Here is a 72,089-nt window from a genome sequence, read left to right as displayed (position 1 = left end):
CTTTCAACTCATTTTCAGCACACACACAAAGGGAGGGGCACTGGTTTTGAGAGAAGAGAGGAAGAAGAAGAGCACTATTCATTTCCTCATTCTTTTGGCTATGTCTTAAGCTACGAAACTCCGATTGATGAGCCGTTTGCAACCACGTGAAGCTCTTGTCAAGCTCTTCATTTTTATCTAAATAAAGTGGTAAGAAACTCACTCTTTCCTCTTCAGTTTCCCTGCCTTATGTCATTTTCGAAAATGGCTTGTTGGGTTGTTGAGTTTCTTTGTGTTCTTGTTGTTTATGTGTAATCTAGCTTGGGTGAGTAGTGGGTTTTACCCCAAAACTCATTGGACAAGGTAAGACATCACTAAACCCCTGTATTTAGTTGAATTTCATAAACCCTAGCTTTGATTATTGTTTTTTTCATGATATAGAGTGTCCTTGGTGTTGTTTGGTATTGAGTGAGGACTTGAAAGCTTGTGGTGAAGTGATTTTGTGCGTGGAGGATAATCGGTGGTATGATTTTGGTTTTTTTTATGTAGTATATAATATTTTGTGAAACTTAGGCTAAGGGCCTTTAAGATAGGGTTGAATGATGTAGTTGTATGATTAATTGTATGTTATGCTTAATGATGTTTTGGATGGAGGTTGTATGAGTTTGAATGTTGATGATGATATTGAATTATTGGTTATTGTGGTTCATCTTGAAAATAAATGATTGAGGAGATTGAATGAATTGATTGATGTTGTAAATTGAAAAAGGGTATATATGAGGAATTAGATTGTGTAAATTGTTGGTATTGAAATATTGAATTGGAATTATAGGTTTGTGTTGAGATATGGTGAAAAGATTGAGTGAAATAGGTGAGAAAGTGATAGAAGTACAATAGAATGGTAAAGGTAGCGTATGGTAGTGGTTCATGCTGAAATTGAGTAGGTTTTATATTGGTTTGGTTTTGAAAGTTTTGAAAAAGTTAGAGAATTGTCACTTTGGTAAAAATATATTTTTGGTGAACTTTGGAGGATCATAACTTGAGCCTCAGATATCGAAATTGAATAATTTTTATTTTAAATTAAAGATAATTTCAAGAGCTTTAAAATGATATAAAGTTGTTGAAAATGAAGTTTTGTAGAGGAAGTTATGAATGTTTAAAGTTTGGTGTTTAAAAATGAAATTTCTACAACTTAAATTTTTCTGATTTCTGCAACACCTGCGTACATGGCACCAGGGTGCGTACGCAGGCATTCCTCTCTGCCTGGCCTTTCCGTGTACGTGGAGCATGGATGCGTACCCGGTATGGTCCAAATTTTGGCGTGTGCGTACACACATAGGGGCGTGCGTATGCACAGGCTCTGTTTTACTTGGCGTGCGTACGCACACATGGGCGTGCGTATGCACAGGCCCTGTTTTGATGAAAAATAATTTTTTTTCTTTATTTTCAAGGTTTTTCTAGTTTTCTAAACTTTCTTAACTTCTCATTAAGACTTGTGGCTAGTAACTAGGCACTAAGACTAGTATAGATGGGTTATGATTTGAAATTAGTGGAATTTTTTACGGGCTTTAGAAGACGGTGACTTAGGCTTGGTATGTCAGTTGGACGAATTTATCTTGTGAATTAATGGGAAGCTGGGCTGGTGGTGAACTTGAGATATTGATGATGGATGATGAGATTGGAACTTGAAAATGAAGGATTATGGTTAATGGAATGTATACAAATGGAATTGCGCTATGAGCCATGCTGTATTACTGAAGTGTTATGTTTGGTAGGTCGCCGTGCGTGTCAGGCAAGGGTTGTGGCAGTCTTCCGCTTGTCGAGGTAGCGGTACCAGCATAGGGGTCGAGGCAGTCTCCCGTCTACGTTGAGATGTGAGGACTGTGGTAGTCTCCCGCTCACATAACCTTTCTGCCGCCAGAGTGAACTCGAGCACTATAACTCGAAAGAGTGTGCCGGGCACTATAACTCACGGGTAGCAAGAAAAAAAGTGCTGGGCACTAGAAATAGTGAGCAGGGCACTATATCCCTAGTTGTGACAGAAAGGCGACATCCCGGGAATGTGTCGGATTGGTATTTTGAACCGACAAGTGATATCACGCACCAAATAAGATAGACATTTATCATATGCATCTTCTATCTAAATGCTATTTGACTTACCTGTTATACATGAATATTAATTGTGCTTTACTTGTTTGCATTAAATGTGTTTTACTGGCATTGAGGAGGATCGGGAGGCGGTGGCGATGGGATCGCACGGGGGTTAGGTTAGCAAAGGATGTGTGATACAACGGTGTGATTAGTATTAGTTAGAAATTCCCTAAGTTTAGATGACCCTATTTATGGCTTATGGTTTATGTTATTTATTTTGTTAAGCTTGAACATCTGTTGATACAAAGTTCTAGGATTGCCTTTGGCGTCCCAAACCTTATATCTTATATATTAGGCACTGTTACCATACTGAGAACCTCCAGTTCTCATACCATAGGTTGTTGTTGTTTTTCAGATGCAGGTCGCAACCACCTCAGTGAGTTTGCGGATGGTGACAGATCGGAGGATCTTTTATTATCTTGTATTTTGGTTATTATATTGTAGTTCTCTCACTTTTATCCTGATACTCTGTTGCCTTAGAGGCTTACTTTGAGGGATAAGTTGTATAAGCTATTTTAATTCAAACATTCTGTATTCTCTGTTTGTAACTAGTCGGCCTAAACTCTGCGGACTACGACTAGAGTTCTTTTGTTTATCATATATACTTATATATATATATATATATTGACTATTATTATATTAAGTCTCATGTTGTATCTTATGCCTTTACGCTCTTTGTTATCGTGTGTGAACGCTTCGCGCTTTGTAAATCCGCTTATGCGATTTTGAACTTTATCCTTTCATCAGGCTCCTAGTATTAATATTTCCTTCTATATTTGTTAATGTATGAGATTTAGAACTGTCGTGACACCTTATAGCCGGTAAGGCTTAGGTAACGGGGTGTTACATTTATGGTATCAGAGTGAGCCTGAGGGATGGACCGATTGTGTTTCATTGCATACTTTGGGTCAATTTTTCTTTCATGCTATTTAAGTTATCTACTGGATATGCATAGCATGCTTGTTTGTGAGTGCCTTTTTGGATAATTGAAGCACTAGACTTGAGATATTAAGACTGATCACCTTGATATCGATTGTTTGGTGTGAACAGAAATCTGAATGGCTACTCGTGGACGAGGTCGTTCCTGTACACAGAGAGGCAGTGAGGATGACCAATCGACCGGTAACCACGCTGAGTTTATGGCGGCTATGACCTACCTAGCAAATACTATGCAAGCGAATGCTGCTGCGACCGCTCAGGCTATGGAAAGGATGGGACATGGGAATGGTAACGACAATAGGAATAGTAATGGCAATGGGAATGGAGAAGGTGCGGGAAACGGTCTGGGAGGTGGTGTTCTGATGACATTAGCGACCTTTTTGAAGGTTCACCCTCTAAGTTTTAAGGGATCGACGGATCCTATTGAAGTAGATAACTGGTTTTAAGCCATGGAGCATGCGTTGCAAGCTCAACATGTTTCAGAGAATCAGTTTGTGGAGTTTGCAGCTTATCAGTTGTTGGGTGAGGCACAACACTGGTGGCAAGGGGAGTGCCGACTGATGCAACTACAAAATGGGGACATCCCCTGGGAACTGTTTCAGGCTCTGCTCTATAAGAAGTACTTTCTGAAATCAATGAGGGAAGCAAGGAAATTAGAACTCATGCAGCTAAAGCGAAAATCCATGACAGTGGCACAGTACACCAGCAAGTTAGAAGAACTTTGCAGATTTTCTAGGGTATGTCAAGGAGCTCCTGAATCCTACGAAGAATGGAAATGTATCAAGTACCAAGGAGGACTCAAGGATGACGTCATGACCATTGTGGCTCCGTTGGAGATTAGGAGATTCTTGGAGTTAGTCAACAAAGCAAGAGTTGTGGAAGAATGTGCTAGGAAGGTGGCTTTGGCGAAGGATGCTCGTGGAAGCAACAACGACCGACGCCCTGGGGAATTCTTTCAACCGAAGGGATAAAACTTCAAAAGGGATGGGCATGCACCTTAGCGTCATCAGACTCAGTGCAACTTCAGGGGAGCTAACTATGACAAGTTCTGTCATACAAGAGGAAGATGTGTATGCTTTAACTGTAAACTACCTGGGCATATTGCCAAGGATTGTCGTAAAGGAAAGAATCAAGATGCTGGCCGGAATCAGCAACCAGGTCGAGTGTTTACTATAGATTCACGTGATGCGACGGGGTCGGATCCTCCGATGAAAGGTAAGCGTATGCTTTGGATATAGTATGTTGCTTGGACCTGAGGGTAGCTTAGTTCTATCTTTTGGGAAAGTCATCGTTAGGACCGCAAGTGATTAGGGTTTTGTTGGAGTAAACCATGGGAAAGGAAGATTCTAGTGGATGTAGCCGAGGAATTCGGATTCGTGACGACGAACGATCAGAGTAGCACAGCGAAAGCGTGCTGATTAGCATTTTTGAGGGCGAAAATCTTTTTTTTAGGAGGGGAGGATGTAAGAACCGGAGTTTTTAGGTTCTATCTTGACTATTATTATATTAAGTCTCATGTTGTATCTTGTGCCTTTACGCTCTTAGTTATCGTGTGTGAACGCTTCGCGCTTTGTAAATTCGCTTATGCGATTTTGAACTTTATCCTTTCATCGGGCTCCTAGTATTACTATTTCCTTCTATATTTATTTATGTTTGAGCTTTAGAACGGTCGTGACGCCTTGTATCCTTTGCTTTACGGCTAAAGGTAAGGCTTAGGGTAACAGGGTTTACATATTTTACTCTTATGAAACAACATTTTAATTAGTTGGATATGCGTATGCAGGTTTTCTTTCTGATTCACATAAAGGCAGGTCACAAACATGTTATTTATTCACAAGTGGAGGAACAACTATATCTTAGCGCTCAACAAAGCAAACTATAGCTGCAGCCTCCTCAAATCATATAGAAATATTGGCAATTCATGAAGCAACTCAAGAATGTGCTTGGCTTAGGTCAATCACCCAACATGTTCAAGATATATGTGGTTTTCGATGAAGAAAATACCTACAATCATATATAAAGATAACTCTGCTTGCATATATCAACTAAAGGAGGGATACATCAAAGGAGATAGAACGAAACATATCTCACCAAAGCTCTTCTACTCTCATGATCTTTAACAAAGTGGTGATATAAACGTTCAACAAATTCATTCCAATGATAATTTAGTCACTAAAGTAATACCTACTTCAACATTTGAGAAGCTAGTATATAAGATTGGGATGTGCCAACTAAGAGATATCAAGTGATGTAATTATTAGGGGGAGTAATACGGGCTGTACTCTTTTTCTTAACCATGGTTTTTATTTTACTGGATTTTTTCTGGTAAGATTTTTAATGAGGCAGCTACCTAACGTATTACCACTAGGGACATCCCAAGGGAAGTGTTATAAATATATCTGTTATGGATGTCCTAGACTGTAACTGTATTTTAAATTTCAAACAGATAGAATCAGTTAACCTAGCTAAGTCAGCTAGGAGTTAGATCCTTGGCTATAAAGAATCTCCTTTTTGAATTCTGTGTACACATCAATCATTAATAAAACCATCTCTTATTCTCTCTATTTTCTTTCATCTTTCTTCCCTTCTCAAACCCTAATCTTTATTTTCAAAACAATTTGAATGTTTGTATTACTTATAGTCTAATTTATGTATAATTTTATTTTTTTTATAATTATTAAATTTTGAATTAGTTTTTTTTATTTTAAATTGTCATTTATCATCTATTGTTATAAAATTTAAATTAATTTTGATATTACTAAATAAAATTTAAAATTTTTTAATCAATTAAATTTAATTTATATTATTATTCAATTGAATTACAAAGTAATGATTAAGTATAATTGTTATCTATATTAAAATAATATATTTTTTATATTTCTTTTTTGAATATTATTAAATCATATATAAATTGTTAAATTAAATAATATATTTTATAAATTAATTTTTAAATTTAATATTAATTTATATATGATCTAATGGATTTTTTATTTTTATAAATAAAATAAATATCAAATTTACTAAAATAAATATTTTTATGAGTATTTACCGTTTTAAATAATCCCATCATATCTCGTTTACACTGTGAACGAGATTATTTTCCACATATCTCGTTTACCGTGTAAACAAAAACGAGATATGGCTAGTATGGATAGGACGTGTATATCTCGTTTACAATGTAAACGAGATATATTTATCTCGTTTACACTGTAAACGAGATATATATATAAAACTTTAATCAGCATCTATAAAAGGATGTGTAACCCTTGGTATTCTTCACACACATTTCATATCATTTCTCTATCTCGTTTCTCTAAAAAACAAAGCTGAATGGCCAGTAACAATCCATTCATAGTTGTGGAGCTTTATCCAAATTGTCGTATGAGAAATAGCGACAATGCGGTGAATTCGAGTGTCAGGATCCAATATTGTTTCGCACTCAGCATGTGAAAATGTTGTCGAATTTGAAGACTTTGATATTGAGAAAGCTTGGGGGGACACAAACGAGGAAAATTGGAAGGGTGGCATATAGGTTGTTGGCACCCATGGAAAATGGAGTCTTCCGATTTCGGCTATTTCGACTTCACGAGGACGAGCATGTGCGACTGATGTTTGACATTCACGGGAGGATCATGTGTGAACAGGTAATGGAGCTGGCCGCCGAGGTGGGTCACGATGGTAATGGGAGTTCTGCACAGGACACGTATGTGCAGGATGACCGACTTCTCGTACCACCGTCCATTCATGTCGCGATTCCGGAGAATGAGGCAGAGGAGGGTGAGGAAGAGTCGGACGAGGACTATGTGGCAGACAGTGGAGACAGTGAGTCTTTCGATGGCGGCGATGAGGATGAGTTTGTGCCTGAGACACCTGCAGGGCTGTGCCTCGCCATGTGCTGCCTCCACCTCACCCAATCCCGGCACTATCGGCTGTGCCAAGTTATTATCACAGTCTAGATTTGGACGCCATGCATGAGAAGATCCCGGTTTCTAACACCTATGGAGTGGATTACAACCTAGACGGCGGTGTGGAGTTTCGGGTCAGACACAGGTTCAGAAGCCGAGAGGCGGTGCTTCAAGGTGTGAAGAACTACAGTATTCGCAGGAGTGCTGAGTGCCGAGTGATCGAGTCCGACCATTTAAAGTACCATGTTCAGTTTTTTTAAGCCGACAATGGGTGTCAATGGAGCCTCCGTGTGGCCCTTCGTCAGAATCTCGGATACTGGTAAGTTCAAGTTTAATTGTGAATTTTAGTAGTTTTGTATGATACGTTATTTTGGTTAGACATGTTGTGTAAGAATATATTTTGTTGTTGTGATTAGGGAGGTTTGGAGATTTGGTGGATCACACACCTATCTGGCACCCACCATGTCTCAAGACTATCATCAGTTAGATAGCAGTCTCATCTGCAGAGTGATATTGCCCATGATTCAATCCAACCCGTCTGTCAGTATCCTGGTCTTGCAAGGCGCGGTCCACGCAAGCTATCACTTCAAACCCTCATACAGAAAGGTGTGGATGTCAAAGCAGAAGGCCATTGCACGGATCTACGGTGATTGGGATGAGTCGTACAACAAGGTGCCGAAACTACTTCAGGCACTGCAGAGCTGTTTCCCCGGCACCAACCATATGCGCGCGTCAAACCGTACTGTGAAGGTCACCTCATGGTGCGCAACTGCTGCATGTTCGACAAAGCATTTTGGGTTTTTCCGTCATGTGTCGAGGCCTTCAAGCATTGTAAGCCATTTGTCTCTGTAGACGGTACGCATCTGTATAGCAAGTACGGTGGAGTGTTGCTTATAGCGGTGGCGCAAGACGGGAACAGTAACATACTGCCAATTGCTTTTGCCATTGTTGAGTCTGAGAGAACCGAGTCATGGTCATTCTTTCTTACTAATTTGAGGTGCCGCGTCACCCCCACAAGATGGCTTGCTGGTTATCTCGGACAGATCTCAAACCATCAAGGCCACCCTTGGAGCTGATGATAGTGGGTGGCATCCCCCTAGGGCCTTCCATGCTTACTGTATCGGACATATGGTTGTGAATCTCATGAGCCGGTTCAAGTCAGCCGAGGGCAAGTGATACCTCATAAACGCTGCTTACAGTCTAAGTCAGGCCGGGTTTGAGTTGTACATGGATGCATTAAGGGGCGTCTCCCCGGCGATAGCGGACTGGTTGTAAGTTCTGTCATCCTACTCGTTCTCTTGTGGGTATGATGAGCGGCTGCGGGGAACTCCGCGAGGGCGATAGGCCCACAGCACCTTATATGCAAGGTTCTTAGCTCATCCCATAGCCAAAAAAAACAAAAAGATGGAAAACAGGGGAATGGCCGGTTATGGAAGAAAAACCCCTTTACCCCCAGCTTTCGTCACTTCAGAAAGGAGATCTGGCTTCAGCATTGCGACAGTGGTCAGAGGTTTGGACACATGACCACCAATTTGTCCGAGTGCATCAATGCTATTTTAAAGGGGACACGCTACTTGTCCATTTTGGCCATTGTACGTATCACATACGAGAGACTGCAGAAGTTGTTTGTTACGAAGGGTAGGGAAGTGCAGAGCCAGTTGGCGGCCGAAAACCGCTTCTCACAGAGACTCTTAGCGGCCATTGAGAAGAATAGGGAAGGCATTCCAAAGATGCGTGTGACCCAATGCGATAGGCGGGCCTCCGTGTTTGTCGTGGAGGAACTAGAGCCGTTCGAGGGGTGGGGTCAGGGCTCATTTCGGGTTTGGCTTTCGAAAGGGACATGTGATTGCGGTTTATTCCAGTCTCTCCACTATCTGTGCTGGCACGCACTTGCCGGGTGCGCCGCCGCTAGCGTTGAGTGGGCCCCGTATGTGCATCCAGTCTACCGGCAGGAAGCTGTGTTCAAGGTGTACGAGATGGAGTTCCCACCCATTCCCGACGAGTTGATGTGGTCGGAGTGGCATGGGACGATGATGTGTCCTAATCCAGCTATGCAACGAAACGCCACGGGAAGACCAGTGTCCACCAGATTCCGGAACGACATGGATGACGTCGAGCGTCAAGAGAAGCGGTGTTACTTGTGTAGGCAAGTCGGCCACACTAGACGGGGTTGCCCTAACCAACCCACTGGAGATGCATAGACCATTTTAGTTTGGATGTTCTTTATTGCTTTTTCAGTTTCGTTTTGAAAATGTTACATTCCATGTTGTAGTTGTTATTGTCATCGTTACGATTTATATCTTTATTGTTAAATAATTTGTTCGTCATATATCTAAATTATCAGTTACTATGAAAATAAAGATAACATGACATTAATCCAATAAAGCTAGAGATAACATCAATCCAACCAATAAATAAATACATAACTCATACTAAAGATAACATCAATCCAATACATAAATATATAACTCATAACTACATACACAAATACAAAACAACTAAATTATAGAAAAAACACACAAAATGGCATCCTGTAACCATAATCTGTGGTGGGATCCTAATAGTGGCGCCTGTGATCGGTGCCACATGGTGGAGGTTGAGTCTGTCGCTGAGGTCGAGATGGCCTAGGATCGACGGCTAGCAGCGCCGATGCAGCCGGCTGCTGGATCGGTGGGTCATGGTATGGCTGGCCACCCCTAATGGTGGACATGTGGCGTACTGATGGAAGTGTAGGTAAGGATGCGAAGGTGACCCTGATGGAGGGGTGACTAGCGGCTGGGATGATGTCAGGTACATACTGTAGTCATACGAGGGCGGCGTCGCATACTGGCTACCAGGCTGCACACCTGCCCCGAACGACGACGCAGAAGCCAGTGAGATCTGAGGAATTCAGGTGGACGTCTGTGCGGTACCTGATGCATGCTGGTAATCCTCGATCCCGACCTCCCGAACTGTGCGGAAATGCTCGGCTAAACGATCCATAGCCGGTGGGGCAGGGGTGTGAAGATGGAAGGCATCGTCAAGGAGGATCTTATCAAGTATGTCATCCTCCTCCTGATAGGTACTGGAAGGCCCACCCTCATGCCAACCAGGAGGTAGTATATCCCAATCTCCCAGAGGTTGCGCACCGCCACTCCCAGATGAATGCCAAGCTCCATGTGACGTCTGAGGGGCTGATGGTGGAGGTGAGGCCTCTTTGTCCTGTGGGATGTCTCCATGTTCCTCCTGGTGGGCGTACTCGGCCTCCTCATCAGACTCAACTCCGACCCCACCCGTCTTGGGCGGGCCCTCTCCCTCCTGACCGGCTCGCCTGGCTGACACTCTCTGTGGCCCCTCTCTCTCCGAGCAGGTCGTCGAGTATCATCCATACCCTCTCTCGCACGTCGACGTCGATCCAGCACGCCGCGAGGAAGGGCGAGATCGTCCCTGGGCTGGCTGGCAGTGAGCTGTACGTCAGCGGGCAACTCCACCAACCTCGAGTCCTCCAGTACTTCCTGCCCCGATAGATGTCTAACCCGGCAAGCCCCACGCCACAAGTCATAGTACTCCAGGGTCGGCCTCGTGTCAAACGTGTTCTGCACAATGATCTGGCGACCGGGCTCAAACCTCTGGTGCCACATATCGTACCACTCCTTCAGCTTGAGCGGCCACCACACATCCTCACCTCGACCAGTAGTAGTAAGGTACCTGTCAATGAAGATGGTGTATTAGATACTTCCTTAAGTCATAATAACTGAAATCTTTTAACGGATAAGTAAATAGAAATATAGCATCAATCTCACCTATCAAGATTTATCGGGGTGCCTGGTACCTGCTGCTCTCCATTGAACTGCCGTTTCACCCGATCAACGTGATGAAAACGGACAATATTGAAGCACAATAGGGGGACGGCTAACAACCATGTCCCCCACTCCTCCTCCTCATGAAACCATGGCGGACACAGAGCCTGTAGGGTAGGGTCATCATAGACTTTCCATGCAAACTGAAGAAAGAAAGTATACAGTGTAACACAAACACAATTATTAGACGACAATTTTCTAATTATCCATATAACAATCATACTAAAGCAGACGATTTCTATGTAATTATCCAAAATTAAAAATGTGCGTATTTTACAACTAACCTCACCGAAATGTAGCCGATCAAGGAAAACCCTCCAATGCAGGACCCTGGCATCATGCTGATCCCTGCTCTGCTGCAGCAATCCAACCAACCTAACACATCGAAGCTGAGCATATACGGTTCGTTAAGTAACATACCAAAAGTTCTGACAAAATTATTTAACTCAAATAGATACAAAGACAGTTCTCACCTCGCAGCCAGCGGGTACTGGTAAAAGCCTCTATCTGGTAGACAACACTAGGGGAATCTCTAATAGATCCAGGACATCAATAACGGAGTGCAGCCAGCAATGTCCCTGACGCCCCGCTGAGCCACCAAAGATAGGGACTGATACGTCCAGGCCAGCACAGCCGAGCCCATGAAAATGCTCTACACTCCATAAAGTCCCGGAGCAGAGGTAGCCAATGAAGGTGCACCAGATTGTTGGACTTGTCGGTCATCAGATACCCTCCGATCACTAACATGATATAACACCTGGCGTACTGTCGGAGGGTCTCGGGATCGTCTGTCTGGGGGCATCTGGCAAACACAATCCCGAAGCCACACAAGCTTCAACGTGAACGACTCCTTCCTCTGAGCCGCCTGTTGTGCTACCACGGGAGGCCTGGCACCGAGCAGCTGCTCCACAAACGCCCACATCTCCGTATGGTACCACCTACCAAAGTCAAGGAGGCGCCCCCCCCCCACGGGGTTACCGTGGGCGCGTAGGCCTAGGTGGTACGCCACGTCCTACAGGGTGATAGTGACCTCACCCCACGGGAGATGAAACGTGTGCGTCTCTGGATGCCATCGCTCCACCAGTGCCGAAATCAGGGAGTTGTCAAAAGTAAAATTCCTAAGTGGCACGGTGTCACCGAATCTGGCCTCGGCCAAATACGAGACGATGGCGTCCGGTGGAGGTAAATTATGGCTCACTCGCCGGGGCAATAGGAGGCGAGGCCTCTAATTAATGACAAACAAAAATAATATTTAAATTATATACAATCAATTATAACTTATAAATTTTTTTTAACATTTTCAAAATTTAATTTTACCTTCGATAATATTTATCTCCCAAAAGTCTCAAGATCAATTATTTTTATTATTAATTTTATTACAAATTAAATAACATAATACAACAAAATAAAGTCCTAAATTTCTTATAAAATAATAATAGAAAACCTTAATAATATAAACAGTGTTATACTATAACGACATTATATTTATAAACACTAACAACATAGCACATGAATAACAGAGTTTCAAACTGATAACATTTACGTCATACAAACCTAGCACAAGCGGATAGAGTTCTAAATTAGGCCTACAGGCCTAACTCCTAACTCATATACCAATGTTCCAAATCTACATGACTACCCTAACAATGCCAAAATCATTAAATTTAACAACCATAACGAAACTAACCTCGAAGTCGGCTGCCCCGGCGTAATGTGTCGTCTAATTCAGCCTGTTTATGTCCCAGTCATTCCTCACTTGGCGCGCCATCACCGCTCGGGTCAAAAGTATAGTCAGAAAGGGTTAAAAGAGAGGAGAAAGATGTCGAGAAAGTGAAACTGGGGCCCGGAAGTCAGCTGTAAATGACTTCTATATATAGGGGTGTATGGGCCATATCTCGTTTACACTGTAAACGAGATATGTAACTGTAAACGAGATACGTTCAATGCCATCTCGTTTACACTGTAAACGAAATATGGCAGAGAAATTTATTTCGGTAATTTCTCTAAAAACTATTTATTTTCGTAAATTGTACATTTATTTTATTTATAAAAATAAAAAAATCATGATCTAATGGCGCTTCTGAGCTAAATCAATCCCGCACAGGTTCTTACCCATAACTTTACACTCAATGGAAAGCAAAAAGGAAGAAAAAATCCGCTTTAAAAGCGATTCCAGAGACTATAAGAACGACCGGGTGGCAGGTGGGAGCAGTAGAAGCATTGAGATTTGCTTGTTCAGAGATGCGTAAAAGTATGAAAGTGGATTGCAAGGGTCAGGCACCAATGCATTACTAAAGAATAACAAACCAGAATAACTTCTCAGGGAGCGTGGAAAGAAGTAGACCTAAAAGTGATATCTGTAGGCCGACCTTGGGATTGATACGCTTCGACTTAGCCTATCAAGGCTAATGCACTCTCTTGATCCAATGCTCAATCTTTCGCTGAAATGGGATATATATATATATATATATATATATATATATATATATATATATATATATATATATATTATGTTAAATTTATATTATATAATATAATTAGTTTAGTTTTTCGCCCATGGCGCACGGGTCTTAATACAGTTATAGTATTTTAGTAAATCAACTGTGAATCATAGTTGTGCACTGAAATCGCAGAATAATGAGCTTGGAGATTACTTAATCCCTTATGACAATGATAATCCAAGTTTGTTAGCATTCAGTGGTGAAGGTTCCTTACTTCCTTTGTGAAATTTCAAGTTCCTCAAATGAATGAGCGTAACTTGAAAATGTGGGTATCATAAATTAAAGAAAGAACACGTTTAACTTATATGAGGGAGATAAGTTAGCTTCATTCGAAGATGAAGACAAGGAGACCATAGTTTATCTCATATATGATGATGAACAACTAATTGAGGAAAACTGACAGTACTACAATGAGGTTGATATTGTTTTTTCTATTGGTGATGTTGTTGTTGCTGATGTGAATGGAAATTCTTTGGTGTTGATGTCATTGCAATAGATGATGATGATGTTACTATTCTCAGTGTTCGTAATGCCGTAGCTGGTGTGAATGAAATTATTTCTGATGCTGATCCTATTGCAGAAGATGAGGATGTTACTACTCTTTCTAGTTATTGGAGATATGAGCAACAGTCAGTAAAATTGTTACATAGCTATAACTGATTTAGTTAGAGGTTGTTAGCTTTCTAGAGATAAGGTCCTCTAACCAACTCTGCTGTATAAATAGGAGGTTATAATTCTGTTGTAAAGAACTAAAAAATAGCACAATAGTTATTTTATTTCAATTTTTAATTCAAATTTCTTGTCAATCTCTCTCTTCTCTGTATTCTTCCATTTCTATCATGGTATTATGAGCTCAGGTCCAAGATCCATGGCAGCAATTATCCCACACTCTTCTGCTTTTCTTTTTTCTACAAATTCAACTACTTTTTCTGCACCTATGATAGATAAACTCAATGAAAGCTCTTTCAAGACCTGGCAGCACTTGGCTCTTCATGTCATCAATGCTAATGAATTGGTGGATCATCTTAATCCAGAGAAAATTCCAACCAAATTTGATAATGAAGCAGCTCGAATTGCAGGAACAGAATCAGAATCCTACAAGAAATGGAAGACTAAAGATCACTACCTCACGACCTGGCTTCTTTCATCAATTGATGATAGTTTCAAGAACAGAATGTTGGATTGCGCTTTTTGCACACCAAGTTTTGGGCAAAAATTCAAGATTATTTCTCTAAAACTTCAAAAATTAAGATTCAATAATTAAAATTTGAACTCAAGTCGACTAGAAAAGGTGGAACTTTTGCTATTGAATATCTCGCCAAGATATGAAATATTGTGGATTCTCTAGCAGCAAGTGGTTATACCCTCTCCCTTGATGATCATATTACCGCCATTACTGAAGGCTTGTCTGAGGATTATGCATTGTATATCTTTGATGTAATGGTAAACATTGAGTCAATTTCTCTAATGGAAGCCGAATCCCTCCTTCTGGCTCATGAACATATGTTCGATTGTTTTCGAAAACCTGATTTTGGATCAATTTCTGCCAATTACACACAAACAACTCCACCATATGCAAGACCACCTTCAAGAGCAAATTTCTATGGACGTCGTGGAAGGGGTGGTAGATTTTCTCGCGGTGACAGATACTCTTCTTTGGACTATAGGCTTCAGTGTCAAGTATGTGGGAGACTTGGACATGTGGCTTTTTCTTGCTTCCATCGCTTTGATCACAACTTTCACCCTTCTTCTCAAAATTTCACAAATTAGCAAACAAATACACCTTTGTCTCTTCCACCTCCATCATCATTTCATGCTCCTCGTGCTTATCTTGCAACTCCTTCCGCCTTGTCAGACTCTTCCTGATTTCCTGATACAGGTACTAGTCATCATGTTACATCTGATCTAAACAATCTGGTTTGCTCATCTGATTACAACAGTTTTGAACAGATTATGCTAGGTAATGGTACAGGTAGTAGTATTACTCAATATAGTCACTCATATCTTGTTAATCTTGATACAAAACAAAAGTTTCTACTTGGCAAATTATTACATTCTCCTGAAATAACTCAGAACCTTATAAGTGTGCATAAATTTGCTGTTGATAACAAGTGTTTCTTTTAGTTTCATGCTAACTATTGTTGTGTTAAATCCCAGATTACAAAGGAGATTCTTCTTCAAGGAATTCCTAGGAATGGCATTTATCATTTTGATAGAGTGGCTATTACTCAAACTAAATCTGACAATGCTGATAAGAATTTAGTGCAAATTGACAACTTTTATCCTAAGGTTTTTCATACTAATTTGAACTCATATGAATTGTGGCATGATAGACTTGGCCACTATGCCACAAATACTGTTCTAAATATAATGAGACATTGTAATTTGATTGTTCAATCAAATAAAGCCACTTCTCATGTTTGTGAATTCTGCTGCAAAAATGCACTTTCTTCCTTTCTCTCTAGATAAATTTAACTTTAATGCTCCTCTTGAAATTGTGTATTCAGATTTATGGGGACCTGCCCCTATTACTTCATATCATGGATTCAATTATTATATCTCATTTGTTGATGCTTTTACTAGGTATACATGTGTTTATCTTCTCCATTCTAAATCTCAGGCATTTCATGCTTTTTTTACAATTCAAAGCTAATCTTGAAACTCACACGGGTCTAAAGATTAAATCTTTACAAACTGACCATGGCCGTGAATACCTATCTACATAATTCACTAAATTTTTTGCTACTCACGGTATTACTCATCGCTTCTCTTGTCCATACACTCATCAACAAAATGGACAGGCCGAAAGGAAGCATCGTCACATTGTTGAAACTGGTCTTGCAATGCTTGCAAGAGATTCTCTTCCTTTGATACATTGGGACGATGCCTTCCTTTTGGTAACCTACATCATCAATAGACTACCCTCTCCAAATACTTAAAATATCACTCCTTATGAACTCCTTCACCATCATAAACCAGACTATTCTTTCCTTAGAACCTTTGGGTGTGCTTGCTATCCATGTCTTAAACCATATTCTACCAATAAATTTGACTACAAATCTCAATTATCCATCTTCTTAGGTTATGCTCCTAATCATAAGGAATATAAGTGTCTCACTAAAACTGGAAAAATCGTCATTACTCGTCATGCTATATTTGATGAATCTAAATTTTTATATTCTATTCTTTTTCTATCCTCACCTCCTGCTTTGCCTAAGCAATAATTTCCTCATACATTTTTGGTACTGCCTATTATAACTCATACTTCTTCAAATTCACATCTTAACAATGTGTCCAGTTCTGCTCTTCATTCCTCCTACCAACCAGTTCGATCTATTTCTAATTCAGACCATCTTTCTCACTCTTCCTTAGATGCATCATCACCTAAGCAAGTCTCTAACCAAAAACCAAATGAGCCAATTCCTCTTTCTAAAGCCAATATAGCTCAACACCACTCAGATAGTGTCCTTATATCAGGTTTAGAAATACAATTTGAAAATTCTCCAAAATAAAAAATTTCAACTAATACTCACTTAATGCAAACCAGATCCAAGTCTGGTATTGTAAAACCAAAACTATTCTTAACTACTACTTCTTCCAATCTTGATCTTTATAATAATGTTTCTACCACCACTACACAGGCTTTACAGTCACCTCATTGGCATCAAGTCATGTTGGAGGAGCTGCAAGCTTTATATAAGAATCAAACATGGAGTTTAGAAACTCCTCCCCCTATTGCCAAGGTGATCGGTAGCAGGTGGATATTTATGCTATTAAAAGAAAACCAAATGGAGATATTGCTAAGTATAAAACTAGATTGGTTGCAAAGGGTAACCACCAAGTTGAAGGGGTTGATTATGAACAGGTTTTTGCCCCTATAATCAAACCTTCATCCATAAGAATTGTTCTCACCATTGCTTTAAAGTATCATTGGCAGATTCGGCAGTTCGATTTCAATAACGCATTTTTGAATGGGAATTTGAATGAAGTGGTTTTTATGAAACAACCTCCAGAATTTTCTCAAGGTGATGTTGGATAGGTTTGTAGATTGAAAAAAATCCTTGTATGGCTTAAAACAAGCCCTAAGAGCATAGTTTGTTAAACTTTCTTCAACTTTAGCTTCATTTGGTTTCATCAAAACCAGGTCAGATCACTCTTTATTTGTCAAGCATGATCCTACTATCACTATATATATTCTAGTATATGTAGATGATATACTTATTACTGGAAATAATACAATTGCCATTCAAAATACTATAAACCAGCTTCACAACATTTTTTCCTTAAAAGTAGGGGTGGCAAAGCGGACCGGCCCATCCCAACCTGCCCCGTCCCGCTTAGGCCCGCCCTATAAACAGGGCGGACTAGCCCGCCCCGCCAACTAAAATGGGTTCAAAATGCTAGTCCGCCCTACTTTATGGCGGATTGGCGAGTTGGCGGGCTAGCCCGCTTGACTCTTTTTTTTAAAAAAAAAAATTCATTAAAATTAACCAAAAAATAATAATTAAAAAATTAAATACAAATAAAAAATAGTCAAATTATAATATAATTTTTTTACTATTTTTTTAAAAAAAATTTTAACTTCAATAAAATTGTTCAAAATAATATTTGTCAATAGAATCATCTTTATTTTAAAAAATAAGTCACATAATTTGAGCATATATACGAAATTGTAAAATAAAATAAATAAAGTTAATAACTAAAAGAAGAATAAAAACAAAAAATGAAAAAAAAAGTGTTTAAAAATTCTATAATTATTAATTTTATAATAGTAATCACTATTTTATTTAATAAAAAAAATAAAAATAAAAATTTTCAGCCCGGCGAACCGGCCCGTCCGCCAATTTGGCGGTATGGGTTTGGCGGATTTTTTTAATTTGGCGAGCTCCAAATCCTAGCCCGACCCGCCTTTTTTAGCGGGTTTAGCAGATCGGCCCAACGGGCTCGATCCGTTTTGCCACCCTACTTAAAAGATCTTGGTGAATTTAGTTATTTTCTTGGAATAGACGCATGTAAGATTGATTCGGGAACTTATCATCTTAGCCAAACAAAATACATCTCTGACCTATTGAAGAAAGTTGGCATGGCAGAATTGAAAGGAGTTCCAGCTCCTATGATCACAAGTGTTAAACTATCTAAAGAAGGAAATGATATCTTTGATGATGCAACATTATATAGATCTGTTATAGGGTCTCTACAGTATGCTACCTTAACAAGGCCAGAAATATCTTATTGTGTTAACAAATTAAGTCAATATATGCAAAGACCCTTGATTAGTCATTGGAAATGTGTGAAGAGATTGTTACGGTATATTGCTGGGACAATAGAACAAGGTCTTTTGTTTAATTCCAGTACTGACTTAAGAATTTATGCTTTTTGTGATTCAGACTGGGGATCGGATGTTGATGATAGAAAATTCACTTATGGTTGTAGAGTTTATCTTGGTGCAAACCTGGTATCTTGGTGCAGCAGGAAACAACCCTCTGTCAGCAGATCCAGCACAAAAGTTGAGTATAGGAGACTAGCCGAAGCAGATTCCCAAATGGTCTGGCTCCAAAATCTTCTCAAGGAACTTCACATCCAAGTTGACATTGTTCCCATTCTATATTGCGATAACACGAGTGCAGTTTTGCTGGCAGCTAATCCCATTTTGCACAGCAAAACTAAACACTTTGAGTTAGATTTACATTTTGTTAGAGAAAGAGTAAATCAGAATCAGTTAAGTGTTGTTCATATTAGTGCAGTAAATCAAGTGACTGACATTTTTACTAAATCCCTGTCAGCAGAACCTTTCAACAAGTGTAAAGACAAACTTAAAGTTATTGTAAGAGTATCTTCAAGTTTGAGGGGGGATATTGGAGATATGAGCAATAGTTAGTAAAACTGTTAGTTAGCTATAACTGATTTAGTTAGAGGTTGTTAGCTTTCTAGAGATAAGGTCCTCTAACCAACTCTGCTATATAAATAGAAGGTTTGGATTCTGTTGTAAAAAATTAAAAAATAGCACAATAATTATTCTATTTCAATTTTCAATTCAAATTTCTTGTCGATCTCTCTCTTCTCTGTATTCTCCATTTCTATCACTAGTGTTCACGATGATATGATAGCCAATCTGAACAGAAATGCTTCTACTTCTAGTACTGATAGCATGCCACCAATTACTAATGGTTTTGGTGCTAATTATGTAGGACCAACTGATATAAATGAAAGTTCTTCAAGTGTCGATGATAATATTGATGATGATGTTGCTGCCATTGGAGATGAAAATGTAAGTAATGATCTCTATGTTGTAATCAAATTGGGTTGGTCTAGTGGTTAGCTCACTAGTCCGTTTAAATAAGTGTGGGGGTTCGAATCCCGTCTTATATATGCAGCAACCTATTGACCAGCGACAAACCCTTAAATGAAGGTCAGTACCATGACGAATTAGTCTTTGGTCTTGACGGCTGGAGAATACCGTGAAAAACAAAAAAAAAAGGTCTCTATGTCGCTGTGGTGGTACAAAGTCAGCAAGTTGAAGCCATGTCAACCACCAAGACATTTGAGTCAAAGTCCACAGGACTTATTCCCTTAGTTCAGGTATGAAAGGATATATAATAGTAGTCACACTAGTATTAATTTCATGTGAAATTTTTGAATGATTTAATATTGATTTGTTTTAAACAACTATTTAGAAACATTAACACATACACACTCATTTAAAACTTAAATCCCAAATTTATTGGTTAATTTTTCTAATTATTTAATTATTTTCTTGTACAGATCCCTCTTGATGCTAATATATATTCTGAGCTTACTTTGACTAAGGAGACAACAGAAAAAAAAAACATGAAACAATCAACATTTCCCACTCAGCTACGGACCTTCATGTTGATCCTACATCATCAGCCACCACCATAATACCTATTATGGTTGCAGAAGAAGATGAGCTTCATGAAGATAGTGATTTGCTTATTGCAGAGTTGGATAAAACATTGTCAGAGAGCTACTTTCTGTACCCTAGTCCTGGATCATTAGAACTTCAAAGTCTCTCTGTGATTTCAATCTTTCAAAAAATGCAACTTCTTTTGGATAATGAACTAGAAGCCTTGGTAGGAGACGTTAACATCAAGAATCAGCTTCTTGGCTATGTGGCTCAATTAGGCCAAATAATAGAGTCATCACAAGTTTCTAAAGATCTTCACTCTTTGGTTAATGAGATTAGTCATTTCTATGAAGATTTTCACAATGATTTTCCACTTGTTCAAGAAGTGTTAGACAGTCATCAAAGATTGATCGACTCAAAGAATGGACTTCAAGAGAAGTTAAAAGCGGCTGAGGCCAAACAGGGACACTTTTCTGCTTCAATTTCTAAAGGAAAAGAAAAGGTCAATGAGATGTCAAAAAAAATCAATGAATTGGAGGTGAAACTAAAAGCCTTGCATGAGAAGAGGAATAGGTTACAATTCAATGTGAAACGTTGTGAGTTTGAATCTATAAACATCAATAAGAATTTGGAAACTTTGATAAAAGAGAATGAAGAGGTTGTGAGCACTCTCAAAGAATCAGAATCTGCAATCAGAAAGGCTGAGTTGTCAAAGCAGAGTTATGAGAGGAAGCTAGCAGTCTTGAAGCAAGCTCTTTATGGCAACACTAGACATTAGAATTTTCTTCAATTTTGTAATAACTAGAGTGAGACCCGCACAATGCACGGAGAGGTAGATTATTTATACTATATAGTATATTTTAATAAATATTATATTAAAAATATTTTAGAGAACATATTATAAATAGATTTTGAATTTATTTATTTTTAAAAAAGACATAGGTTATTTATATTAGAGTTATACAAAACTGCATTTTTTTTTTCATTTTTTGATTTGCATTAATGGCTACACTTTGTCTTTTTTTGCGATTTTTTTGTTTGTAAATAATGAAAAAATAAATGAATGAGAATGAAAAACATATAAAAATGTTATATTAAATTTAAGGAATTTTTTACAATTAGTATAAGAGATTAAGAAATGAAGAGTAGTAAGAGTCTTAATATGTATAAGTTGTAGAATTTGAATATTTGTAACTGAAATTTTTTATAATTATTATTATGACACTTTTAATGTATGTTTATTGCATTTAATTAGTACTTGATGTTTCAATTGAATAATAATAGATAAGAGTTTTTTGTTTTAATTTTTTTAAAACATTTTACTAAATAGTGATTGGTTGATTTTCATCTAGCAATTTTGGGTATTAACTCTTCCGGTCTGTCATTACCACTGCAAATCCTTCTACAACAAAGAGAATAAGACATGGTCAAAGAATGATAATCCATTCTAAGTAAATTGTGGAATCAACACTGCACATGTGGAATAATAATTTGAAAAAGAGAAACACGTAATGTAAATTGTGAAAGAAGTACTCTACATGTAAAATAACAATTTATAATTTGATGATGAAATATTGCAATCGATAGTATATAGGGAGCAATAATTTTAAATGCACATTAATTTTGGTTGTGAGTGTTGAACAGAACCGTTTACAAAAGAGGAATACATAAACTTGTGCTACTTGCAATGAGTTCACAATTAAAATGTTATTATTTATAACAAATAAATAGGGCTATTGAAAATGATATTGAACAATGAGAAGAGTAAACGGCAAAGTTGAAAATCTTTAGAAAGATAACAAATTTTCTACGCTGGTCTGAGACCCAGAATCGAGCTCCGGAGAACCGTTTACAAAAGGGGAATACATAAACTTGTGCTACTTGTAATGAGTTCACAATTAAAATGTTATTATTTATAGCAAATAAATAAGGCTATTGAAAATGATATTGAACAATGAGGAGAATAAACGGCAAAGTTTGAAATCTTTAGGAAGATACCTGAGACAAATTTCCTACGTTGGCGGTGCCAAATGGTGACGTTGGTCTGAGACCCAGAATCGAGCTCTGGCAGGGGAACCGCAAGAGGAGGAATAGAGTTTGCCCTGGTTTCTGCAATTTATGCAATGCGGCTCCGCCGGAAATGGACATCGCGATCTACAATTTGTTTTGAGGAAAAAACAATGGCTTATGAGACCGGAAGAGGATGGAGGAAATAGGATGGGACCGGAAGAGGATGGAGGAAATAGAATCTTGGTACGGAGAGGTGCTAAGAGGGTGAAGGTTTGAGAAAGGTAATAAACTCTTTAGTTTTGAGAGCTTTTTGTTGGGGTAAATGCTAATTTGTGTTTTTGTTGTTTTAGAAATAAGGATTGATTTGGAAAAAGTTAATTTGTTGGTTTTTATTGTGTTTTTTATTTGTTTTTTGTGTTTTTTTTATGTGAAAATAAAAGTTGATTTGGCAAGATTTGAGTGGTGGATTCTAAAATTTTGCCAAGTAAGTGTTGGTGCTGACATGGTGTTAGTAGAAGAAGAGAAATAACTTAAAAATAATGTGGGTAAGGCTCAGTTTGGGTAACTAACTTAATTAAGCTCCTTTTGATAAAATAACTTAAACAATAAATGACTCTGTTAAAAGTAACTTATAAATAAGTTATTTTGTGTTTGGATTTTTAAATCTAAAAGTGCTTATTTTAAAGAAATGTAATGAAAAGTAGAAATATTATGAGAGAAGTCATTTTTTTTTAACTTCTCTATAAGCTCCAAAATAGCTTCTTAGAAAGTTGCAATTTGATTTTGAAAATTGCACCCGATATTAATACTACTACTTTTCATAAATCAAAAGTTAAAAAAAGCTACTCTTAGAGTTTCCCAAACGGACCCTAAATCTATGTACCTACTTTTATATATTAAGAATAGAAGAATAGATTAGAACACTTAATATTAATCAAAAAGTTATAGACTTGTGTTGGCATATAGTGTGCAAACTGATATATATAACACAGTTAGTTAAGAAATGGCTCAAGACAAATTTTAAAGGCATACTCACTAATTCTTGATCACCGCAAACACCAGCGCCTCCTCGAACCCTTGCTCATTCACTCTTGCTCTCAACTGTCAAAACTTTCACAATTGTTTCCACTCACACATAAAAAATCCTGACATCATTCACTCACTCAGACCCATAATCACCCAAGCTCTCATTTAAATTCTCATTCTTTCTACAAAAGTAAGACTCCTAATCAATTACTCAATTTGATTCAGACATTCAAAATTCTTAATTTCGAACATCCAAAACCAACAAATTACTTTATGCCTCAGTCTTTCTTGAAGAATGCAAGACACACCAATACTTCTAGTCTTCTACATTGAGATCTAGAAAGTCACAACAAACTTCATCGATTATCTTCTTTTTTTTTTTCTCTATTTTTTTTCTTTGGTCAGAATGAACTTCATCATTTAAGTGGGTTGTAAAAGTTAAAACCCATAGCAGAAAACTCAAAATCAAAACATAGAAACAAGATATTGCTTTGACTTTTTGTTGATGACAAACAACAACACTGAATTCTCATTTCTCAAACAGGTATAGGTTTGTACCGTGTAATGGTGCTATCTTGTTCGTTTGTGAGATAGGCTCAAAAACATAACATAGATATAAGTTAAAAAAGGGAAATTATTATTTGGATTTGCAACAGTTGTTAAATTCTATTTAAACAACGGCAGAAGTGTTAGTGAACAAAAGGAAAAGGAATAATTACAAAATGAAGAAAATTCTAATGCTTAATGCTGCCAAGAGCTCTTTTCAACAACTATTTTTTTTTTCCTTTTAAAGGTCACATAACAGATCAAATTTTGAGTGTTTTCATAGCAAGCTACCTTCCTCTTTAATTTCTTCATGATACTTCTGGTCTACTACAATAGAAATGGAAAAGTCTTCTCATGATTTGAAAATTTGATGCATCCATGTCTGCAAACTTTAAAGCTATGTAGTAAAAACAAAAATTCTAAGACATGGAAAACAAAACATATTTTTGTTGATGAAGAAAATGATTCTATACATATTTGAGGAAGCAGCAGTTATAGGTTGGTACCTTAAAATGAGGTTACCTTCTTCGTTTGTCAGATAGGCAATGTTTCCAAATTAGAAAACCAGCAACACCAATCCAGAACAGCGGCGAGACCAGAACAGAGGCGAGAGACAAAGGTCCATGAAATCTCTAAGCTCACAAAGAAGTAAAGAAAATGGTTTGTACTGGTTGAAGCAATTCAGCATGTCAAACATGTTTAACTACTAGAATCACTAGTTCATGGATTGTTAAATTATTTTTGGATTACAAATTAAAAAACTAATGCCAATTGGTATAAAATCATCTCCTCTCATTAACCATGAAATAACACATTATTGAATGAGTATGATAGGGTTAGAACTACTCACATTTTTAGCTCTGCCAAAACTAATAACATTCTTATCTTCTGGCATATCGGTAGCATCCCTATCTTCATTATTTGGCTCACCATATATGAGATAAACTGTTGTCTTCTTCACAACAAATTCTGTCCCATAAACAACAATCACAATCTCAACTCTGTCTCCGGGTTCCAAACTTGAAATTATGCTTTGCCACTCCTCATCTTCAAGAGAAGCTAGTGTGTCACACTTATACACTTGAATGGTAGATTTTGTGTAATTTATTATCAACACATTCTTGAGACATTTTAGTGAGATGGTGTCCGCAGAAGAAGAATACACAATGCACATTGTCATTGTCTTCAAGTCACGTCCATTCCCGTGAGGGACATTGAAAATTATAGAAGCACCATCAGAATTGAAGGTCAACCAATCAGGATAATTGTCACCCGGCAACAAATAATTGTCATGCTCATTGGTGCTCAATTTCTGAAAAGAAAAATTCATAAAATCTTAAATCAATAATTAATTAAATAATTAAAAAAATGATGTTCTAATGTCTGAATTCTTGTTGCTAATTAAAAAGAGAGGCACTAGATTTGGTTCCAAAATAGAATCTACCTTATGATAAAATCTCTATATGTAAGAAAGACGTGTGAAATCTTAAATAAGAGGAAACATCCTCTATATATCTATCATTTCTATAATCATACACCAAAATAAAAGGGTAAATGGTCAAATTAGTTCCTGAAAGATCATTCGTTCTTTAAATTGGTCCCCGAAAGATTTTTTTAATCAAATTTTTCCTTTAAAGATTTTAAATTAATCATGTTGGTCCTTCTGTTGCTTTGTTTGTTGATGGTGTCAAAATTTACTAATGTGACCCATTAAATGACACTCTAACATACACCTGGGTATCTTAATTGACTATTAACATAGTAAGTTTATGAAATTAGATCAAATCAAAACCTAATTGTGAGGAGAATTTGAGGCATGGAAATCTCTCAATTTGGAGTTGATTTTATCTAATTTCATAAACTAATAATCTTAATAGTCAATTAAGACTTCTAAGTGTGTGTTGGGATATCAATTAACGTGTCACATTAGCAAATTTTGACACCATCAACAAACAAAGTGGTGGGAAGACTAACATGACTAATTTAATTTCTTTAAAGGACGGATTTGATTAAAAAAATATTTCATGGCAGAAATGCTGTTGGTAACGTAGCGGGATTGTAAACGTTATTAAAATAAATTCAAGAGAGATACCTGAAAAACTCTCTCTCTAAGAATGTTGCTGACTTGGTTCTTGACTCCCACTTCAATTAGAAGAGACTTGACTAATCCATTCATTTGAAATTGATTGCAAATACTAATTATGGATGAACTTCCCATGTTTGAGACTTGTGATGTAGTTGGTGTTGCTTCTAATTCATTGTAATATGTTGCATATAGAGTGTCCAAAATTCTTGCAATACCTTCAGCTAGTTGAAAATCTGAGTTGCACTCCACTTGCAAACTTCGAAGCTTTCCTACATCTGAGGAAACAAGTTCCAAATCCATACATGTTTCAACTTGAGATGAGAAATTATTTGTTGGTGACATCCATGACCAAATGAGAGAAGGAAACACATCACGTGAGAATCCTTCATAACCACACAAAGAAACATATCCAATGCTTTTTGATCTTACTATTGAAAATGGCACTTGTGTTATTGCAGTCTTGTCTGCAATCAAAGTTACCAAGGATTCCATTTGGTCCAAATCATTTTCCAATTTATCAATCATTGAGCATCCCGAAATAATGAGAGTTTTCAGAGATTTCAACTTATAGAAACTTCTTGGAAGGTTATGAAGGCTTGTGCAATCTTCCAAATTGATCAAAAGAATGTATTTGAGATGTTCAATGGTTTCTGAAATTGCAGTCAAACGTGGACAGTCGTTGAGTAACAGCTTTTCAAGATTAGGCAAGTATGAGAAGTTAGGGGTTTGTGTCAAGTGCTGAGAATGGCTAAGATTGAGAATTTTTAACCTCTCAAGGAACTGAAAGAAAGAAAGAAAGAAAGAAAGAACTCAGATAAATTATGAAAGAAGTTTGTTTGTGAAAGCATGACCAACCTAAAAGCATAGCTTAAGTCCTATACATTAAAATAGCATTACCATGAGAACCTTAAATCAAGATAAATATATTGAAATAAGTTTGAGAAATATTCAAAATTTATACCTTTGGCTCTTTCCACACTAATTTGAGACTGCTAGATTCTAACTCAATGGAAACTAAGCTTGTTTGAGAAAAGTTTGAAGGCATATATTTCAAAGGAAATCCATGCCAGTAAAGCCATCTTAGATCTTTTGAAATATATTCAAAATCTCCACCAAGTTGTACACCTGCAAGTTGAAGCAATCTGAGTTTCTTCATCTCCTTAAATGCTTCAGTCTTCAAACAAATTGTATCAGTTCTTGTCAACTTCAAAGTTAGTCCCTCAATAGCATTTGTACCCTGTAAAATAAACAAGACAGAATTATATCAGAAACCAAATAAGTACAACAACGAAATCAAATATTATGTTCATTTAGCTTTCTTCAGTGATTTCATAAACAATAAAATGCATGTAGGTCTTACAATATGTTTTTGTAGCACTTCAAGCACTTCCTTCTGCAACCATAACCTGCTACGCCCCTCTGGCTCCTTCGGATATTTCTCACGGACAATTTCTCTTCCCATATCTCGCAGCAAATCATGCATTCCAAGTTTGTTATTTTTATCAACCGTCACAAGACTTCGGTCTACAAGAGTGCTTATTCCAACTTCAGCATCATATTCATCTAAAATATTTATGACTTCATTTCGATCCATCCCAATAAAGAAGAATGCTATATCAAGAAAAGTCTCTTTTTCGGTATCATCACTTAAGTTATCAAAACTTATTCTTAGTTTTCTGTGTATTTCATGATTGGGAATTCTTGTAAGTTTCTCCAGTACACTTTCCCACAACTTTTTCTTCTTATTGAACAATAAGGATCCAATAACTTCATGAGCTAGGGGTAATCCTCCACAATATGCAACTACCTTTGTAGCAAGTTCAAGAAAATCTTTTTGAGGACTTTTTTCTTTGAATGCATGCCAAGTAAAATGCTCAAAAGATTCATCATCGTCCATAATTGACATCCTAGATATGTGATCAGCTTGAAACACTTTGAGTAAGTGCTCATTTCTTGTTGTGATGATTATTCTACTACCAGGACTAAACCATTCGCGACTCCCACATAAAGCTCTTAGTTGGTCTAATTCATCAACATCATCAAGTATAAGGAGTAACCTTTTCCCAGGAAGCCTTTCCTGTAATATAAACTTTCCTGATTCAATGTTATGTATCTTTATCTTTGTTGTTTTGTAGATATCAGAAAGAAGTCGTTCTTGTAAATAAACCCGGTTAGTGCTTTGCTTCCAAGATTCTCTAATATCTGGAAGGAAGCAATGGCCTTCAAAACGACGATGAATTTGATTGTAAATGGCTTTGGCAATAGTTGTTTTTCCAATTCCTCCAATTCCCAAAATTCCTAATATCAAAACCTTCTCTGATTGTTGCAAGTTTAAGAGATTGATCACATGTTCCACACGAGATTCTAACCCAACAGGATATTGAGCAACAAACAAGAGTGTATTGCCTATGAACCTAGTGATTTCTTTAACAATCGTATTGATTTCCTCAGCTTCATTCCTACAAAAATTAATTGAACAAAAGGCTTCCGAGCAACTTATTATAAAACTGTTATTATTATTTTCAAACATAGATCATACAAGCAATTTTATTATGTATGTTGCAATTACTTTTGGTATTTTTTTATTATAAAAGAAGAATCTATTCTTAGTATATAAAAGTAGATGGATAAGTTTATCTAAATTACTTTTAAGACTCTCTTACTAATGCCATGTCAGCAACATCACTTCCTTGGCAAAATTTTAGAATTAACCATTTAATTTTTGCCAAATCAACTATTATATCTCTAAATCAGCAAAAAAAATAAAATATACAAAAAAAAATCTAGAAATTCAGTGTCTAACCAAATTTCTATTCTTAATATATAAAAGTAGATAGATAAATTTACCCACATTACTTTTAAGACATGTTTCTGCTCCTACTAATGTCATGTCTGTAACATCGCTTGCTTGACAAAATTTTAGAATCAACCATTCAATTTTTGCCAAATCAACTATTATATCTCCAAATCAGTAAAAAAAATAAAATATACAAAAAAAATTTAGAAATTTAGTGTCTAACCAAATTTGTAATCTACAAAGATATTGAATCCATATTTCTATATTTATTATATCTTACCGTTATAAACAATACAATAAATTTATAACCCCAATAATTAATTTCTATAAATAACTCATTAAATATAATAAACATCCATATTACAAATGTCATAATAATATTATTAATCATAATAAAGTTTACGTTATAAATATTCAAATTCCATACTATTTGACCTACTTATATAACTCTCTTATCACTATTCCTTCAAATAAGTTTAGCACAAGAAATTTATTTTCGAACTACACAACATCTCAAACTTACTCAATAGAACATCATTTTTTGGACAATATCACAAAACAAGACAATTGGTTTATCAAAGTTTGCGTGGTTCGTCTATGGAAAACATTAACACCCACAAATGAAGACGAGCCTCTTTGCTTAGAAATGATTATATTAGATGAAAAGGAGGCAACTACATTTGTGACACATGAAATCAAACACCACAATATCCAACAATAAGGTAACTCTATATACTCTTCATAATCTCATCTACAAATTATTAGTTACTAACCAAATACTTATTTCAGATCAAAGTGCTACAACAATTTTTGTACTATTGGATGGCGACGAAAAAAAATTGTTGGGCACAATTGCTTCAAATCTAATGACACTCCAAAAAAGTAATGACACTGAAGCACCACCCCAATTGAAAAATTTGTGCAACCTCACACTTATATTTGAAGTCAAAGCAAATTATTTTAATCTCAAAAAAGGTTCTCAACAATTCACTGTTACCAAGACATTTATTCCAATAAAAAACACTGAATTTCAACACATATTACAACAAATAAAACAGGTAATACTCCAAAAAAAATTCACTTATTCAATACATCATTTTTATTTCTAATTTAAATTATTCATTGATTATAGGAACCAACTTCGCCAACACTAATATCATCAGGCGAAGATCACATACCCATCAAGAAATTAAGGAGAAAGAAAATCATACAAATTCAAGACACATTTTCAAAAAAAGAACATACATGCAAAGATGGAACAAACAACACAATAGAAGTGCATACAACTCAACAATTCAGAAGAACATGCATTCACAAGAACCTACGACAGAAAGAAGAAAGCAACAACTCTAACAACCACCAATAAAAAAAAGGAAGACGAATACCATATAAAAAGACTAAGTCCATCAACTAAAACAAATACAAAAATCAAACCATCAAATAAAAATATCACTTTATACAATTTTAATATCTAAATCTTTTGTACTACAAATTATTTTAAATAAAATATATTTTAAATTTAATTTTAATTTACACATATTTAATTTAATTCTAAAAAATAAAACAATTTCTAATATTTATTATATATTATCATTAATTTACCGCCTCGCGTTCTAATTTTATTGATATGAGAAGCAAGGTAATACATGATAGTGTATGAGTTCTTTTGTATAAAAGCCACACACATAAAAGATTCTAGTATAATAATGCATAAAAGTAGTGTTATAGCAAGTTAATGCCCCCTGAATTTTTATCTTTTGTATGAATTTGTTATGTCATCACTAAAATTATTTTGTGACAACAACATACAAAAATTCTATCCACATGTTCACCTTTAAGATATCATAGTAAAGGTAATGTTATAATGAAGAGTGAAGTTTTGGTGAAGAGCCAAGATTAATTTTTTTTAATAAAGAAAAATTCCACAAAAAAATTTTGTCATGTGTAATGTATATATTTTTTTCTTTTTTATAAATTTTATAAAAGTCTTTACTCTTTATCCAATTTTACTCTTCACAAAAAAAAAATTCATAAAACATAACATTTATATAACCAATCTAACATCAATCTCATAATTTCTCACTTCAATTTTCCAATTATATAAAAATTATATTATAAAAAAATGTTGATTCATATATTAAATCTCTAAATTCTAGTATTGTATGTACTCTTTGAAAACAAACTTCATTTTATAAAATCTGTTTTATTATCTATTATAGTATATAAAAGAATTATAACAAGCTAAGCTACTAAATTACTAAGTATATAAAAACTAAACTTTTTGTGTATATTCATACATGAGTGGCATTAAGAAAAGATAAATTTCATTTTTTCTTTATTTGTCATACTAAAATACCTAGAATTCAGCTATGTCCATTATTGAGCAGTAATTTTTAAATTAATATTTAAAAAGATCATTTAGGCTTATACAAAATATGTAAGAATATTTGTATCTGGAGTAACATTTATTAATATATTTTTAAAATTGGACTAAATAATCTTATTAAAAAATTGACTAAACTATTTTAGAGTGCTTTAATTTTTAATAAAAAAATTCTCATGATGCGCGAATTTAAATTTAGTTATCAATAAAATATCGTTCGTAGAACCTAACTAGTAGTAGTAAATAGATTCAATCATGTTAATACTTAATAGAACATGGGTCACCTGATTGTTTTGATTAAAAAGTCAATTTAACTGGTCAATTAAAAGATTGGTAAAAAGTCATTAAAAAAGTAATTTTTTTTGAAAAATATAATTTACAGTTTTAGACATATATAAGTAGGGTATAGTAATTATATTTAGAGCAAGTAACAATTAAATTTTTAAAAATTTTGAGAAAAAATTAATTAGTCTTTGAAAAAAAATACTAGATAAGTCCTTTAAAATAATAAATAATAGATATGTATGTCCTTTTATTAATAAATAGTATGAAACGAAACGAAAATATTTCGTTATCTACAGTGATATGTTTTATTGCTGTCACATAAGCATAAAACCATATAATTTAGACAATATAATATTTATTATCTTTTAAGTTTTGATAATTTTTATCAACTACTCTCTATTTATCATAAATCTTCCTCCTCCCTCCCTTCCGCCCTTTAATAATTTTAGAGTGAACCTCACCCGGTCTTTAACAATTTCACGAAACTCCTCTCCGTCCCTTAACAAAAGCATAATCCCATCACAATGCCTATCCATTACATTCTGGCCCTTCCATCAAAGTTTCCGTCAATAAGAGGAGTATAACTCCAACCTAGTCCCTAATCATCACCAATATCTACTACCATTCTCTGCATTCTCTCTTTCTCCTCTCCATCATTTTTGTCCACCATCATTACCAACATCCATTACCATTCTATGTTTTTGCTACACCACTTCACTGCCGTCATTCTTCTTCTTTTTGACCGAACCAAAACCATGAAGCCATATCTCTCCCCCTACTTCACTTATCACCATCGGCAATTCCAGCGTCGCTAGGACTACCCTCTCTCTCTCTCTTTTTTCTCCTTATTCTCACAATCCCTCTCTCACTAGCTTGTTCTTGTCTTTATTTGGTTTCACACTAAATCTCAAATTTGCATCTCAAGTAGAAAATTCTACATCGAACAAATTAAACACCGATGTACTCCATAATCACTAAATCACTCTTTCACATAAAAATTGATACTTTAAATAAATATCTATATTCAATCATCAAAATTTAGAAAAGGACAACTCATAAGACCATATCCCAAATTAAATTTAAGTATTTAAACAAATAAAATTATTCAATTAAAAAGAAGTGACAGCGGGTTAGTAAGAAAGAGGAGGAGAAAGTGACACTAAATTAATGTAGCAAAGAATAGAGAATGATAGTGGATGTTAATAATGATAGTAACTGAAAATGATGTTGAGGAGAAAGAAAGAGGAGAGTTAGTATATTTTTTGGCCTCTTATTTAGTTATATTTTTTTATGTTAGTCCTCTTCAAACGAAAATTCTAGCTCCGCCTCTAATCACATATCTATTATTTGTTATAGTAGAAAATCAAGTTAATATGTTTTTTTCTGTGATTAATTAATCCAAAATTAAAATTTTTAAAACTTAATTGTCATTTTATTTTTATTTTTATTTTTAATAGTTTTTCTTTTGGAAAACCTCCTTCGTTGTGTTAATCGAAACAGCCGTAAAGATCCTTTTGTTTTAGCAATAAAATAAAAGTATCTGAAAAAAAAAAAGCAGATATAATAATTATATTTAGTTAAAATTTAGTCAAATTTCTAAATATTTAAATTTCTAGCTTTACCAACTCAAAATCAATTAGATAATATGTTCAATTCGATGTTTAAGAAAAATATATGTATTCGTTTAAAAATTAAAAAATATGATTTACCCGATCAGTGGGTTAGATTTTAAATTTCTATCATTTATATAAAATATAAATATAACAAAATGAAAAGTTAAAATTTGCTGTTTAAGTCTCACACAAATATAAATGAAACTGCTACAATTTTTTTATTGTAGTGTAAATTAAGTGGCATATTGGTAATTCTTTAAAATAATTATATTCATGTAATTAATTTTAAAACTAGTGATAATTAAGTAGAGAGATCTTCTTTTGATGTATTTACAATGACAGCTAGTTTTAATTTAGGACTCGTTAGAAAGAAAACAAAAAAAAACACCATAAAAAAACACAATTTAAAATTCTGATTTCTGAGCTAGAATTTTTACTTTCGACTAATTATTGTACTTTTTCATGTCTATACTAAAAGAAAAATATGAGATACCAATTTATTATTTGTCAATTTATTATCAATAATAATTAATTATTATATTTTAAATATATATATAAAAATTTAAAAAATATATTTGTAAAGATATTTTTATTAGATATCATTATAAAAAAATATTTTTACCAGACACATCTATAAAGACACCTTCCATCAACCACAATTATAAATAAAAATTGTCATATAAAAATGCTGTTGCTATAATATCAGTTTAGAGTTAGACTTGTCTGCTTATAACATAGGAGTAGTATTGAAATTGAAATACCTGGAACATCGGAGATCCACCCCTGAAAAGCTACAAACTTGGCGGAGGACTGCCCTCCAAAGATTGACTTTGTCCTCTGAGAACGTTTGCAGATGCTGCCGGAAAGCTTCTCCGATAGGACCTTCCTGACGGCGTATTTTTGAAGGACTTGCATCACAGAACACCGGAATAACCCACTGACCTATGCTTCTCCGGCACTCCATTATCTTCTCCAACTCTTCCAGGCACCATGTTGAGGCAGCGTAATGTTCCGACAGAATGACCAGAGAGATTCTAGAAGCTTCTATTGCTCGAATCAGTGAGGGCGAGATCTGGTCTCCTTTCTGAAGCTCTTCATCGTCGCGGAAAACGTAGAGGCCGGCTTGAGTAAGAGAATTGTAGAGATGTGAGGCGGTTGTGCTGCGAGAGTCTTCGCCTTGGAAGCTCAAGAACACGTCGTATATCCATCTTTTCGGTTCCGAAGAAGACATGGATGTTGGAATGTAGATCAAGAAAGAAAGCAATTGATTGCTGCAGAGAGGAGGCAAAAGAGAAACGCTGTAAGCTCAAGTCCCGAAGATCACCTTTTTCTATTTTTTATTTTTTTTCGGAAAATTTGCACATCTACTCAGTAGGACCGTAAAGTCCAAAAGGTCAGTTTCTTTTTAGTAAAGTAATGTTTTAACTTTTAAGGTAGCCACTTAGACGCTCAAAACGTGTTCTTTTTTAAAATATTTTTAATTATATAAAATTCAATACATATAATTTATTAAATTATATTATTTTTATTAAAATAATATCAGATAAATTAATTTGGTTAAAAAATTAATAAATTATATCTTATATTGATTTAAATTAATATTTTTTTATAAAAAATAATTATAATATTTCTATTATAAGAATATTTTAATTATTTTTTATAATAAAATTATTGTAGTTATTTTTTATAAAAAAATATTAATTTAGATTGATTTTAGGACAATTTACTTAAATAAATAAAATGAGATAATTCTTTACCCGATTGTAATATTTGAAATTTTTTTACGTGAATGTCTTGTTTTGTTTACTATGTAAACCGTTGGAGTTAACCATGGTTTTAATATGTTCATAAACCGTGGAAGCTTTGGACTCAGCTGAAAAACTTTGAGCATAAACTATGGCTGCTCACCACGGATTATGAAGGAAAATAGGTAGTCATAAACATAAATCGTACTTGGTCATTGCGGTTTATGAAGAAAAAAGTTCTGAACATAACCCCCTGCCTACCACAGTTTATGCATAGAGAAGTATAAATACATAATCTATAGATAGTTATCACGGATAGCATTTGTGCCAAACTAAAATTGTTGCACCTTGGTGGTTGAGAGAGTTTGAGGGAGAGGTTTGAAGGTTTGAAGGTTTTTGTGACATTTGAGTGGTAGAGCCATGGAGGACGAAGCTCGCATGTATCGGCTATATTAAATTATTAATTTTAATTACACTTAAAAATGAATAATACTTTAAAAATAACTAAAAAAAAGGATAAAGTACTAAATTGGTCCCTTATGTTTGGGCGTAATTCTATTTTAGTCCTTAAGGTTTAAAGTGTTCTATTTGAATCTAAAAAAGTTTCATTTAGCATCAATTTAGTCCCACAGTGAGGTCAAAGTTAAATAATTAACGGAATGTCCCACATAACAACAGTACAAGAACAAAATCGATAATTTGGAGAACAAGTACAAGCTCCAGAGGCACAAAATCAACCATTGATGCACCAATACATTTATTTATCATTCTCTTTAGTTTTATAGAAAATATTTTATTTATATTGTAAGAAAAATAATAAATAAATGTATTGATGTATCCATGGTTGATTTCGTGCCTCGTCTGTATTGTTCTCCAAATTATCGATTTTGTTCTTGTACTGTTGTTATGTAGGACATTCTGTTAATTATTTAACTTTGACCTCACTGTGGGACTAAATTGATGCTAAATGAAACTTTTTTGAATTCAAATAAAACACTTTAAACCTTAAGAACCAAAACAGAATTACGCCCAAACATAAGAGACCAATTTAATACTTTAATTCAAAAATCTTATGTGAATCAACATGTACATAAAATATTATGTAAAAATAAGTATAAACATCAAGATAGTCAATAACTAATTATGGAAGAATAAAAAGAGTAAAAAATAATTTTAAATTCTAAGAGTTGAAATAGTAAAAAGAATGAAGAAGAAAAAGTTAGATATATATCAATTAAATAATATTATAAATAAAAAATTTAATTTATTATTTTATAATATCATTTTTAAAAAAATACATGTATCCATATAATGAATTCTCTATTTATGTTTGTTAAAAGTTGAGACTGAATTGCAAGTCAGAGTACAGTACAGTAAAAAATTTACACACTACTAACAACACGGAGGGTCCGATTACCACCTTTAGAAAATTCAAAATTTCACCAGCTCCAAATCGGACACTCCAATTTGTGGAGTCAAATTTGAAATTCAATGAACTCGCACGGTCCGAGTTCTAGGATCTGACATTAATAAAAAATCTGCCCCACAAATTGGTCTGGTACCCCATGACTCCATATTTGGGAAAGACACGTACACACCTTCTATATCGAAAAAATTGAGCCCTGAAATGATGTAATAAGGGTTTGTTGCCAAAAAAATTGTATATATATAATAAAATTTGCCCAGTAGGTGTAACATTTTCAGATAAGGGGAAAATGACATGCTTTTACAATAAGACTGGGTTTCCTTTTATAGGACAAGAAAGTGGCTAGAAAGAGTGAAAAGTCCAAAAATCGTAACAAATCTTAGAAAATTGCACAAGTAGAAAGCGAGGATTGCTTGTGCTGATGAACTGGAGAAAGCGAAAGTGAAGAGATCGTAAATCTGGTCAAGTCTCAGGCACTCAGCCTAGCCACGTTTCATTTGTGAGCACTTGCTAGTGGCTTTCATTTTCAACTACCAAAACTAGTTTGACAATTAATAAGTAAAAAGAAAATTTTCAAATTGTTCACACTATGTGCAAAGTAAATCACTCTATTATTGAGACAATTGACACGGGCTAATTATAGGATTTACTTTCGTTTGGTTCAGGGTTCATTTCTATTTCTATAATATTACTACAAAACTGACTTCTCATTTCTCAAACGGGTATAGGTTTGTTTCTTGAAATGATGCTATCTTGTAGATTGACATCGTTTCCAAATCAGAGAAAAGCAGCAAGTCCAAATCATAAAGGAAGCACGACTAACGGTCCAAAGGAAAAATAATAGGAAATTATTATTTGGATTTGCCACAGTTGTTAAATTCTACTTAAACAATCGCAGAAGTTAACAAACGAACAAACGGAAAAAGGAATAATTACAAAATGAAGAAAATTCTAATGTTTAATGTTGCCAAGAGCTCTTTTCAATTCAATTAGCTTCCTCTCATAATTCTGTTTCGATGATTCAGCATTTCTGAAGGCAGACTCTGAAGCTTGGAGAGTTCTCTCGACCTCGTCGCTTTCTGTCACCCAAGTGGCAGCCTTCATATTGATGTTGCGAGTTTCAACCTCACAAAGTTTCACAGTGGATTCTAACTTGTCCTTCTTCACATTCAGGGCTTTCAGTTTCAGCTCCAAGTCATTGATTTCCTTTGACATCTCATTGATCCTTTCTTTCCCTTTAGAAATTGAAGCATAAAAGTGAGCCTGCCTGGATTTAGATGTTTCTAACTTGTCTTGAAGTCGATTCTTGGATTCAATTAACCTTTGATGATTGCCAAAGGCTTCTTGAATAGACGGGAAATAATTGAGGACATCTTCATAGAATTTCTTAATATCACTAACCAAAGGCTTAAGATTTGTAGGGACTTGTGACTTCATTTGTTTTAGCTGAGCCAAAAGGTCGAGAAACTGTCTTCTAATGCCACCATCAGCCACCAATACTTCTAATTGATTATCAAAAAGTTGTTGTATCTTGTGAAGGATATGAATCACCGAGAGACTTTGAGATTTGAATTTAGAAATATAACTCTCTGATAAGATCTTATCTAACTCTGCCAGTAAATCAACATCTTCAGGAAGATCGACAAGACGCTCACTTTCATTTGTTTCTTCGACTCTGTCTGGCTCTGCATCATCAGTCTTGGGAACAAAGGGACTCTGTACACGGCAAATAATTTAGAGAACAGGAATAAAAAAAGATGTCATGTTTAGTAAATGGCTCTAGATTTGAAAGTTCTTTAAGTGAGAGTTTACCTCTTGAAGCTGCTGATATTCTTGATTTTGAGTTGTGTTTTTGTATCCTAAGTTTCCTGATTCCTCTTGAGAGTTTAAGGAAGCACTTGGAACCACGATGGGAAAAGTTTTTTCATTCTTAACTAATGCAACAATATCACCGTCAGAAACGCAGACATTCTCATTTGATGTCACATCACCAAAACCGGAAATAGTATCATTATCACAGGAAACAATAACATCTGCATACTGGTGCTCCATTTTTTGGTCGATCGGGCCATCATATATGAGAAAAACCGTTGTTTTCTTCACACTGAATCCATACCCAAAGAGCACAATATGAACCTCCACTCTATCACCAGGTTCCATACTTGAAATTATGTTTTGCCATTCTTCATCTTCGAAAGAGGCTAGTGTGTCTTGCTTATAGACCTGAATGGTGGACTTAGTATAATTTATGATCAACACATTTTTGAGAGATTCAAATGTGATGGTATATGGAGAAGAAGGATACATGATACACAACATTATTGTCTTCAGCTCCCGGCTATGCACGCGAGGGACTTCAAAAATTATGGAAGAACCTTCACTATTGAAGGTTAACCAATATGGATAATTGTCACTAGGCAACAAATAATCATGAAATTCAACAGTGATCAATTTCTGTAACACCAAAAGAAAAAAAAAAAGACAAATTATAAAATCTAACAAAATACTAAAATAATAATAAGAACAATAATTTTTATTTTCTATAAATTAAAGGTAAAAACTGTTTATTATTTAAATATTTTAGTTATAGTTTATTTCGAAAAACTTTACCTACTTATATCATTTTTTTAAGGAAAAAGGTGTTGCTTCGATAAAGTTTTTAAAGCATAAATAACATAAAATACTTTCTCTTCTATGTGCTAGAAATTTTCTATTTCCTACTGTAAACTATAATGAAAAAAATATCATAAAATATGTTGCTTTATTGTTTTCAATTATCTTTATATAATAAAATTATATATTTAGTACCTAAAGTTAAGTTACTATATGTTGGTAAAACCTATATCAAATTCAAAATAAATTGAATATTTATTATATTAAATTTTCCAACCCTATTTGGCACCTGGCCAAGTTGAGAATTATACTAAATTTAGATTTTTGAATCAATTAACTTTAAAGTTTTCTATTCTGAATTATCACTAATATAATGTTATAATAATAACAATAACATATTAAAATTATATTATATATTTTAAAAAATATTTCTTCCAGCAAAAATCAATGAAAAGAGATTTTAAAAGACAAACCTGCAAAATTATCTCCCTAAGAATATTGCTGACTGTAGTCTTCTTTCCCACTTCAATTAAAAGAGACTTGGGTGATCCAAAAGTGTGAAATTGACTATGAAAGCCAATCAAGGATGAACTACTAATTTGTGAGGCTTGTGATGTAGTTGGTGTTACTTCTAATTCCTTGTAGTATGTGGCATACAAAGTATCCAGAATTTTTGCTACACCTCCACTTAGTTGAAGATCCGTGCCACACTCAACCCAAAAACTTCGGAGATTTAGTACATCTAAAGAGACAATTCCCGAACCAGCAAATGATTGTACTAATGATGAAAGATTATTTGTTGGTGACATCCAAGACCAAATGAGAGAAGGAAACACATCACGTGTGAAACCTTCGTAGCCACACAAGGAAATATATCCAATGCTTTTTGATCTTACTATTGAAAATGGCACTTGTGTTATTCCAGTCTTATCCGCAATCAATTTTTTCAAGGATTTCATTTGTGCCAAGTCCTCTTCCAATTTATCGATTAATGAACATCCAGAAATGACGAGTGTTATCAAAGAGTTCAACTCATAAAAACTTCTAGGAAGGTTAGGAAGGCTTGTGCAATCTTCCAAATCTATGAGAAGAATTTTTCTGAGATGTCCAATTGTATCTGAAATCATAGACAAACTTGAACAACCTTTGAGTAATAGCTTCTCAAGATTAGGCAAGTATGAAAAATCTGGAGTTTGAGTCAAGTGATAAGAATGACTAAGATTGAGAACCTTTAGCATCCCCAAGAACTGAAAAGGAAAAATAAATAAATAAACATAAAAAGTGATCAATTGAGAGAATTTACTTTGTGAAAACACTTGGCAACGTTCAAAACTAATTAGCTTATCAAAATTCAAAAGGACCAAGCATTGTTGTTCTTTTCTAAATGAAAGAAAAAGGCATATTAAAATAGGAATTAAAGTATACTTTTAAACCTAACATTTGAAATTAGTTTCAAATTTATAATTGATGCACTGAGAGTGTAAAATGTTTTGCACAATCGTCAGTCGTGCAATAACATCTCTATTTTGGATGACCATAATCAATGTAAAAAGTAATTATTTTTGCATCTAATATTATGTAATTAGATGCATGTGTAAAACTACTTTACACTGACAGTGCATCAAAATTAAATTTATAAATTTATTCCTTAAATTTTTCTTCCAATTTTATGCTCAACATTTCAAAATATTATAAATTTTACCCTTTTGTGTATAATGTTTTCATTCACATTATACCCTTCCTCTCATCATCAGTTCATCACTTTCACTCTCTTCTCCAACCTTCTTCCATATCCATATCCATCATCACCATCACCACCACAAGCACCACGACCACCGTCACCCTTTCCTCTTCTTGTTTTCCTTTCCTTTCCCCTCTCCCTTCCTATCCACCTCAGCACAATCAGCACCCCCACTATCACAACCCCTACATGAAATAACTAGTCAATGAACAAAACCGAGACTAAAAATTTCAGTTGAATCATTAGCAAACAACCTTCTTTTTTTTTAGTAACCACCTAAATTGGTCCCCAACAAATTTTATATCAGACATTTTGGTCCACAACAAATTTTTATTACTCTAAAAGTCTTCGAAATTACTACAATTGGTCCTTCTATTGCTTTCAATCAAGTACCACTATAAATAACTGCATAAACTCCTATATCAAGTATGTTCTCTATTCCTAGTGTTTCTTAAGACCCATGCTTAGCTGACCACTGGAGTCTTTGCAAGTACATTCCACGGATCGGGGACAACCATCTTGGATCAAGAGGGTAAATGATGACTTTGTCATGTAGCCTAAGAACTGAGGCTAGGTATTCCGTATCTCACCTATAAACAATGCAATAGTGGTAGTGCTGGTGGCGGTGGTAATGATGGGGCACATGGAGGAAGGTTGGAGAAAAAGGTAAGGGTGAGAGTGGGAGGGGGTATAATGAGAATAAAAAAATCATTTGAAAAGAACGGTGAAACTAACAATGTTTTGAAAAGTTGAGTGAAAACCTTAGGAATAAATATGAAACCAACCAAACATTTAGAACAAAATGTATATTTTACTCTTAAATAGATAAGAACCTTAATCAAATTCATGCATTACATAATCGATTAATTTAAAACAACTGATGGAAAATGGCAACAATAATATTCCCATACACAAACATGCATTAATTTTATGCTTTGTTGAATTATAAGCATTTGGTGGTTAATGCAAATCAATTTTGCCAATTAATAGCTGTGGAAACCATAACATGCATGTGAACCGCAGAAGAATAAAACTTTGATGACTGAAGAACTAAATTCTATTGGGGTAACCATATATAACATACACATGGTCAGTTAGAAAGTTGTATAAAATCAGTGTCAAAAGGTATGATGGAAAAAATTAGGTGTGAAATTATCACTCTTAATTTTTACCTGGGTCTTCTTCCACATGAATCTAAGACTACTGGATTCTAACTCCATGGCAACTAAACTTGCTTGATAAAATTTGGAAGGTATGTATTTTGTAAGGAAATCCATGCCAACAAATCCATCTTATATTTTTTGACATATGTTCAAAATCTCCATCAAGTTGTACACTAGCAAGTTGCAGCAACCTCAGTCTCTTCATCTTATTAAATGCTTTTGTCTCCAAACAAAATGCATTGCTTCTTGGCAACTTTAAAGTCACTCCCTCAATAGCTTTGGTACCCTTCAAGATAAGATGAATAGAGAATAAAAATAAATGAGGTACCTTAGGTAATTTAAAAGCTAAGTGTAAGAAATAGGTTCATTAACTTCTTTTGGTTTCCTTTGTTGCCATTTTAAATAGAGACTTTTACTAGTAAGTGCCAGAAAAAGACTTGCAAGATTTCCAAAAAATTGTTAATTTTCAAGTTTTTAATACACTGAAAACTTCAAAAATTTACTTCTATAAAAACTTTACTATTTTGGGAACCTTAACAAGTGGCCACAGAAAAAATAAAAAATTAAGAGATTTACAGGTCTTACGGTATGTGTTTGTAATACTTCAAATACTTCTTTTTGCAACCATAATCTGCTTCGCCTCTCAAGCTCTTTGGGTGATTTCTCACGGACTATTTCTCTTCCCATATCACGCAACAAGGCATGCATTCCAAGCCGATTATTGCTATCAACAGTCACTAGGTTTCGATCAACAAGAACACTTATTCCAATTTCAGCATCATATTCATCCAAGATATGCACTACATCATTCCGATCCATGCTGATAAAGAAAAAAGCTATGTCAAGGAATATTTCTTTTACTGTATCATCGTTTAAACTGTCAAAACTTATTCTTAGCTTTTTCTGTACTTTATCATTTGGAATTTTTTTTAGTTTTTCCAATAGGCTTTCCCACTCTTTTACATTCTTATCAAACAAAACAGATCCAATAACCTCAAGAGCTAGTGGCAATCCTCCACAGTATGCAACTACATCTATGGAAAGCTCAGCAAAATCCTCTTTGGGACTTGATTGTTTGAATGCATGCCAACAAAAATGCTCAACAGATTCATCATTGTCCATTTCTGACATTCTAGATATGTGGTCAACATTAAGCACTCTAAGTAGACTTTCATCTCTTGTTGTGATGATTATTCTACTCCCTGGACCAAACCATTCACGGCTCCAGCACAAAGCTTTTAGTTGGTCTAGTTCATCAACATCATCAAGTATAACAAGCACCCTTCTATGACGAAGCTTTTGCTGCAATATAGTTTTTCCAAATTCAATGCTATGTATCCTTATTTTCGTTGTTTTGTAGATGTCAGAAAGAAGGTGTTCTTGTAAATTAACTCGAGCAGTTATTAGTTCCCAGAATTCCCTAATATTCTCGAGGAAGGAAGAACCCTCAAAATCACGATGAATTTGATTGTAAATGGCTTTGGCAATGGTTGTTTTTCCGATTCCTCCAATTCCCAATATTCCAAACAGTTGAACATCTTTTGCATATTGGTGGTTTAGTAGTTTAATCACATGCTGCACACGAGATTTTACACCCACGGGATGTTGTGCAACAAATAAGAGTGTATCATCTAGCAAAGCAGAGATATCTTCAACAATCAAACTGATATCCTCACTTTCATTCCTACAAAAACGACGAATCAATAATGTACAAGAGGTTATCAAAAGAAGAAAAATTTTGTACAGGAAAAAACTGATATTCACCCAATATTTGAGTAATTGAGCATGTATGTGGAATAAAGGAAAAAGAAATAAATCTTGTTCTTGCATTCATTCATGTAAGAGTCTAGGCAAGAGAAATGTTAGTTAAACAAAGCCTAAAGTCACACAGCCCTCTTGGATGTGTGAATAGAAAACTATAAAACCCTTTCAACCAAACTATAATTAATTATGACTTTCTTTATAGCTCCTTTTAAAATCATGTACATGTAACTAATTAATTGAATATGCCAAACGTTATTTAGGGAACTCTATATTGGAGAACCAAAGTGCCCTTCCTTGGCTAGTAGGCAAATCTTCAATGCTGCCTTGTAGCCAATCAAGTGGTGGATGCTACTGAAAATCAAAAAATGTTTTTTCTTACACTTAGATTTTGGGAAAGTCTATGAAAGGGTTAGCTTGAGCTTTATGGACAAAGTGCTTTAGAAAAAAAGGTTTTGGTCTATATATGTGGAGAAGTTCAATCTCAGGGTATCTAAGAATGAGTACCTTAGCTTTTAGGTGATGGTGAATGAATAGCCAAAATCATGGTTTTGAGGTAAAAGGAGTGTTAGGGAGGGAGACTTTTGCTCCTCTCTGCTATTCACTTTAGTGGTAGACGTTCTTAGATACTTGACCTCTAAGATAGTGGAGAATGAATTAGTTACAGGTCTGAAAGTGGGACATCCAGAAGGATTGTGGTTTATCACTCAGAATTTGCTAATGACACCATCATGTTCCTTGAGAATGACGACAGCCATACCTTTCTAAATGTTATCTCCATTCTTCAATTTTTTGTAGCAATCCTCTGGCTTGACGATATATGGTCCAAAGGTGAAAAAAAGGGAGGAGAACAAGAGAGAAAAAAAAAGGGGGGGGGGGGGGGGGTCTTATTACACAACATGTGTGAAAAAGGTTCACTGTAAGAAAAATATGTTATTTCATATTACAATTTTAATTAGAAAAGAAATGTTATTTTGTTTCCTTTAAGTTTCTTAATTTCAAAATTTGCAAGGAAGCAGCAAAATTTTTCCTCTATTTTCACTATATGATGAAAACATCAAAATATGAAATATATTGCACACCTCTTGGTTACGTGACATCACTGTTAAAAATTTATTCTCAGCAGATTTCATTTACACAGTTTTTAATAAAAATGAGTTAAGAGATTATACTAAAAAAATATACCTAAAGAAAGTAACATCATTAGTTCAAATATTAGACTATCAAGCACAAATATCAATGAATATTTAATTTTAAGAAGAGATCAAATTACCTGGAATCTATGATCACAATTCCTGCAATGGAACCAATTTGATGAAGCGCTTTTCTCCACCTCTTCTCCTTGTCTCTATCCACTGAAAATCTTTTTAAAAGATCTTGAAAAGCTTCTCCAAATAGACCTGTTTGATTCCTTACATTAGAGGGATCTACACCATAAAAAACAGGCACAACCACCTGACCTATGGCCCTGCGACACTCCATTATGTTCTCCAGCTCTTGCAGACACCACCTTGAATTTGCATAATGCCTTGACAACACAACTACAGAAATTCTAGATGCTCTGATTGCTTGCAGTAGTGAAATGGAGATTCGATCTCCCCTCCGGATCTCGTCATCATCCCTAAAGACATAAATTCCAGCATTTGCAAGAGAAGTGTAGAGATGTGAGGTGAATGTTGCACGAGTTTCTTCTCCTCTAAAACTCAAGAACACATCATAGATCCATGACTGAAACGAGAAACAATAAAAATGCATAGCTTAGATACAAGAGACTATCAATTTTTATTTCTAGTAATGTTACAAATAAAAACTATCACATTTGAAACTTGTTAATTTGTTACCAATCAGGATGCAGGAAGCACGACCAAACTTTACAAAGTTATGAAATTACTAAGAAGCAAAATGGGTGTTAAGTTTGCTCCTTAATGTAATAAGATGTTTCAGTAAATAAATTCACATCATAATTAATTGATAATACATCAAACATGTATCCTAAAGAAGCCAAAATTTACTCACCGCAGGATCTCCTCCCCTTTGCTCATAAATGATTTCTCTTCCCATATCTCGTAGCAAAACATGCATTCTAAGTTTGTTCATCTCATCAAATGTTATAAAGCATCGATCCTCAAGGGCTTTTATTCCATCTTTGGCCAAGTTCCAAAGGCATTTAATGCTTGGATCACCTCTTCTTGATCCATCCCAATTAAGAAACAAGCTATATCAAGGAATATGGCTTTCTCCGTATCATTTAAATCTTCCACGCATTTTTTCAGAACCTTCTGTAGCACAGGATGAGGAGAGTCTATGAGTCCATCAGGGATACTCTCCAAGCTTCCAAGAAGATTGGAGCCAAGGACTTCCAAAGCTAGTGGCAATCCTCCAGCATAAGCAACTACATTTTTAGAAAGTTCATCAAGATATTGCCTATTAGATGCTTTTTTGAATGCATACCGATTAAAAAGCTCAAGAGATTTATTTTCATTCATTTCTTTCATTCTATACACATGGTCAACTCTATGATCCTGAAGTAGACTTCTATCTCTTGTCGTGATTATTATTATACTCCCAGGACCAAACCATTCCGTACTTCCACACAAAGCATTCAACTGCTCCTTTTTATTCACATTATCAAGTACAAGAAGAACTTTTTTATTAGAAAGTTTTTCTTTAACATCTTTTTTCCAATTTCGATGTTATCTATTCTTATTTTTGGTAAGTTGAGGATATCTAAAAGAATACGTTCTTGTAAATAAACATGACTTGTGTTTTGCTCCCATACTTCCCTAATATTTGCCAAGAAGCTTCTACCCTCAAATTTACCACAATTTTCATTATAAATGGCTTTGGCAATTGCTGTTTTTCCAATACCCACCATTCCCCATATCCCAAGGAGAAGAACCTCCTTTGATTTTGAGTGGACCAACAGTTTAGTGGCATCTTGTATTCGGTATCCTACTTCCACTTCATACTCAGCAATAAACAATTTTCTTGTGCCCAACAAGCCTCCAACGTATCCGACAACATTCTTGATATGCATATCATTGTCACTCCTACAAAACATATATACTAAGACTGAGCTGCATAATAAATTACATAAGCATTTTTTTCTTTAATAAAAGAAGAGATATTATTAATAAAGGGGATAAAATACAAAAAATGGTGAGTATAACAGATCCTTGATACAAAAGAGAAAGAAAGGCAAAATAATTACATAAAATAAGCAAAGACTGAAAATCTCTCTGCATATCTAAGAGAGAATACCCACTGGATTAGTGGATTGTCTATCATTAAAAATGCCAGAGTTATGCTCCAATAAAATAAACCTTATAATGGCATATAAAGCACATTGCCACCAAGTTTTAGTCTCCTTCCTCCTTTCAACCAACAAAGTCTATCAACAGGAACTTATCAAATTTTATCGGACACAAGCAACAATCACCAATGATGCGAAATGAATTTGTCCCTAGAAGGCCGTCTTTGGACAATGTGAAAACAAATGTGATACTGATTTCAATTAGATTTGCAGGTAATACACAGGATAAATACCCTTGTTATCCCTCTAGACTAGCAAAAACATCATCAGTATCAACTATGTTGAGCACAGCTGTTCAAAAAAAGGAGTTATTTATAGGGAGCTTTGGATTTCCAAATAGGCTTGTTTAGGTAAATGATGTAGCAAAGGAGTGAGTTAAAAAAAATGAAAATAAGATTTACAAGTGAATGAACCTGAAAGGAATCAAAGGATCAATAGACCACACTCTTTTACCTAGATTAGAGGACACCATAATTGTATCCTACTCACAAGGACTGCTAATTCCGATGCCTCTCATTTGGGTTTCTAGAAAAGTGAAAGTTCCAAGCATTGGTAGTTTTGACTCTTCCCCAATAGAGAAGAAGTTTTGAGTGAGGCAGTTATGTCAGGTAGGTAGATAGGTGATAAAGACGAGAAACGAAACTTAAAAGATGAATCCCCTACCCAGTGTTTGCTGTGTGTTGTATCAACTTGATTTCCACATCTCAATTCCTTTGAAGCACTTCATGAATCTTATTTAATAAAACTCTATTTGCTACTTGTGTTGATAAATGTCCCACCTGTGCTAAGTGAAACAGGAGTCAATGCTGTCTGTTTAGCATATCACTATCTTGAAGCCACACTCCCACGCTAGAATAATACCTCTCCATAAAGCAAAGAGTTCAAAACATAGTACATTTGAAAAACGAAGAGATCATGAACATCCCTTCACCCCAAGCTCCACATGCATCTCTCAGTACACAACCAAAACTAGAGAGCTCTTTCCTTTAATAAACACTGGCAACACAATTTACTGTAACTGAATTTGGGGGACGGATACCCAATTTATAATCAAGGTAGATGTCAAAAATATCCTCAAAACGGTTTGAAAATATCATTATTTCTGTCACGCCATACCCACCATAATCCAGAGTGAAATAAATAATCGGAACCCTTCATGTTCCTTTTAATCCATTGTAACAAAATATTGGTTTGTCTTTCCATATGAAAACTAAATTTACATGAACAATGCTAGGAACCAAAAGGTATTAGCCAAAAACCAACCAAATACCTTTGGGTGAATCATAAATCTCTACGAATTAATATATATAGATGTTTCTTCTGCTAAATATCAGAATGTTTCTTTTTCATACTAAATGAATGTTCTTTTATATATTTTTCGAATTTTTTGTATTGCAAATATGAATGTCTCTATTTCTTTAAGAATTTTATACTTTTTTTTTTAAATTTTATAAATATTTAATTATCTTTACGAAAATATAACTGGATTTTGATTTTGTTAAGTATTAGAATGTTTTTTTTCATACTAAATGAATGTTTTTTTTATATTTCTGTAATTGTGTAATTTGCGGTCTTTTTAATCATTAAAACGGCACCTAATATGTAATGATGATGCCGCTAATCTTCTATTCCTCCTTCAATGCCTTCTTAAGAATCTTCTGCTGCTTCTTGCTCGAGAAGCTTCCCAAATCCGAAAGCAACTCATCATCCTTGTCCCAACCAAGAACACTCCAATCAATCTCCTTGCTCTTCTTCCTCGAATCCTTATTCGGAGAGCACCAAAACACCCCGCTCTTCGAGGTGGCAAAGGAGAAGGTGAAGACGCCGAACCAGAATTCTTCACTTTTACTTTGTTCTTGTTATTATTATTGTTACCCTTTTTCGCTGGTTTGAACATTGAAGACAATAAACTCTCTTCAAACCCATTGGAAGAACCAGAACCAGATGAAAGGGAGCCAAATTTGGATTTTGACTTCAACCCATTTCTCCCATACGAAGAATCGAAAGGTGAAGAGACACACCCCTGTTGATTTTCCGGCAGCAGCGCGGTGGGTGGTGGCCGGAAAAGACTTAAGCTTGCGGAAGCGAGATCCGAGGTAGGAGGGGAGAATGGAAGAGGTGTGTGTGATTGTTGAAAGTGGGTAGGTTAATGTGAGGAAGAAGAAAAAGATTTTTATAGGTTTTAATTAGGTTTACTTAATCAATTTTAAATTTTTTTAATTTTGAATTTAAAAAATTTAAAATTAATTATTAATATAAATTAATATGATTTTGTTTAATTTTTTGTTGATAACTTTTTGGTTCCATATACTTTTTCAATTTACATTTTAGACTAAAATTAAAATGAAAAAAATAAAACATTCCATTAAAAGTTAAATTAATGTCACGGAATATTTAAAAAAAAAAAGCATCAACAACAACAAGAACAGTTAAGGTCATAATCTACTGATTTTTTATCTGCCTGTCACTTTTAAGTATGCAAAGTTGCCGTTCAACTTTCAAAAGAAAAAATCGACTATGCAAATCAACCATCAAAGTCGGCTATCATTATAAAATACATATTGGAATACAAATACACATTAAAAATAAATTAAACCACATATATTTATACATAAATACATTAGTGATTGATTTTGGTGTACTAATAGTATTTTTGAAAAAAATACCTGCTGAAACAGTATTTCCTAATCGAATGTCTTCTCTAACAACTAACCAATAGGGAGATAAATCTTTTGAAAACCAAAGTCATATAGTCTAAGAAAACCACAAAAAATGAAAGACACTCATCCATGGGAAGATTGAAAGGCAAGGCAAGGCAAAAAAAAAAAATTGTTATTAAAATTATAAATAAAAATACCATTTATAATTGTTTAGGTAAACCCACTGGTAGGATTGGATTTGACAGATTCGTTCCAAAGCTACCTTCCAACACTCTACCTTATCTTTCTCCGATACGCTCTTTGTGAAATCAGCAAAAGCTTTTCGCATATCTCTCGGAGTCACTCCCAAAAACACCGGCAGAATGAACTGACCAGAGTTTCTGCGACATTCAAGCATCAGCTCCAGCAGCTCCAGATTCCTCGGGGAACCAGCATAGCCAGTCGAAAGAGCAACAACAGAAACTCTCGCCCTTTGCATGGCTTGCAGTGGTGAGGAGAAGATGCTGTGACCATAATCCAAGAAAACAGAGAACCCTGCCCTTTGAAGAGAGGCATAGAGGCATGAAGTGTATGCGATTATTGACTCGGCAGTTCCGTTTCCGGAGCTTAAGAAAATATCGTAAACCAAGTTGGGGTTTTGAACATCGTATCGGTTTGGTGGCTTTTCAGGCCCCGGTTTGAACATCGCGTCCGTGGATTTGTTAGGAAGTTGAAACTTGAAAAGGAATTCGGGTAGAACAAGCTGGGATGATGGTAAGACAAAAGACAACCTTTCCCTTGCAACTGCATGCCATCTTCACCCAAGTGGGAAGCGCAAATAAGTAAGAAGAAGGAGGAGACGTTCTTTGACTTGTTCTCTTGTGAGACTATTCCTGTGAAATTGACATTATTGTCGCTCAGCATGGAAGAGTACACAGTGATGAGTGATACTGATGACGATTTGATGGTGAATATTCCGACTAAATTCTCAACGTGGTCTCCAGATTTGGACCGTGCATTATTTTTTTTATTTAAATAAATTAAATAAAAAAATAAGAAAAATAAAGAAACTATCAAATAAAAGGACAGTTTCATTTAAAATTATTTTTAAATTTTTTTCAAACAAAAAAAGCTTCACTTATTGTCATTTTTGCTATGGTATCATCCTATTTACACCTTTTATAATTAAATAAAAGTCAACATGTCAATTCTAATACATGATATTTTTTATTTTAAACGCCAACGAATAATAAATCCAAAATTTTTTTAGTAATTAATAATAAAATTAAATTCTTTCACACAATCCGTCTTACAAATAACATCTCGTTGACTGGACATTAATTTGATAGTGAGATTTTAATCGTACATTTTGACCCCTAAAATTGTGCTTTCAACTACGTACTAGTCCTTCACGTCAATTCTAACGTGAGTAAGTTTGGTTGCTGATGTGGCATAATCACTGCTACCTAAGATGAGTATAACGGCTAGATGATGTGAATAGAATTTTACAATTTTTCAATGAATTCCTGTCTTTTTTATAAACCTTAAAATTTTTTTTAGATTAGTAATAAAAAATTCTACCTTTTTAGGGAATACAGAGTTCTAATGTCAAGTAATTAAATTTAATCTCTCTCTACATTGTCATCAAAGGACCAAATCAACTACAACGAACAGATCAAACTATAAGCGTAAAACTAATAAACAAGTACACAATACACAGAGAACCAAATCATTCTTCAAATGCAATACGTTAAATTGAATCTTTTTTGTTGTGTTCTTTCATCACCTGTACTCCATAAGAAGCCAATATATTCACTTCTCCCACTTTATCCATCTATAGTTTCAATTATTGTCCTTAATTTCTACTCTTTTCTTGACTTGTATTCACTTTCTCATTTAAACTCCGCATTCGTGTTCTAAAATACATGTTTTATGCTGCTTCTCTTGTTTTTTAAAAATTTCAACTCCTAATTTGTGTTCATATTTCATGTAGCCACTTTACAGTATATTTATTATTAGCCATCATTTTTACATCTTCTTCTTTTACTCCTACCTCTTTCAGGCCAAATTGCAAGGACATTTGCAACACACTCAGTAATGCTTCTCCCATTGACTACAACACAAAATACATTTCTATCCAGTTTATACAAACTACAATCCCACGATATCCATTTTCTGTCTTCTTCAAATTGCACCTCTCTCATGTATACACAACTTCTCACTTTTTTTTCTCATACCATTGGTTTACTATTATTTTTAAGTTTTCCCACTCACTTCTCCATAAGACAGCTTTATTTAAAAAAATTTTACTATTCTTACAATTCCAAACCGTCCACAAAATAGCAAAAAATAACATAATCCTTTTTTTTGGCATATTGCACACATCACAATTGATCCAACCCTCAAACCAAGTTCTAATATCATTTATTTCTATCCAACACACACGACCCGCATTCAAGGCCATAAACCACAATTTGGAGCAGAAAGAGCAATGAAGGAAAAGGTGGCTTACCGACTCCTGCTTCTTCTTACACAAAACACATGTCCCTTCACCTTGGCTTATGATTTCCTTCTTTATTAGTTTGTCCTTTGTATTCAACCCATCTGTTATTATAAACCACACGAGCATTTCAATTCTAAGTCGTACCAGCCCTCTCCATAAATCATAAAAAATATGCTTCATAGTTGTCTCTCCATATATCTTTTCTTCGGCTACATTGGTGAATGATTTCACATTGTATCTTCCATCCGAGCTAAATCTCCATGTGACATTGTCCCTGTTACCTGCAAATAAGAATACACTATCTAAAATGTTATTTAACTCTTCTATTTGTGCTCTCTCCCTCTCAAACAAATTCTTTCGCCATTGGAGACTCCACACCCATGATGAACCGATCCACGCCCACAATCATATATAGTGTTCTTCTTCTGATTTGAAACCACAAATAGTCTTGAAAATTTATCTTGTAGTGACACATTTCCAACCCTAAAATTTCCTTTTTTTTCCCTTTTATTTTGATTCTTTCTGTCAACGTCCTGTCTTCCTTTTCTATCTACAAAAATAATCATCGCCCATGATAGAGACTGGAAACCACATTGTAAGAAGCTCGAACCGGTCATCATCAATAAAAAATTGGACAAGAAGCACGACGTGAAGTAGGCATTGGTGAGTTCCAGAGTGGTGCGGCTGTAGTTATCACCCTGTACATAGGTGGTCAGGAACAGAGACACATCCTAATAAATTTTTCTTTAGTTGTCTCAACGATAATGTGAGTCACAATAACAAGATTTATTTTAAATTTTTTATGATTGATTGATAATTTGTAATCTCGAAGTTCATTTGTAGACAAGTAAAAAAAATAGTGTAGGTTATTCGTTTGAGCAGATTCTGTGCAAGAAGAGATGATTGGAAAAGCTGTTCCAAGAGATGATGATGGTGAAATGAAAATGAACTTTGCATGACGGCTTGCCAAATTGAAAACAGACTTTAAAAATCTGAAATTCATGATTCAAGTTCTGGGTTTTGGGTTCTTGGTAATGGTTGTTTTTGTAGGAATAATGCTGTGAAAGAGTTAAAAACATGTCAATGTAATATGCATAACAGTGAATGAGAGGGTTTTAGGTCTATTTTATTTCTTGTGGCTTCTTGGGCTCCTTGGTTCTGCTATTGATGGTATATTTATATAATGTAATGTAATATAAAATGAACACACAATACATGTTAATAATTAATAGCAAGATTGATTTAAACTATACATAGCATTACTTAATCAAAATACCAGAGAGCATTTATAGTTTTGCACAATGCAATCATAGGTGTTTGACAAAACCAAATAACATAACATATTTAACTAAACTTAACAACATGAACAAAGTAGCTTAAAGTGAGCAATGTCACAATTTTTAAACAAAAAATCAACAGTACTAGCTCGCAAAACTAACATCTTAGTCTTAAAATTTACTTCTTCCGTTAGTGCTCGAATCTAGGAGTGGGTACAAATTTCAAAAAATTTGCTAAGCGTGAGGCAGTGGCCAAACTCGCTCTTTCATTGGATACATGTTGTTGAGGGTGTTGGAGGTAGTGATCTTCTTCTAGGTGTTAATTTTGCAGGTCTTGTGGCTGGTTTAGTACTTGCTTCAGTTAACTACACCAAACACATACAAAGAAAGAAAACCCAAACAAATAAACGAACTACCAAGCAAATAAACAACTATCAAACTTCTCATAGCCTGTATCTCCAGCCTAAATAGCATGCTAGTTTCTGAACCCCTTTCTTATCTTCTCAAGTCTACTTTTAATTAATTACCGATGGTAATAATCTCAAATAATTTTTTAATTTGACCTTGTTCTTAGCCATAGTCCTCATGACGAACATCCTCGCATCTTCTAGAAGAGTAATTATTGGCTTCTTCCTTACTTCCTTTATTTTTGAACTGAACACCTCACAAGCATTATCGTAAATAGAGTCCAGCTTCGGTTTGTGACTGAACTGTGACCTTGTCCATGCCTCTCTAGGTCACTTGTCCAGATACGCCCATGCATCCTCATTCAGCCTCTTTATCTTATCCATGTATTCCTTGAACTCTTGAAAAGTAGTGGCTCATGCGCAATCCCATAGTAAACCCCTTAACTCTAAGTCTTTTTACTGCTTGTTAAAATTTTACCATAAATGCCACACACAACAACAGTGATGCACGTGAGACAGCATCTCTTTCATGGTAGGTATTAAGCCCTAAAAACAACACAGATCAGTATCTAAGTCTAAATAGTTTAATAATTATTCACCATAACAGTGCACCAGTTTACTACTTATTCACTATAACAGTCTCTAAGTTTAATACTCATTCACTATAACAGTCCCTAAGTATACTACTCATTACCACAATGGTCTTTCTCATTCACCATCGTGTATCTAAATTAGTCCCAACATCAAACAATGTAAAAGTTTATACCAATCATGTCTAGAATAAAGTACATCAAACAATATAACAGTTTATACCAATCATGTCTAGATTAAAGTGAAGTGAAGTGAAGTTAGAGGAGTACCTTCTACATATCGAAAATGAAACTCTATCAGTGTCTTATAGTCACCAAGATCTTCATGTAGCAACTCTAGGAACCACTTCTAGTTGTCTTTGTTCTCCACTTTTACAATTGCCCATGCAATGACATATATATGGTGGTTAACATCATGTCCAACAGCCAATAAAATTTGTCTTGTTGAATAATTGTATCTATATGCTATTTGATCTAATTGTTTTATCTGTTCTTTCTATTTATGTATTCCTTGTATTACTTTGTATGTGTTTGAATAGCTGAGAGATCCTTTATGCTGGCAATGATGACGTTCAGGGTTGTTCCTGATGTGGTGATTAGAGGTTTGTAGAAAACTGAGAATAAATAGATAGATTAGAATCCCATAGGTAAGTTGCCATTTTCTGGTTTAGTGAGAACTCTAGACTTGGATCAATGAAACTTTGAAGATTAAGATTGCTTAGAGAGTTCCTACTACCTTATATTGTATCAATTCGGCACTTTTACCCTATTGGGAACCTGATGGTTTGGGTTCTCACCCATATATTATTTCTATTTTTAGATGCAGGTCCCAACGCTCCTCAGTGAGTAGGAGTTTTATTTGGAAGATGGCGAAGAAGACTTTTGTTTTTGTTTTAATTTAGATTTTCTATTTCTTTTGGAAAATATCATATGATGTATTCATTTTGAAAACTTGCTTTTAGAGGCTTTTGATGTATATGTGGAAAGATAGGTTATGTATATCAAATTGTTTTACTGTTGTAACTCTAGTCAGCCTAATTTTCGGAGGCCAAGACTAATAGATATTTATATATACTTATATATGTCTCTTTATCCTTATTCTTTCTTCAAACTCTTAATTATCTACTTTTCTGATGCGCTTATGTATGTTATTGAGTATCAACGATTGACGAATTATTTTTATATCCCGAGTTTAAATTCCTTTACAAGTTTTTAGTTTAATATCTCCTTCTATACATAAGTATTTATATCTCAACTTTATGTCTAACACCAAATTCTCATTGAATTATGACTTAAGCATAAGGTTTTAAAGGGTAAAGTGTTATACTATACCAAGAGTCTTACATCTCAAATCAAATGTTGGGTTTTATTGCTATCTAAGTATCCATACCTTCTTATGGACACTTGAATTTATTGAAGAATGCAAGACACATCAACACTTCTAGTCTTCTACAAGTCTGGATAAGTCGTAACAAATTCTTTTTTTCCTTTTGGCGTCACAGCAAACTTCATTAATTAAATATCTGAATATTTGTAAAAGTAAAAACTCACAGCAGAAAAAAACATATCAAAACATAAAAACAAAAGATGTTTTTCACTTTTTGTTTATGGCAGCAACAAAACAGCATGGCAAGACCAAGCAGAATGGCGCCGAAATCAGAAAGGAAGCAAGAGTAACCGTCCAAAAAAAAATCTCTAAGCTCACAAACCAAAGAAAACGATCAAATAATAGGCTCGAAAACATTATATACATATATGTTAAACAAAATGTAGGGAATTATTGTTATTAGGATTTACAACAATAACAAAGTAACAAATGAACAATTGGAAAAGAAATAATAGTCATAACAAAAATCAGTTTTATTAGTGAGAGCGTGTAGACACATTTTAATTTCAACTCCCAATGATATCACGCATTTTTTTCTTCCCGTTCTTTTTTCTTTTTTACACTCTACATGCAGTTGCTGCATTTTTTTTCCCTTTTATCTTTCTGGTGATTTTTTGTAGCATTATGTATGTTTTTTTTCTTTATTATGACAATGTGAGACAAAAAAAAAAGATAATGATGATGACAACGAAGAAAAAGATGAAGAATTTTGAATTATGCAAAATTTATTAGAAACTAACACTGAAATTTCTTAACAATAACACCAAAACTTTTTAATTTTGACACTGAAATTTAACTACAAAACACAACTTCTTTAATGCTGCAATTTTTTTTTTTGCTTTTTATGATGATGATGATGGAAAAGTGGAGGAGGATGAATTTTAAAGTGTTATTCTTAAAAAAAGAGTATTACTTCTCATATTAGACTTGAATAAACATGTATTACAATCTTATTTAATTGAATAAATGTAAAAAGTAAATTACATACTAAAATATCACAAGATAGTACCAAAATTACTTGGTGAACATGTTTGTACTATATTACAATTTTATTTAGTTAAATAGAGATAGGTTTACACTTGTTGGATTGAATTCTTACCAGAAACAAAAAAAATACTGAAATTTTTTAATTTTGACATCGAAATGTTACTACAAAAATATAAAAACTTCTTAATTTTGACACCAAAATTTTACTACAAAGACATAAATGTCTTCTTATGTTTCAATGAGAGCTTCTTTTCTTTTTCTACTTACTACCTAAAGACAATGAGAATGAATATTCTAATTTGATGTTCTAATCTTGCTAAGTAATTATGATAATCAAGATAACGAAAAATAAGATAAGGAGGAGCAGGAGAAGTAGTAGTTTTGAATTGTTATTCTTACATTTTTTTAGGAGTATTGCTTCTCATATTAGACTTGAATGAACATATATTACAATCTTATTTAATTGAATGAATGTAAAAGGTAAATTACATACTAAAAGATCACAAGATAACACTCAAATTACTCGAATGAAGGAGGGGTGTTCATGGATCGGATCCAATCCGCATATCCGCGGTATTTATCCGAATCCGATATGAAAATTGCTGATATGGATCCGATCTGCAAGGCTATCGGATCGGATCGGATCAGATGCGCACACTAATAGGATCGAATCGCGGATTTTGTGTAGGTATCCGCATATCCTCGTATCCACAAAAATAAAAAAATAAATAAGTAAATATTCTTTTTATATTTTATTTCAATTAATAATTATCATATATGTTGTATTATTTAAGAAAAATATGTTTAATATTATTTTACGAGTAAAAATACTTAAAAGAATAGAAAAAAATAAATTTTATTGATTTTTTAATAAAAATAAGTTTTTAAAAATATTTTTGTGTTTTGCGGATATATCCGCTATCCGATCTGCAAATGTGCGGATCGGATCCAAGCTTAAAAACTGCGAATATTGGATCCGATCCGATGATTTTAGTGCGGATTGGATCAAAATTTTGGCCATACCAGATCCGATCCGATCCGCGTTCATCCCTCAATGAACATGTTTGTACTATATTAGAATCTTATTTAGTTGAATTTATCTATCTATCTATTCTTAATATATAAAAGTAGATACATAAGTTTATCCACATTACTTTTAAGCTATTTCTCTTCTTCTACTAACGCCATGTCAGCAACATTGCTTACTTGGAAAAATTTTAGAATCAACCACTCAAATCTTGCCAAGTCAACTTTTATTTTCAAATAAAAAAATACAAAAAAAAACACTAAAAGACACAATAAAAACCAACAACTTAACTTTTTCCAAATCAATACTTATTTCTAAAACAACAAAAACATAAATTAACATTTACCCAAAAAAACCCCTGAAAACCAAAGAGCTTATTACCTTTCTCATACTTCTCGAAACTCTCTTCCTCTTGGCACTTCTCCGTACTAAGATCCTATTTCCTGCATCCTCTTTCGGTCCCATGAGTCATTGTGTTTTCCTCGAAACAAATTGTCCATCGCGATGTCCATCTCTGGCAGAGTCGCATTGCATAAATTGCAGAAACCAGGCCGAACTCCATTCCTCCTGTTGCGATTTTCCTGCCGGAGCTCGATTCTGGATCTCAGGCCAACGTCACCATTCGGCGCCACCAACACTTTTTCCAAATCAATCCTTATTTCTAAAACAACAAAAACACAAATTAACATTTATCCATAAAAACCCCTGAAAACCAAAGAGCCTATTACCTTTCTCATACTTCTCGAAACCCTCTTCCTCTTGGCACCTCTCCGTACCAAGATCCTATTTCCTGCATCCTCTTCCAGTCCCATGAGTCATTGTATTTTCCTCGAAACAAATTGACCATCGCGATGTCCATCTCTGGCGGAGTCGCATTGCATAAATTGAAGAACCCAGGCCGAACTCCATTCCTCCTGATGCGGTTTTCCTGCTGGAGCTCGATTCTGGATCTCAGGCCAACGTCACCATTCGGCGCCGCCAACGTAGAAACTTCGTCCCAGGTATTTTCCTAAAGATTTTAAACTTTGCCATTTACTTTTTTCATTCTGTTGTTCAATATCATTTTCACTAGCCCGATTTATTTGTTATAAATAATAACATTTTAATTGTGAAATCATTGTAAGTAGCACAAGTTTATGTATTCCTCTTTTTTAAACGGGTTCTGTCCAACAGTCAGAACCAAAATTAATGTGCATTTAAAATTATTTCAACATCAAATTATAAATTGTTATTTTACATGTGGAGTACTGCTTCCACAATTTACGTTTATGTATTCCTCATTTTCAAATTGTTATTCCACATGTGCAGTATTGCTTCCACAATTTTCTTGGAATGGATTATCATTCTTTGACCATGTCTTATTCTCTTTGTTGTAAAAGGATTTGCAGTGATAATGACAGAGTGGAAGAGTTAATACCCAAGATTGCTAGATTAAAGAGGCAGAGAGCAATCATTTCAAAAAAAGGAAGACAACAAGATATGTGCCTCCAACATATGATTATGCAACTTGGTTTGTTTAACATAATTTTTATTGCACCTTCCTTATTTGATTGTAAATTGATTTATAAGGTGATTTTGATGCCTATTTTGAAAATGTAGAAACACAATTATTTGAAACACTTAGATCTATCCAATTTAGACAAGCAAGGATGAGGAGAAAGCAATATCTTCGGTCAAAGAGGAGTGCCAATTTAGTTTCCACTTCAGGTTAGTACAAAAAGAGTCTTATAACATATTTTGTTATGTTGATCAATCCTTTCAAAACAAAGGAAGACAAGAAGATATGTGCCTCCAACATATGATTATGCAGCTTAGTTTGTTTAACATAATTTTTATTGCACCTTCCTTATTTTATTGTAAATTGATTCATAAGGTGATTTTGATGCCTATTTTAAAAATGTAGAAACACAATTATTTGAAACACTTATATCTATCCAATTTAGACAAGCAAGGATGAGGAGAAAACAATATCTTCGGTCAAAGAGGAGTGTCAATTTAGCTTCCACTTCAAGTTAGTACAAAAGAGTCTTATAACATACTCTGTTCTATTTTTTGTATTGATTTTTGGTACGGATAGAAAAAAAATACTTTTGTAATTGTTTACGAATCATTACGTAGGATTTAAATAAAATATTTTGTATTATATTTAAAATTCTATCGATGTGTGAAAAAGGGATAATTTTAAAAAAAAAATACTTCAATAATAATTTCGCAATCTTTGAAGAAAAAACTATGTCTTAAGTTAAGAAGTATTGCCAATTCAGCTTTCACTTTAGGTGAGTACAAATTATTTTATAACATGTTTTTTGTTCTAATTGTTGCTACTCATAGCTAATTAATAGGAAAAATCAGTATAGATTGTTGTAATTGTTTCCTATGTAGGATGAAAAAGAAATGTTTTGCATTATATTTAAAATCATAAAAATATGTGAAAAAAAGGATCATTTTTTAAAAATAAAATCACATCAATATTAATTTTGTAATCTGTAAATAAATTTACCCACATTACTTCTATTGATGCGTGAAAAAAGGATAATTTTTTTTAAAAAAAATTATTTCAATAATAATTTTGCAACCCTTGAAGAGAAAGCTATGTCTTAAGTTAAAAAGTATTGCCAATTCAGCTTTCACTTTAGGTGAGTACAAATTATTTTATAACATATTTTATTCTAATTGTTTCTACTCATAGCTAATTAATAGGAAAAAATCCGTATGGTTTGTTGTAGTTGTTTGCTATGTAGGATGAAAATAAAATCTTTTGCATTATATTTAAAATCATAAAAATCTGTGAAAAAAGGGATAATTTTTTAAAAATAAAATCACATCAATATTAATTTTGCAATCCGTAAATAAGTTTACCCACATTACTTTTAACGATGCATGAAAAAAGGATAATTTTTTTAAAAAAATTACTTCAATAATTATTTTGCAACCCTTGAAGAGAAAGCAATGTTTAAGTTAAGTAGTATTGCTAAGTAAGCTTTCACTTTAGGTGAGTACAAATTATTTTGTAACATGTTTCGTTCTAATTGTTGTTGCTCATAGCTAATTAATAGTGTTTGTTGTGTAATAAGATTGTCCAATTCATTAGTTAAATCCAATTATTGAGAAAGAAATTTGAGAAGCCTATTTGTATTTTTAATACTTCTTCATTGTATATTTTTTGCTTAAAACTGCATTTCATCTAAGTTTTTTGTTTACAGGTGGACAATCATCGTATATTCATAGCTCACTTTCAAGACGTATTGTGGTTGCCATGGTGCATAATTATATTGGTGAGATTAAAGTATAATGTAAATCTTGCAAAACATAATAATATTTATTTATTTACTAAGGCTTTATTGTATATCTTCACACCGCAGATAATACAAATAATGAGATGGAAATATATGATGTGTTTCGAGAGGCAAGACGCAAAAGAAGGCAATTATTAAATCAAAAGAGATGTGTTCGATCTACTCAAAATTCAAGTATACTTACTTTCAACAATAGTTTCTCCCCTTTTTCTCCAAAAGTAAATTTTAAATTTCATTACTCATAATTAATTCTTTTCCTTTTTTAAACACTGTAGCACGCAATCTAAAAATTCAACCAACTACTTCCTCAACGAGGGCTGTTTCTAATCGAGCAAATCAACACCCAAGTAAGTGGCCAAGTTTTTATTTATTTTCCCTTAACATTATAGTTCAAAATTAAGGCAACTAAATGTTTGAGTGAACTCTTTTATTACAAATAATGTTTTATTAAACTGATTCTTTAGGTACTAATTTAATTTGATTGCAAATATATCATTTAAATTATGTTCTTTATTTCAATTTTTACAGATTTCACAAATGAAGTATGGAATTTTGGAAGACCAACATGCGTCTGTGAGTATTGTGGCGTAATACTTTGGTACGAAGAAAGGACCCACAAAATTATAAATACAGCTCATCCGAAATTCTTCATTTTCTGCTTGGAAGGAAGAGTCCAATTGCCATTGTTAAAACCCCCTCTTCCTTTGCTACATAATTTATTGGATTACCATGAAAGCAACATTGCAAAAAATTTTAGGAATCATATTCGCATCTATAATGCTACCTTTGCTTTTACGTCTATGGGTGGAAAAATTGATCATGAAATTAATAAATATGGTGGCCCATATACTTTTCGCATTAATGGTCAAAATTACCATTTCCTTGGATCTTTGGTTCCTTTAGATGGGAGAAAAGCTAAATTTGCACAACTTTATATCCATGACACACCTAATGAGATATCAAATATATTAGGAATGTTCAACAATGATGATGGAAGTAGCCCCCTTGAAGAGGAAGTTGTCAGAGATCTAATTCGTATGTTTGATGAACATAATGTCTTGGTTCAATCTTTTAGAATGGCTAGAGACAAACATCAAGAAGATGGAATTCGTGATTTCAAACTTCGATTGATAAGTAAAAAGGTAACTGATGGAAGACAATATAACCTACCTTCTTCTTCAGAAGTTGCAACACTTTTAGTTGATCAGTACACTAATGAGGAGGAATGCCACCGTGATATAGTTATTGAACATAAAAAAACTGGTCTTCAAAGAATAACTGAAATACATCCAAGCTTTATGGCCCTACAATATCCTTTGCTGTTTTCGTATGGAGAAGATGGCTTCAGGACAGGGATAAGTCATTTTAATAGACGAATAGGTAGAAGGTACAAACAACAAACAATCACTATGAGACAATACTATGCTTTTCGTCTTCATCAAAGAATTGGAGAATGCCAAACTTTGTTGCGAGGTGGACATTTATTATAACAATTCATGGTTGATGCTTATGCTTGTATTGAACAAGGGAGACCTCATTGGATTAGAAATAATCAAAAACAATTGCGAGTTGAATTGTATAGTGGATTAAGCGATGCAATCAATCAAGGAGATGTAATGGCAGATAATGTAGGCAAAATGATAATACTAGCTTCAAGTTACACGGGTGGACCTCGATATCGAGTACAAAACTATCAGGTAAATAATTGACTTATGCCATAATTATTTTTGAGAAGTTTTAAAGCAATTTAAAAATTAAATAATTATTCTTTGAGCAATACTTTCAAAATCAAATATTGATAGTGTACAATTATTGCATTTTCCCCATTTTAAAGATATTGGTTGCTAATATTATGGTTAATTAAAAAAATATTTCATTTATGTACAGGATGCAATGGCAATATGTCGCTATGTTGGATATCCAGACTTATTTCTAACTTTTACTTGTAATCCAAAGTAGTCTGAAAATGATTATATGCTGGAAGATATTGAAGGGCAAAAAAGCGATGATAGACTTGACATTGTCAGTCGTGTTTTTTCTATAAAGTTAATGGAGCTCATCAATGATATTAAACGCTGACATATATTTGAGAGAGTCACTGCCGGTAATGTATCTATTTACTACTCTAATATTTTACTCATGTTATTTACATCTACTTTTTGGAATACAATACCCGGATATAATATTTACCCATTCTTGCAAATGAATTTGTTACCACATAAACAAAATTTTAATCCTCCATAAATGTATTGAATGTGCAATTTAGGAGCAAATATTTATAAAGGCTTTTTTCCATAAATAAAATTTAAATTTTATTTCAAAAATCCATAATTAAATGTTACGCAACATTCTCTAACTTCTTTAATCGGCAAATATTGAGCTTCTTTATACAAATACATTTTTTCTTTCAATAATTGCCTTTCACAATTCTTATCTATTTGATAAATTCTTTCAGTTTTACAATCATTTATAAAATTGAGAATATTTAAATCTTATAACACAATTCTTATTGGATTAAAAATCCTTTCTTACGGGATTTACATTAAATCCCTTTGCTATTTATTTTTTCTGTTTAAGTCATTTTTTTACTTATTCTGTATAATTCATTTCATCAAAATCAGCAATTAGATGTTCTAACTTTTTTTTATTTAAATAGTTGTATACACGATAAAATTTCAAAAGAGAGGACTACCACATGCCCATATATTAGTTTTCTAACATCCGGATGACAAGATACAGCTAGCAACTCAGGTTGATGAAATTATTTCTGCTAAAATACCAGATAAAGAAAATGATCCTGTTGATTATAGTGTAGTTGATAGATTCATGGTTCATGGACCTTGTGGGATTTTAAACCATAATTCTCCATGCATGATTAATGGCAAATGCTCAAAGCAATATCCAAAAAAATTTCATGATAGCACATCATTTGATAATGATGGATTCCCTATATACATGAGGAGGGGTAATGGCAGATATATATTAAAGAATGGTCTCCAACTTGACAATCGTCATGTCGTTCCATATAATAGGAATCTTTTGGTCAAGTACGATGCCCATCTTAATGTTGAGCTTTGTAATCGATCTAGATCGGTTAAATATTTATTCAAATATATCAATAAAGGACCTGATTGTGCTACTGCACTTATCTTAGATGAACAGAATTTTGCCTCCACATCTGAAACTAGAATTCAGGAACATGATGAGATAAAGGCATACTTGGATTGTAGATATATTTCTACAGCTGAAGCTGCTTGGAGAATTTACCAATTTGATATGTTCTATCGAGAACCAATTGTAGAGCATTTATCATTCCACCTTCCTGATCAACAACCAATTTATTTTCAAGGGCATATGACACTTGACAACATTATGAGTCGTTCAAGAATTGAGACAACAATGTTTACTGAGTTGATGAAAGTAAATTCTGAGGACATTGAGGCCAGACAACTAACATACTCTGAATTCCCTACGAAGTATGTCTGGAATAAGAAAGAAAAGTTGTGGACAAGAAGATGTAGATGCAGATGTATTGGCAGAATGTACTATATGCCTCCTACTGCTGGAGAAAAATACTATTTGCGTATGCTGCTCAACATGGTTCGAGGAAGTTGCTCTTATGAACAAATAAGAACAATAGATGGTATTGTATACGACACTTTCAAAGATACATGCTATGCACTTGGATTATTAGAGGATGATAAAGAATGGGATGATTGCCTTAAAGAAGCTTCGATGTGGGGTACAGAAAACCAGCTTTGCCAATTATTTTCCACCATATTAGTGCACTGTGAAGTGGTTGATCCATGTCACCTTTGGGAATCAAATTGGAAGTTACTTTCAGAGGATATTTTATACAAGCAGCGTCGCTTATTAGATCTCCCAAACTTACAGTTGACAGATGAACAATTGCAAAACTATTCTCTCCTAGAGATTGAGCAAATTCTGAGAAAGATGGAAAAATCATTAGAAGATTTTTCAGGAATGCCAATTCCTAATGACACATTAATGAGCCAAATGAACAGCCGTCTTATTTTTCAAGAGTTAAACTACGACAAGATATGCACCATGAATATGTTCAACTATTATGTGGTTTAAACTCAGACCAAAAAGGAATTCATGATATTGTACTTAAATCTATTGATTTCAGTTTGGGCATGTTGTTCTTTGTAAGTGGTTCAGGAGGAACAGGGAAAACAGATCTCTGGAGAACACTCCTAGCAAAAGTCAGGTCCAAAGGAAAAATAGCAATTGCTGTTGCTACTTCTGGTATTGTGGCTTTACTTTTACCGGGTGGTCGAACTGCGCATTCAAGATTTAAAATACCTTTGAACCCAACAGAAGAAGCAACATGTGACATAAAAAAGGTAGACAACTTGCTGAGTTGATCATGCAAACATCTTTAATCATTTGGGATGAGGCGCCAATGACAAATAAATATTACTTTGAAGCTGTAGACAGAAGCCTTCGTGATATTATGAAAAGTGTCCGAGAAGAATTGTCAGCAAAGCCTTTTGGAGGGATAACTACTGTGTTAGGAGGTGATTTCTGGAAAATTTTGCCAGTTATTCCCAAGGGTGATAGACAAGACATCATTCAAGCATGTATTAAGACTTCTTATCTTTGGCAAGTTTGTGAGGTTCATTCACTACAACAAAATATGAGGTTAAAGGCAGATAATTTAGATTCTGCATCAAAAGAACAGATGAGACACTTTGCGAATTGGATTCTTGACATTGGAAATGGAAAACATTGCCCAGATAGTGGTGTTCGCTCTATTGTCGACAACATATATCAAGATTTGGAGGGTCATGTTGGAGAATCAAATTTCTTAGTGCCTAGAGCAATCTTAACTCCAACAAATGAGACGGTTGATCTAATAAATGACCATATATTGGAAAGGATACCAACTGAAGAAAGCATCTATTTCTCTTCTGATTCAATTTGTAAAGCGGATTTTCATGTTGAAGATCAAGACCTACTTTATCCAACAGAGTTTCTTAACACACTTAAATTTCCAGGATTTCCACCACACACACTAAGGTTGAAAAAAGGCGCTGCAATAAGGCTTCTTAAAAATCTAAACCAAGGCTCTGGATTATGCAATGGCACGAGACTAAAAATCACTTAGCTTGGAAAATGGTTTATTGAAGGAGAAATTTTGACTGGTTCAAGTGTGGGAGAAAAAGTCCTAATTCTAAGAATTACATTGTCTCCTTCAGAATCTAAATGGCCATTTGTCTTAAAAAGGAGGCAATATCCAAATCACTATGCTTTGCTATGACAATCAAATAGTCTGTGTATTCTGTAAACCCCGATAAATTAGTAGATAATTAGTCAATAAATTAATTTTTAATAAAGAAGATAAGAAACGCAAATATTATATCAAATTAGGATAGAGCTCATCGAAACGAGAATTTTGACACCAATTTCGAAGAAAACGGTCTAAGATTGGACCGAACGGGCCGAACCAGTTAAACTGGGTCCAAACTGGGCTGTGGGCTCAACCGGGCCAGCCTTTTAAAATGAACCCACGTCCTCTTCTTCTTCATTTTCAGCAAAGCGCTGAAGGCTGCGTACAGGGAGAAGAAAAACGTCGAAACCCTTGCGGAAAATTTCAATTCGCCGTAGCTCCTCCGTCCGAGCTCCAATCGCCGCACCGCTCGCGGTCACACGTTCACCGCGTCGAGCTCTACGTTTCTATCGAAACAATTTTATAGGTAACTTGTTATTTCACCCTCAGCCTCCTCTTCCCCCAATTCTTGAACTATTGAGTAGGAAGTTGAATTTCTTTGATTTTTGATGTTTTAGGATCCAATTAGCTTGAGGAAAATGTTCACTCTTGATTATGTGAAGCTTGGGTAAGGTGTGGATTCGATAATTCTATTTTAATTTCATTTAATTTGAGCTTTGAGTATTAAATTGGATATATAAGTGTTATAAATGTGTATTAGGTTGAAAATAAATAATTGGAGCTTGAAATCATGAATATTAGAACTTGGAGGAAGCTGAGCTTAGAGTTTGTTGAATTTTGAGGGGCTGCCTTGATTTTGAATAAATTGCTTTGGTCGTTACATGGAAAATCGGCCAAGGTATGGTTTAGTTTCTTGCATTTAATATATAATATTCCGTAAAAACTTAGGTTAGATGACCATAGGATAAATTGGATTGCATGGAATGGTACAATGCTTAGTATACTTGATGTCTATGATGTGGTTTGATTGTATAGTAGAGATTATTATTATGTGGACATTCCAATGAGAGATGAGTATATATATATATATATATTGATGGTTGACGGTTGATAAATGGTGTAAAGTTGTGTTGAGTTTTGTTATTGGTATGTGGTGTTAGATTTGGCATATGTAACAAGGAATGAAATGGAGTTTTAATTGAAAATTGAGGTTTGAATATTTTTGTAAAGGTTGGTTTTGGCCGAATTTTGGCGAGGCATAATTTGGCTTCCGGACCTTCAATTTGTTCCTAATTTGTTTAAAAATGAAAATAGGATTCGTGATGTTTATGCCGTTCGAAGAATGGAAGGAAAACGATTTAAAATGATTGAGTTATGTCCGTCGAAAGTTTGGATGAAAAATATGTGGTTATGCTGCTGAAAATTTGCAAGGTTTGCAGCTCTCTAGTGATCTGATGCTGTTTTTAAAAAAGACGTATGTCCACGCGTACGCATGATGGACCAGCAAGCATGCCCACGCGTATGCATGACCCAAACGTATGCATGACATGAGGTATCAATCTACGCATACGCGTGACAAGGGGACGCGCGTGTGCGAGCTGCATTTGTGCATTTCCACGCGTACATGTGAGCCACGCACATGCGTGGACCCTTTTTTAGCAAACATGATTTTTAATGTTTTAAACTACATTTCAAACCTCTAAACCTCTATTTTCATTCCTATAGTCACAAATAACAATATTAAACCTGATAAGTCAGATGAAGTTTGGAGGTGGAAATAACTTGAAGGTGAAGTAGAGTTGAGAAACAATGAGTTGATTATGGCATGTTACCAGTAATCGTAAATGATACATGGCTGGATATTCAAATGAATGATTATGTATGATACTTGGCTTGGATGATTAAATGATCTAAGATACGAGATTCCCTTGGTAAAGTACCGTGACTTGCCACCACGTGTACCAGGTTGAAAGCTCGATACTCTGTTGACCCTACGACGAAAGTGTGACCGGGCACTACAAATTCCCGGGAATGTAATCCCCCATTGAGCAATATTGATTATTTGAGAAAAAGCTATGCATAGACTCTTGGGGATGCACGTCGGGGGACAGTCTAAGGTTTTCGAACTTGTCGGATTGGCTGGATAACTGACAGATGAGCCTCATCAGCCATAGGACAGGCATGCATCATATGCATATTACTTGAATTACTTGCTTATGCTTTAATTGGGTGTGCCTAAATGTACTTGCCATGTTAAATGTATATGTGTTACCTGCAGTATTTGTAACCTTCTTGTGCTTGCCCCTATCTGTTTATTTCTGTGAAATGCATGATGGAGTTGGAGGTATGGAGGAATGTCAGTATGAGACTTAGATTTAAGATTAAGTTAAGTTAGGTTTAGATACTCCTAGAAAACCACCTTTTATGGCTTCTGTTTAATACTTTAAGCTCTCTAATCTGAGTGTCGGCATTCTAAAATTGCCTCTGGCATTCCCAGGACCTTATCTATTATGTGTGTAGCACCTTTACCTTACTGAGAACCTCCGGTTTTCATTCCATACTATGTTGTTGTTTTTCATATGCAGGTCGAGAGGCGTCTTGTTAGGCGTTTGAGCTCCTGAAGCAAAATGGTTACTGGGTTATTTTGTTACACAGTGATGTATATGTATGTACTTAGCTTTCTCTCTACATAACTTATTCTTTTTGACCCTCTTAGAGGTTTATGGAGAGGCAGGATTTTGTTTATGTACATTTGGGTTTTGGATATATATATATTCTCTGGCCAGCCTTGACTTCCCGGGCTGAGTTAGGAGCTTGTTATTTTGTACCTTTGGTTTTCTATTCATACTTTTGTTATCATACGTTTGATAGTTATAGTTTCCTTCACACGCAAGTTGTTCCATTTCCGGAGCGAGGCGCTTTTCATTTCGCGATTTTGTTTTACCCATTTTTCAAGGCTCCTAGTCTATTATATTCTTTCTGCTATTATATGTATGAATTTTAATTTTAAAGGTCGTAATACCTCGCCACCTTGTTTTACATCCTAGGTGTAAAGCTCTGGGTGGTAGGGTGTTACATTATGGTATCAGAGTAGTTCGTTCCTGTAGAGCCTGAGAGACGAAATAATTATGCTTCTAAGCATACTCTGTGTGTGATTATGTGCTACTTAGAATATCAGACTGGTATGTGTAGCATACGTGTTCGTGAGCATGCATTTGGGACTTTAAAGCATTAAACTTGAGATATTGAGACTGATCACCTTAATATCACTTGTTTGGTGTGAACCGAAACCAAATGGCATCTCGTGGGCGTGGTCGTGGGTGTAATCGAGGTCGAAGACGGAGAGGTAATGAGATAACTATACCGACGGATAGTTTGACCACTTTTGTGACCGCACTGACGAATGTTGCTGCTGTCATTGGTGCTGTTGCTGTTGCGACCAGTCGAGCGATAGATTGGATGGAGCCACAAGCTAGAATTGGCAATGATGGTGGAAGTGAATGTGAAGGCAGGAATAATACCCCAAGTGCAATGATACCAATGGAGATAACGGGTTATCCAGAGTTAACTAACATTGGTCAAGCAATGGGAGAAAGCTCAAGCAGAACTGTGTTGGCAAGGAATAATCGCCGGGAATATTTTACAGAGAAAAAGGAAAAGGAGACAAAGATTACACTTAGGAGCCAAAATTTCAAGAGGGGTCGTTCTGTTACTTCACGCTCTCAATGCCAGAACAATGACCGAAGGAACGACAACCGTCCAGATCTAAATTCAGAAGGGCAAACTAGTACTCGCCCGGAAGACTTAAGATGCCCAAGATGCAAGAAGTACCATCCGAATAGACCATGCAGAGCCAGGCTAGGTGTATGCTACAAGTGTGGGAAGCCAGGGCATATAGCTCGGGATTGTCCACGCAGGGAACGCCGGGATGCAGCCGAATCCAATTCTCAGACCCAAGGTAATCATAAATTGGTAGTTGAATTTCAAACTTCCTTGCATATCATTAATATGTGATATTCATTATTAATATATGATGCACAATGATAATTGTAAAGCCCAAGTCGATGATTGGTCGAAGGCTATTAGTTGTTAAGACGGAGTAATATTTAGTTAACATAGAAGGGTGGATCGGTTTGGAGTGATGTTAGGTTTAAAATAGATAAGGGTTAGAGATAAAGATATTCCGAAAACTATTTTCAGGATACGTTATGGACAATATGAGTATACAGAGATGTCTTTCGGATTAACTAATGCTCCAGCAGTATTCATGGATTATATGAACAGAATTTTCCGGCCGTACCTAGACAAGTATGTTATTGTCTTCATTGATGATATTCTTATTTACTCTAAACCTGGAAAGGAGCATGCTAATCACTGGCGAACTATGCCGCAAATTCTGAGAGACAGGAAGTTGTACGCTAAGTTGTCTAAATGCAATTTCTGGAAGAGTGAGGTGAAGTTTCTTGGTCACGTGGTGAGTAAGCAGGGAATAGATGTGGATCCTGCTAAAGTGGAAGCAATGATGAACTGGGAGCTACCAACTTCGGTGACCGAGATCAGGAGTTTCCTAGGTCTGGCAGGGTATTATCGCAGATTCATTAAGGGATTTTCACAGCTTGCCTTGCCTTTAACTAAGTTGACTAGGAAGGATACGCCTTTTGTCTGGTCTCCGGAATGTGAAGAGAGCTTTCAAGTATTGAAGCACAGGTTGACTACAGCACCCGTGTTGGTATTACCTGAACCAAATGAACTGTTTGAAGTATATTGTGATGCATTACTGAAGGGTTTAGGGTGCGTTCTGATGCAGCACCAGAATGTTGTAGCATATGCTTCACGGCATTTAAGGCCGCATGAGATGATCTACCCGACACATGATTTGGAACTTGCTGTGGTTGTGTTTGCTTTAAAGATCTGGAGCCACTATCTCTATGGCATTAAGTTTCATGTTTTCTCATACCATAAGAGTTTGAAGTATCTTTTTGAGCAGAAAGAGTTGAATATGCATTAGAGGAGGTGGATGGAACTTCTGAAGGATTATGATTTTGAATTGAATTACCATCCAGGAAAAGCGAACGTTATGGCGGACGCCTTGAGTTAGAAGTCTTTATATGCAGCTTGGATGATGTTGCGAAAATAAGAGTTACTAAAGACATTTCAAGGTTTGAATTTGGGAGTTAAAGAAGAATCTGGAATTATGTGTTTGAGTCAGCTGCAGATTTCAAGTGATTTTAAATCAGAACTTCTGAAGGCTCATCAAGATAGTGAAGCATTACGTAAGGTATTACCAGCAGTTGAACAAGGAAAACATTGGAAAGTGTCAGAAGGTCAAGATGGTCTGTGGAGGTTCAAGAACCGGATTGTTGTGCCAGATGTCAGAGACCTGCGACAAAATATCTTGAAGGAAGCTCATAAGAGCGAATTCTCAATTCGCCCAGGAAGCACTAAAATGTATAAGGATCTGAAGGCGAAGTTCTGGTGGCCATGGATGAAGAATGATGTGGCAATGCATGTTTCTAAATGTTTAACGTGTCAGAAGGTTAAGATTGAGCATCAGATACCATCAGGGACCCTTCAGCCTTTAGAGATTCCACAATGGAAATAGGAGAGTATCGCAATGGATTTTGTGATAGGGTTGCCTAGAACCCAATCTGGTTGTGACGGTATTTGGATAGTTGCGGACTGACTGACAAAATCGGCTCACTTCCTTCCCATTCGAATAAGTTGCACAATGGAGGAATTAGCCCGAATGTATATCAAAGAGATTGTTAGATTGCATGGCGTGCCTTCTACCATTATATCTGACAGAGATCCTTGTTTTACATCAAGATTCTAGGGAACCTTTCAGCGGGCATTTGGGACTCAGTTAATTTTGGGTACTGCGTATCACCTTCAGACAAATGGTCAATCAGAGAGAACTATTCAGACCTTGGAGGATATGCTAAGGGCTTGTGTTTTGGGCCAGCCGACGAGCTGGGATCGGTATATGCCATTAGTGGAGTTTGCTTATAACAATAGCTACCATGCGAGCATCGGAATGGCTTTGTATTGCAGAAAATGTCAATCTCCGCTATATTGATAAGAAACTGGAGAAAGAA

The 72,089-nt window shown here is 34.8% G+C and overlaps 5 protein-coding genes and 1 pseudogene across 10 annotated transcripts; 3 read left to right on the top strand and 3 right to left on the bottom strand.

The window, feature by feature from the left end:
- Positions 1–3,518: 3,518 nt before the first annotated feature.
- On the top strand, positions 3,519–4,040 carry LOC148575148 (uncharacterized). Its single transcript, XM_088506079.1, has one exon. The coding sequence runs from the start codon at positions 3,519–3,521 to the stop codon at positions 4,038–4,040; it is 522 nt and encodes a 173-aa protein (XP_088362205.1).
- Positions 4,041–20,222: 16,182 nt separating this feature from the next.
- On the top strand, positions 20,223–20,957 carry LOC148575147 (uncharacterized). The gene has a single exon (XM_088506078.1). The coding sequence runs from the start codon at positions 20,223–20,225 to the stop codon at positions 20,955–20,957; it is 735 nt and encodes a 244-aa protein (XP_088362204.1).
- Positions 20,958–23,855: 2,898 nt separating this feature from the next.
- LOC107625707 (disease resistance protein RPV1-like) lies at positions 23,856–34,304 on the bottom strand. 5 transcript variants are annotated; one of them, XM_088503713.1, is made up of 7 exons: positions 33,687–34,304; positions 27,208–28,306; positions 26,809–27,084; positions 25,854–26,627; positions 24,612–25,073; positions 24,268–24,393; positions 23,856–24,150 (listed from the first exon to the last, which is right to left on the bottom strand). In XM_088503713.1, exons 1-6 carry the CDS (start codon positions 34,154–34,156, stop codon positions 24,280–24,282), a joined length of 3,195 nt encoding a protein of 1,064 aa, XP_088359839.1. In that variant the 5' UTR covers positions 34,157–34,304; the 3' UTR covers positions 23,856–24,150; positions 24,268–24,279. The 5 variants fall into 5 exon arrangements, with proteins under 5 accessions (XP_088359839.1, XP_088359840.1, XP_020972659.2 ...); XM_088503714.1 differs by having other exon boundaries at positions 23,856–24,143; XM_021117000.2 differs by having other exon boundaries at positions 23,856–24,143; positions 24,284–24,393.
- Positions 34,305–36,905: 2,601 nt separating this feature from the next.
- On the bottom strand, positions 36,906–45,528 carry LOC148575146 (disease resistance protein Roq1-like; annotated as a pseudogene). The gene is made up of 7 exons (XR_015904839.1): positions 45,391–45,528; positions 44,648–45,102; positions 42,199–43,297; positions 41,623–41,899; positions 39,183–39,956; positions 37,909–38,550; positions 36,906–37,812 (listed from the first exon to the last, which is right to left on the bottom strand). The product of XR_015904839.1 is annotated as a disease resistance protein Roq1-like (transcript).
- An 80-nt stretch (positions 45,529–45,608) lies between these two features.
- LOC148575145 (disease resistance protein RPV1-like) lies at positions 45,609–50,259 on the bottom strand. Its single transcript, XM_088503725.1, has 3 exons — positions 49,545–50,259; positions 46,247–46,424; positions 45,609–45,766 (listed from the first exon to the last, which is right to left on the bottom strand). Exons 1-3 carry the CDS (start codon positions 50,030–50,032, stop codon positions 45,740–45,742), a joined length of 693 nt encoding a protein of 230 aa, XP_088359851.1. The 5' UTR covers positions 50,033–50,259; the 3' UTR covers positions 45,609–45,739.
- Positions 50,260–61,600: 11,341 nt separating this feature from the next.
- On the top strand, positions 61,601–64,898 carry LOC107627632 (uncharacterized). The gene is made up of 4 exons (XM_016330458.2): positions 61,601–62,187; positions 62,383–62,497; positions 62,760–62,822; positions 63,540–64,898. The coding sequence occupies exons 1-4, from the start codon at positions 61,601–61,603 to the stop codon at positions 64,896–64,898; spliced, it is 2,124 nt and encodes a 707-aa protein (XP_016185944.2).
- Positions 64,899–72,089: the final 7,191 nt, after the last annotated feature.

Source organism: Arachis ipaensis, chromosome B2 (genome assembly GCF_059453495.1).
Source record: "Arachis ipaensis isolate K30076 ecotype BB chromosome B2, ASM5945349v1, whole genome shotgun sequence".
NCBI lineage: Eukaryota > Viridiplantae > Streptophyta > Magnoliopsida > Fabales > Fabaceae > Arachis > Arachis ipaensis.
This window is presented reverse-complemented; position numbering and strand designations above follow the sequence as displayed.

Bases quoted from the DNA above. Each gene is read 5' to 3' on its own strand.
- LOC148575145 (XM_088503725.1), bottom strand. From the start codon at position 50,032: ATGTTCAAACCGGGGCCTGAAAAGCCACCAAACCGATACGATGTTCAA. The intron at 46,425-49,544 runs GTATTTTTATTT...TATGTTTTGTAG, and splicing joins TACCTAAACAATTATAAATG to GAGTGACAATGATATGCATA. The intron at 45,767-46,246 runs GTGGGTATTGGA...CTAAAAATGTAG, and splicing joins TCCTTGGGATATGGGGAATG to TTGCTTATGCTGGAGGATTG.
- LOC148575147 (XM_088506078.1), top strand. From the start codon at position 20,223: ATGGTTGCAGAAGAAGATGAGCTTCATGAAGATAGTGATTTGCTTATT.
- LOC107625707 (XM_021117000.2), bottom strand. From the start codon at position 34,156: ATGTCTTCTTCGGAACCGAAAAGATGGATATACGACGTGTTCTTGAGC. The intron at 27,085-27,207 runs GTAAGACCTACA...TTTATTTTACAG, and splicing joins AAGTGCTACAAAAACATATT to GGTACAAATGCTATTGAGGG. The intron at 24,394-24,611 runs GTGAGTAGTTCT...TTGTGAGCTTAG, and splicing joins GTTTTGGCAGAGCTAAAAAT to AGATTTCATGGACCTTTGTC.
- LOC107627632 (XM_016330458.2), top strand. From the start codon at position 61,601: ATGGGTGGAAAAATTGATCATGAAATTAATAAATATGGTGGCCCATAT. The intron at 62,188-62,382 runs GTACAAACAACA...TGAATTGTATAG, and splicing joins AATAGACGAATAGGTAGAAG to TGGATTAAGCGATGCAATCA. The intron at 62,823-63,539 runs GTCAGTCGTGTT...GACAAGATACAG, and splicing joins GCGATGATAGACTTGACATT to CTAGCAACTCAGGTTGATGA.
- LOC148575148 (XM_088506079.1), top strand. From the start codon at position 3,519: ATGGAGCATGCGTTGCAAGCTCAACATGTTTCAGAGAATCAGTTTGTG.